Genomic DNA, 72,089 nt, shown 5'->3' with positions numbered 1-72,089 from the left:
CAAAGTGGTGGCACGGAGGTTTTCTTTGCGGTTTTTTGCTGTTTTTGCGGGTTTTTGCGGCGGGGTCGGTCCCTACAGCGCTGCGGGTGCCACGTGGGTTTCACCGACAGAAACGGCAAAATTAACATCGGCTCCGCATCCAGTAAAATCGTAGTGTACCTGGCACGTTTTAACAACTCTCTTCCTGTGTTTTTAACTGTAGTCGGGTAGATATAGTGGCAAATTGTTAAACATCATGGGCTTACAGCAATCTGCCTTACAAAAGAGTATAAGAAACCAACTAAGGGAAATATTAAGTTCAGGAAATGTTTTAATATCGAAGAAAAAATTAGCCCCTTTTGCCAGCTGGCTGTCTGTTGAAAAATCTGACCTTGAATTGCAAAATATGAATTCGATTTCATTTTGGGATGAAATAGGGGATTTATTAACTTTAAAAGTGGAAAATGGAGATAAAACAGCTTCTGTATTCCTCCTGATTTTCTTACAAATTCGGAAACTTAATTCAGACAGAAAACAACAGAGAGCAGCAGCAAAACGGTTCAGACTCACCTTCCCTTATCCCAAAACCCTATAACCCGGACCTGGAGGGGACCCACGGGTCTCCCTGGGGGGTGCAGGGTGCCCAGCACTGCTGTGGCTGCTCTGAGTCCCTGGGTCCTCCCCGGTATCCCGGTTCTGATAATTTTTCGAAAATTGTCAGCACTCCTTCCTTGTTCCCTGCCCCTCTGGGGAACGGCCATGTGGCTACGCCTGAAGGTGTCGGGGTCCCAGATAGCTCTGGCCATGCGATACAGCCCGTAGGGGGGGTCCCATATGGTGGCAGCCACGTGTTTCCTCCTTCATTGCGAAACCCCCTTCACCCTCCGGTCCCTGCCCCTAAGCCTGTCCCCTGCCATAACCTATCCCTGCCCTCGGCTCCACTGCCCCCTCCCCCCTCCAAGACCCAGCCCTGCACGGCACCCAGTGACCCTGCTCACAGGTGTTGCAACCCTGGATCCCAGCACCCCTCCCCCGCTCCGGTTTCACATTCCTTCCCTCCAACCTGCTGCGGGGTGGGGGAGGACAGTGGAGCCCATGCTGAGTTCAGTGCCGGTGGGGGTGGGGAGCGGTCAGCTCACAGCCCCTGCGGAACGGATGGTGTCCCCGTGGTGGGGGGGGGGGGGGTGGGCAGCCCCCCGGTCCGGGTGGGGGGGGATGCACTGCCCTGAAAGTGAACACCAGGGAAAAGAGTATATACCATCAGTTGCTCCTGTAGTTTATCTTGGTAAGAGGAATCGTAGAAGAAGTTTTCAACCTTTGTCCTATCAAGATAAAAAAGGAAATTTGTAAAGTACAGAGAGAATTTCGTAGAAATAGTGACATCTTTAAAGGCATGATGAGAGCCATCTTTAACTCAAACGAACTGGTTCCATATGATATCAAAGAGCTTTTCCAATGTCTGTTAACTCCTTCAGAATATGATCTATGGGAAAGCCTGTGGAAAAGATCTTTGAAAGTGCTTTTACTAGAGCTTTTAAAAAGCTCCGATGATGCAAAAGATGCTGATAATAATGACAGAACATATGAACACCTATGTGGGGAAAAGGATTGGCATTGCCCCGAAAGCCAAAGCAGAGAACTATCCAAGTCTGTCCTGGATAAAATATGCAATGTTGCAGAAAAGGCTTTTAATCAATTACCAACAGTAGATACTAAAGGCAGTTATGTTAACATTAAACAGTTTGATTCTGAGAATTTCTTACAGTTTGTGGACCGCCTTCGTGCGCAAGTGGAAAGACAGGTGTCTGATCCAGGGGTACAAGCTGAATTAATTAAAGAGATGGCTCAGAGGAATGCCAATGATACCTGCCATAGGGTTATTCTTCGCCTTCCCCTCGAGCCAGCACCTAGCTTGGCATAGATGATAGAAGCCTGCGTCAGGAAAGCAGAACTGCTCAGTAGACACGAGAGAAATCCAGGACTGGCACACCCAAAGACCACGGCAACTGTAACACCAGAAGCCAAGAAGCAACCAATGTCACCAGAGCAGCTGCAGCACGTAATCTGCTTCCACTGCAAGCAGTCAGGACATTTCGCCAGAGACTGTCCACACAACCAGAAACAGAAGAAGACCAACAAACAAAAATCTAGCTTTACAGCGCGTACCCGCCATTAACACAATAGCGCGCTTGGCTATAAATACTGCGGGCTCCACACTCGCAAAAGACTCTCTCTTAATAAACAAAAAGGGGGAGGATGGGATAGAGGGTGTGGGGATGCATGGCAATGAAAATATTAAATGTTCAATTAACAAGGTTTGGAAGCCACTAGGCCGTTTTAGGCTTGTGACTACAAAAGGTTTTCATTTCAGGTCACCTGATTGGACAGTCATTACAGTGGACTTACCTAACAGTACACAGGACATGACGTTAAACCACATGAAACTGGACAGTGAGTGCTTTGTTGTCGGGGACACAGCACACACACCCCCAGAGATTGAGGTATCTCCCATGACCATCAAGGGAAGCATAACTGGCCTCATTCTACGGGCACGATGTTCTCTACCACCATATTACCTGGTTGAGGGACAAATCCTTGCCCAGGCCATTCCTGTTCCACAGGAGGTCCCAGTAGATGGAAAATCACCTGAAGTCTACTGGGCAGAAGTGGTGGATGAGGACAAACCTTCTCTGGCATGCAACCTAACCAGTGGATCAGATCACCTCCATTTGGAGGGGGTACTGGACACAGGTGCTGATGTGACTATCATACCTGAAAGTATGTGGCCGCCACATTGGGAACTTCAGCCTGTGGCAGGCAGAATCCAGGCTGTAGGAGGAGTCAAATTGGCAAAAATATCAAAAAGCATCGTACAAATTGAGGGGCCGGATGGAAAATTGGCTAGCATCCATCCATTTGTTACAGACTATAAATGCCCTCTATGTGGAAGAGACACCATGTCCCAGTGGGGGGTGAAATTAATTATTCCTAAAACTTCTCGGGATTTTTAGAAGCGGCCACGGTGGGGCACCCTACCCAAAAGTTGAAATGGCTAGATGATACCCCAAAGTGGGTAGCACAGTGTACGATGGATAAGGAAAAGCTCAGGGCACTTGAGGAGCTTGTGGAGGAGAAATTGGCTAAAGGCCACATAGAGGAGACCACAAGTGCGTGGAATTTCCCAGTTTTTGTGATAAAGAAACCCGGGAAGGACAAGTGGAGGCTGTTCCACGACCTCCGGGAAATAAACAAAGTAATTGAGGACATGGGGTCTCTCCAACCTGGAATGCCTTCTCCAACAATGCATCCCAGAGATTGGCAATTGGCTGTTCTAGACATAAAGGACTGTTTCTTCTACATTCCCCTACACACAGAGGATGCCCACGGTTCGCCTTCTCGGTTCCTACCATCAATCGAGAAGCCCCAATGAAGCACTACCACTGGAAGGTTTTGCCCCAGGGATTAAAATGTAGTCCCTCCATCTGCCAGTGGCATGTGGCCTCATTGCTCTCCCAGGTGCGTGCCCAGAGAGGGGAGGCCATCATCCTTCATTACATGGATGATGTGCTTGTGTGTGCCCCCGATAATTCTCTACTCCAAGACACACTTGACCTAGTGGTTAAAGTTTTAACCTCTGCTGGATTTGAATTGCAGGAGGACAAAGTCCAAAGGATGCCACCTTGGAAGTACCTGGGCTTGGAAATTACTGCACGGACCATTGTTCCGCAGAAATTGGAAATTAATTGTAATCCAAAAAGCTTAGCAGATCTCCATTCCCTGTATGGGTCATTGAATTGGGTTATGCCCTGGCTTGGCCTCACTAATAAGGACCTAGAACCTCTCTTCAATTTATTGAAGGGGGAGAGAGAGCTGCTTTCTCCCAGGGAACTGACCCCAGAGGCAAAGACTGCAATCTAAAAGGTACAAAAGACCTTAGGCGAGAGGCAAGCTCACCGTTACCAGCCCGAGCTGCCCTTCAAATTCATTGTCCGTGGAAAACTGCCACGCTTACACGGGTTAATATTCCAATGGATCAAGGAGCAGAGAGAGTCGCTGTTAATCATAAAGTGGGACTTCCCCTCCCACCAAAGATCCATAACTACCACTAAGACACAAGAGTTAATAGCTCAGCTGATTCGGAAAGCAAGGATCAGACTGTGTGAACTAGCTGTTTGTGACTTCACATGAATTCACCTCCCTGTTAAACTGTCTGAGGAGGGAAGGAACTCTCCTGAAAGATTGACTAAAGAGATGTTTGAGCATTTGCTCCAGAGCAATGCCAGTCTCCAATTAGCCCTGGACACCTACAGAGGACAAATATCAGTCCATGCCCCCTCTCACAAGCTCTTTAATGAGGAATTCCACCTCATTCCTCGTGAGGAGTCGGAGACCACTCAAAGCTCTCACAGTGTTCACGGATGCATCTGGGGCGTCCCACAAGTTGCTGATGACTTGGAGAGATCCTCAAACTCAGCACTGGGAAGCTGATGTTGAGTTTGTGGAAGGGTCACCCCAGATAGCTGAACTGGCAGCAGTTGTGAGAGCCTTTGAGAAGTTCTCAGAGCCAATCAACTTGGTAACAGACTCAGCCTATGTAGCAGGGATAGTGTGCAGGGCAGAGCAGGCAATGCTCAGAACCATCGAGAATGAGCAGCTTTTCAGGTTGCTTTCCAAACTAATTTATTTGATTTCTCATAGAGAACACCCGTTCTATGTGATGCATGTGAGGTCACACACAGATTTGCCAGGCGAAATTGCAGAAGGGAACCGTCAGGCAGACTCCCTTGCAACCCCAGCAGAACAAGCACGCCTTCCTGACATCTTCCAACAGGCAAAGCTGAGCCACCAACAGTATCACCAAAATGCATCAGGTCTAATGCGTCAGTTCCAGCTAACACGGAGTCAGGCTCGAGCCATTGTGACCACCTGTCCCAACTGTCAGCTGCACACCATGCCCTCAATAGGCATGGGGGTTAACCCCCGAGGTCTTGGCAGTTGTGAGGTATGGCAGACAGACATCACACACATTCCTATTTTTGGTCGCCTCAAATATGTGCATGTTAGCATTGACACATATTCAGGCGCAGTCTATGCCTCTGCCCACGCAGGAGAAAGGGCAATGCACGCCAAAAACACACCTAGTGCAAGCCTTTTCAGTATTGGGGATCCCTAAGGAAATCAAAACTGATCAGGGCGCAGCATATAAGTCCAAGGAGTTCCTGGAATTCGTCCAGCGGTGGGGAGTGGAACATAAAACTGGCACCTCCCACTCCCCCACAGGCCAAGGTGTAGTAGAGTGAGCCAATCAGACGCTCGAGCAGGTTTTTGCTAAACAGAGCAGTGCAACTGCATGGATGTCTCCATAGCAGAAGCTCTGCAAAGCCATGTTTACTCTCAATTTCCTGAATTGTTCATTTGAGAACATGAGTCCATCTGTGGTACGTCACTTTAACAGTGGTAAACAGTTCAAGTTATCCCAACATCCTCCAGTCTTGATTAAGGACCCAGAAACCTGGGTAATCAAAGGTCCCTATGAGCTTGTTACCTGGGGGTATGGCTATGCGTGCGTATCCACTCCCTCAGGCCCTCGGTGGATTCCCCAAACGTGGGTGAAACCGTATGTCCCCAAACATTCTGCTACTACTGAGGGGAACGAGGAACAGGTGGCTGTGGCTACAAAAAGAAGACGCCACCGGAAAAAAGAAAAAGAAATCCTCATAGAGGATGACATTCCAGCAGATAGAAACTTTTAATAGGTTTTACAATGTTTGTCTTTCCTGTTAGAGAAAAGCTTCCCTTCTCTAGGTCTTGTGAGGAACCCCATTCAAGTTGTCTTCCTGTTAACACTGAACAGTTTAGCAGCTGTATGAATCGTCCTTCAGCCACATCAAAACATCTAGATGAACCTGGCACACACACTCCAGAATCGTGCAGGCATAGATTTTCTCCTACTACTGCACGGACATGAGTGCCAGGAATTTGAAGGACTTGGCTGTATGGACCTGACGTCGAGAGCTCCTAAGATCCATGCTACCCTAATCTGAAGATTGGTTCAATGGACTGTTCAAAGGCTGGGGATTCACAGTGTGGTGGGCAAAGTCATAATTTAAACGAAACTAATATCCTTCTTTCAAGTTTTTAAAACAAAAAACCGGGAGACACTGCATTTCCTAGGTGCATTGTAAATGGCATATTCCGTGCCCCCTGCTATGCCCTGTAGCTTGGTCCCTCTCCCCTCCTGGCCATACAGGGCTGGCTGGGATCCAATTTCTCCCCGCCGACATTTTCAGACCCTAGAAAAGATCTGTACCCCCTCACCTCTGTCTCTTTCTCACTCTCTTTCTCACTCTTTTCCTCGCGACCCACAAGAAAAACCCTGCAACTTCATCAGGGAAAAGAGCCTCTTTTGTTATCTTATTTAGGTCCATGAGGCAAGGGCCCAGGAGGCTTCATCCTAACACCTGAGCTAGACCGGAGGAAAAGGTCAAGACCCCATTTTTAGGGTCGAGAAAAAGCCTCAGCACTGCTGCTTGTGCTGCTCCTTGGTTCCCTTGCAGCCCACTGTGGAAACATTGTCGGTCACTTCTAGGCGCCGAGTTGCAGAGAGCACCACGGTAAATGCCGCGGAGAAGGGAAATGCAGAGTGCAGTGAGGAGCTGGACATGGCTTATGTGCAATAAGTAGAAGGTGAACCTAGGCACTGCCTCTTCAATCTGGCCGCCCCGCTCTGCTAGCAACTTTTGCAAGTCAGCAAAGGGAGCTGCAGTTATGTATAATGGAGGGCAGTGAGACACCGTGTGTTATGTGCCCTTTCAGGGCTGCTTACATAGGGCTACTTTAAGATCGCCTTCTTCTTCCTCGCACTCGCATCCTTCTCGCTTCGTGCTAGCTGCATGCAGTACACCACAGCGAAGGTGTGAGGAAGAGCACTGGCCCAGCTTTTGTCTTGGCGTGCAATGGCTGTGTGCTACTTTTCCAAGCAGCAAGAGCACTGAGAAGTGAAAGCGATTGTGAAGGAGTTCTTTGGCTGCTCGTGTGCTCTTCGCTGCACTGCTCCCACAAGCCCAGTGCCCTGCGGCTTCGTTTTTCGCCTTCTGCGGTCCGGACAGAGCTGAACTCCAGCGGTCAGTTTCAGCTCTGCCCAACATCTTGTCCTCATTTCTGCAGGCAATCAAGCCCTGTTGCCTTGGCTCCAAGTGCAAAGGCCCTAGCGAGCTCTCACTCAGTGCAATGCACCCAGAAAGACGCTCTCGCTCGTCTTTCAAGGAGCCATTCCTAACAGCAGATGCAGCAGATGTAGAAACTGGATGAACTCTGTCCTGGCACATTTTCGTGTGCGATATGTCCCTCCAGGTCCTCAATCCATGCGAAGCTCTAAGTACTGTGAGCGCTGCTACTTGCAGCTGAGAAGGACCGTGGAGTTAGCAGTGAATTCGGAGAGCGCTGAGCACATAGTCAAGGAGTGAGAAGTGCCCCTGCAATGCGGTGCTAATAGCAGTGTCCTCGCATCAGGGGCTGTAAGGGTCCGTCCGAAGTTCCCCTCGATTTTGCCTCCCGACCGTCACAAGGAGAACTCGAGGGCACCCACCCAGGCTGACTCTGAACAATGGTTTCCTGGCCCAGCCAAGGTGGATGCTCGTGACTGTGTGCTGGTGTATTGTGTTCACTGCACTGTGCTCTCATGGCACCAACCAGAGATTGTGTTGTACCACCAACTGAGGAGTGCTTGACCGTACCTGTCTCCTGCAGCACCACACAATGGTCCATAAATCTTCCCAGAGGCCATTCGCTTTGGAGAAGGACTATAAAAGAGCGATCCTCTGAGAAAGACCCTTTGAGATCTCTCCACTGATGAAGACCCGTCTACCCCCTGGAGAAGACCCCTGAGATCTCCCCATGGACGAAGACTCGTCTATCGGATGACCCGGGAGGACGCCTGTCTTGTCTGTTGGTAGCTATTTTCCCATCCCTTTCCTTCCTTCCCCTCTCCCTATACTTTGTTTCCTATACCTCTCCCCCTTACCATAACTGAGTTGTTGGCATTTGATGAAATGCATTGCTGTTGTTGAATAAACTGATTTTGTCCCCTGCACTTTGCCTGTTTGCACCTTTAAGATCAAAAGAACCATCATGACTCCCGCTCTGTATTAATAGCGGATCGTGACATTAAATTGGGGTCATGGACAGGATATTCTGACAGATAGAAGGGATGCAAGGTTGTCTGTAGTCTGTATCAGGGGAAGGAAGTCTTACTCCAGCCTCACCTAGCTGGCCACCTTCAATGGGTGAGCCTGTCTAGAAAGCAAGATGGGTTTTTCCGATTTCCCGCAGACTGCAGACACCTTGGTGTGGAGCATCCCCAGACTCACTTGAGGGCTCTGTAGTCAGAATTTCACAAAAGATCTACTGGTGCAATAGGCCGGACACTGTTGTTGTTGTTTTTGTTGTTGTTGTTGTTGCTGGTTTTTTTTATGATGTTTTTGATACTTGGTGTATTGAAGAGACAACCCGGTGTTTTGTAACTAAGGAGTGCCTCCCAAGTAGTTTGGTCTCTTCACCCGCACAGGGAAGCGAAGGGGGGCACACAGCGAAAGCTGTTTCGTTGTGTGTGGTAACTTAAGCAATAGACCTCCCTGTTGTGGTTTTTACTTATCCCTTCACAAAATGACTGAGAATTCCACCGTAACAGATAAAGCTGCATTTTATGCTCTATTAGCTAAGTATAGCGCCAGACCGTCCCAAGGTGGGGAGGAATGGGCGAACAATAATTGGTTTAATCTGGAGAATGTGATTGATAGAATATATTCTTTGCAACATGAATCCAAGTTCAAAATGGGCAAAAATAAAACCATACTCTGCTCAGTTTTGGGAGCTTGTCTTACGGCAGCCATAGAAACTCGCTCTAAGCGAGTTAGTGATGAAAGTACAATTATAGATTCTTTGCAAACTCTTGTTCAAATTCTGCAAAAACAATTAGATCAAGAAAGGAATGAGAACCGTTTGTTGCGAGATGAAAATCATTTGCTACAGGCTGCCCTAAGAGAAGAAAGTACCAAAAAAGTAAAGCAGAATGAAACACACGCAGAAACAGAAGAGAAGGAGATTGTTCACATTAATCAAATTTATCCCCAAAAGGAGTTAACTATAATGAAAAATCTTGGGAACACTGCTGTCCGAAGTTGGGACCTATGGTTAAAACACAATATACTTATCTTGGTCCTGATGATTTTGAACCAAACATTTCTACAAAAGAAATCCCATATTCTGCCACTGAATTAGCAAAACTGAAAAAGGAATATGGGCGACTCCCTCATGAAACAGAGACTGAATATGTATTTCGAGTGTCTCTTACTGGGGGAGATCAGATTAAATTATCAGAAAGTGAAGCTAGTGGGTATTGGGGACATGGGGTCTTCTTAACAACCGGAGATAAGAGCTACCCATGGTCCTTGACCCAACGTGCAGCTTTTTGGGCCGGGGGGCTTAACCCCCTGGAAAGGGGAGACCCTATAGCTTTAGTTGATACTCCCGACCAACTTTTGGAAAACATTCACAAAGCTGCTTGCCTGCAAATGATACATGAGAGAAAACTGACTACCACCTATGAATCACCTATGCAATTGCCTGTAATGCCTGAAATCATGACCCCTTTAATTGGTGGTCTCCCAGAAACACTCAAATCTACCGCAATTCTCCTTCAAAAAACTATCGCATCCATGACACCTGTAGAAAGATTAGATCGATTTCTTGGAAACTCATGTGAGCGATCTGGTTCCATGGACTCTTTCCCTCCCTATGAATCCCCCTCTAGACGGACTCCTGAATCTCCTGACAATAACCATAAAGTGAGTCAAACTTAACCCCTCCACAGATTTTGGGCTGTGAGCCAAATCAATCTCCTTCACAGGTTCTGAGAGCTGAGTCAGAGTTTCCTCCTTCTCAGTTTTTGGGAAAGGAACTGAAACTGCTTCAGAAGCAGGGAAACTAGAAACCCCGTCTCTCGTGGGTGGGCAGAGGGATGGGGGAGGGGGGGAACTGGTTATTCATTAGAACGCTCAGCAGAAATCCTAATACTGGGGACCTCCTGATAACAGCAATGGTTGGCCCTAAAAGGTCACCTGTTACCTTTGTGGTTGACACTGGAGCCCAAATTTCTGCACTAACAAGAAAAGCTGCGCAGAAATGTGGAGTTGTTCCAACAAGGAGACAATGCTTTGTTCTCAATGCCTTGGGGACCACAGAAGCTATGGATATAGCTCTGATAAAAATCTTACGACCTGGAGAGGAGAATTTGTTACTTATCAAAATTGTAATTGGAGATATTCCAAATGATTTATTGGGAATGGATGTCCTTGCTGGAAGACAGTGGGAAGACGAGGAGGGTTGTCTCTGGTCCTTTGGCACACCACGTTTTAATATTAATCTGCTTCAATCTGCACCTTCCTTACCTTTCAGTAAAATTACTAATGTGAAACAATACCCACTTCCCACTGGTGCCAAAGAAGGAATCAAGCCAGTTATTCAGGACCTGAGAGATCAGAGAGTGATAATTGACACTCATTCTCCCTTTAACTCTCCAGTGTGGCCAGTCCGTAAACCTAACGGAAAGTGGAGGCTGAGAGTAGATTTTCGCAGACTAAATGCAAACACAGATCCTCTCACAGCAGCTGTCCCAAATTTAGCTGAACTTATAACTTCAATTCAGGAGAAGGCTCATACAATCATGGCAACTATAGATGTCAAAGACATGTTCTTTATGATACCTATACAGCCACAGGACATGGACTGTTTTGCCTTCACATGGGAAGGACAGCAATACACCTACACTAGGCTTCCTCAAGGGTACAAACACTCCCCTACTCTAGCCCACCATGCTTTAGCACAGGAATTAGAAAAGATACCCAAACCTGACAATGTAGCTGTCTATCAATACATTGATGATATTCTGGTGGGGGGAGATGAAATAGAAGTAGTGGGGGATAGCCAACAGAAAATAATCTCTCATCTGGAAAGCCTTGACTTACAAATTCCCCCAGAGAAAATTCAGAAACCTTCTCAGGAGGTGAAGTTTTTGGGGATTTGGTGGAAAGGAGGTATGACATGCATTCCACCTGATACCCTAACCTCCCTAGATCAAATTAAAATGCCTGGATCCAGGAAAGAGCTTCACCAAGCTCTGGGATTATTAGTGTTTTGGAGAAAACACATTCCTGATTTTTCAGTTATTGCTAGACCTCTATGACTTGCTGAGGAAAAGGGTAAAATGGGATTGGACTCCTTCTCAGGAGGAAGCATTACAACTGCTGATTTTTGAAGCAACTGCACATCAAGCTCTAGGCCCTATTCATCCCACAGATCCTTTCCAGGTAGAATGGGGATTTGCCACCTCGGGGTTGTCAGTGCACATATGGCAACGAGGCCCAGAAGGCCCTACAAGGCCTGTTGGTTTTTATTCTCGTGGTTTTAAAGATGCTGAAAAAAGATACACTACCTGGGAAAAGGGGCTTTTTGTTGTCAGCATAGCTCTCATAGAAGTGGAGAAAATTACACGTCAGCAACCAATCGTATTAAGAGGCCCTTTTAAAGTTATTAAAACAGTCACCAGCGGGACCCCTCCCCCTGACGGGGTGGCCCAGAGATCCTCAGTTAGGAAGTGGTATGCCCAGATAGAACATTACTGTAACATCTTCTCTGTAACAGAAGGAGCTGTAAAAAATCTGGCTATACAAGAAACTGAGAACTTGGCTAGCAGCCACGATAAACCTGCCTCAGTAATTAAAGTGGCCCCTCCTTTCTCCCCTGAACAATCAGTGAATTCTTGGTTTACTGATGCTTCTGCTAAACGAGAAGGAAAGGTGTGGAAATACAGGGCAGTAGCTCTCCATACTTCATCTGGTGAACGAATTATTTCTGAGGGAGAAGGCAGTGCTCAGGTTGGTGAGCTGATTGCTGTATGGAGTGTTTTCAAGCATGAGGTACCTAATACCTCTCTTGTTTGTATTTACACTGACTCCTATGCTGTGTTTAAAGGATGTACAGAGTGGCTTCCTTTCTGGCAGCAAAATGATTGGGAAGTTAACAGGATCCCAGTATGGCATAAGGAAAAATGGCAAGAAATTCTAGATATAGCCAATCAAGGAAACTTTGCTGTGGGGTGGGTGGCTTCTCATCAGACAGATGGAAATTTAGCTGGTGAGTGGAATAATGCTGCTGATGAGTTAGCAAGACTAAGTCCCCTGAAAAAGGAACAAATTACAGAGGATTGGGAGCACCTGCTAGAATGGCTGCATATAAAAAGACAACATACAGGTGCGAAAGATTTGTACAAAGAAGCCCTTGCTTGTGGCTGGCCTGTCACCAGGGAAATGTGTAAAACATGCATATCGGCTTGTGAACAATGCCGCAGACGACTAGAAAGGCATCCTTTGGAAGATGACCCTTTGCACTTAAGGAAAGGTAAAGGCTTATGGGACGCGTGGCAGGTAGATTATATCGGTCCCTTTAAGAAATCTGGTGGTAAACATTTCGTGCTGGTAGGAGTGGAAATAATATCAGGGTTAGCTCAAGCTGAAGCCTTTAACAGAGCTACGGGAGAAAACACTGTTAAGGCATTACAAGAATGGTTTGGAACTTTTCCAAAGCCACAGGAGATTCAATCTGATAATGGGTCTCACTTTACTGCTAAAGTAGTACAGGAATGGGCAAGGGAGGAAGGAATAAAGTGGACTTTTCACCCCCCCTATTACCCTCAAGCCAACGGGATTGTAGAAAGGACAAATGGTCTTCTGAAGCGACTCCTAAAACCACATGAGGGAAGTTGGGATCTTCGATTATGGCAAGCTGTAAAAGGTATAAATGATAGATGGGGGGTAAACGGGTGTCCCAAAATAACTGCTTTTTGTCCAAAAGCCCCAAGCATCATTCCTGCACTCCAAGGACCTAATGATCCTAAAAACCCAGCCCATTACCCTGGGCAACCTGTTTTAGTAAACCTCCCTACTGTAGGAGAAGTACCACTGGTACTAAAAACACCTCTGAATAAATATGCATGGGTTGCCACCAATGCTCTGGGAAAGGAGCATCGGATAAGTACCCGTTGGATTGTTCCATCATTTTGACCTCCTGCCTCTTGGTGGCAGACTCTGTTGTGTTTACTTTTCACAGAAGAACGCCCAGGGACATGGGAACCGGACAAACCATGATCACCTTTTTGATACTTCTCTGTATCCTACCACAACACCATGGCCAAAACTCGGCCGAGTGGCCGTGGTCTGAAGCTTCCATCAGATATACCAGTGCTTTAGGACCCTACCCCAGAGATCGTCACCCAAGCCTTGCGACCGTAGTACTGCACGATTCTGAGGTATACCGTTCAAGTGACTGGGGTTGGGACAAAAAGGACTGGGCTAGGGCACTAATAGGAACAATTGGTGAAGAAATCAAGGTAGGATGCAGAAAAGTGGAGAAATCCCTTCATGAGAAAGCCACTACCATTGCAATCGCTGGGAATTACTTAAAATCAGATATAACTAGTAGCTTGCACCCTAACATCACGGCGAGTCTCTGCCCCACGACATTATGGACATGTAAAAAGCAAGTCCCCCTAATACTGTGCTGTGGCCAAAGGAAGTTTGGTAACTATACCTTGGACCCTGACGCCAACAACGTCGAAGTTACAAAGCTTTGTGCGGATGAACTTACTGACTGTTGGCATAACTTTACTTTAACCAGACCAACCTATGTAACATGCTCCAGGCAGAATAACACAACAGATGAGTCCAGCTTGAAAGGTCTGACCTATAGGTTCAAAATAAATGCCATAGTAAAACCCACACTGACCGCAGTAGTTGCATACCATGGTGTAAGCACCCCTTTAGTGTTGGATGACAAAAACAAGGTTTTCCCTCCTTTCGTGGTGACGCAAGGAGATGACGTCGCAATAACTTGTAAATTAGTGGCTGGATCCCTCACCGAACATGCATACAGTTATGGCATAGGACCCCATGGCCGGACTTTATATTGTAGAACCCAAAATCAAGACTGTTGGCTAAATTTAACTGCTATACAATTTTCCTATAAAGTCATGTGTGGAAAAAACAATACAAAATACTGGGGGGAACTTGATGTTAATGTTGTAACACCTACCACCCAACCACCGGTTGTGTTGAGCCCTACGATTTTTCAATTTGGGCCATACGTAATTAGAAAAACTGGCCTACAACAAATATTGTTTAATCCGGCATGGTCTCTCAAACAAATCAAATTGCTGATGCAAAATAATGTCTCAGACGTTCAGCCAGCTTGTTCACTCTTTCTACAGACTTCTTTTGAGGGATGGACAACCTGGTTGCGGAAACGGAATCCTTCCAAAAAACGAATGGCAAGAGACATAACCGGTGTTGTGGGAACAGCATTGGGAATTTTGAATAGCATCGATTCAGAAGTACTAGTGAATAAATTGGCTACCACAGCTGGAGATGTAACCAAATTACAACGGCCCCTGCAAACAACCTTAACAGCTTTGGGGACTCAACAGTGGTTGTTATCAAACATATTACCAAGTTGGGAAAAGGTAAATGTAAATGATCACAAATTGATAATCGATGCACTTGGTGCTACACAAAATAACATCTCTTTGACTCTCAGGTGTATCCAGGCCCAGTTGTGGATGCAGTCGGTTGCTGCTTTAATTATAAGAGCAGGTGAGGAAGGCACTTTTCCCACTGAAATTCGAAAGATAGTCTGGGACAGTGCCACTGATTTTGAAAAAGAATTCCAGTCCTGGTGGAACTTAGTAAATTTTACCTATGATCCCAGCACAAACACAGCCACAGCCTTTGTACTGACTATACGTAATGCTTCAGTGCATTCAATATTCCCCATCATTGCATTAGGGTTGAACCATGACGGAGCTATTCTCTATCCTTTCGAGCATAGGGAATGGGCCCGTCAAATTGGTGGGAGGTGGCAAACTGTCAATTTGGAAACTTGCATTGTCCGGGAACAACAAGGCTTTATCTGTGAAAGTAATGCAATTAGAGCTCAAGATATCTGCTTGGACACAGAACAGAACGTTTGCAATTTTGAAATTCATCCAAACGAGATTCCTGAAACAGTACTGGTATATGTAGGCAATGGATGTGCATGCTTTAGAACTGCTTGTGATAGTGTTTTCATAGAAAATTTGGTAGTGAATACTAAGAATCATTCAAACTGTTGTGTCTGTAACTTTACTAGGATTTCAGGATGTGATTTTTCCTATGTAGCCCCAGTTACTTCTCACCATCTTTTGCAGTCAAATTACACACTGACCCACCATCTATTGCCCACTCCAATTGGAATGAACCTCTCTCTGGTGAAGCAATTGATGCTCCACCAAGATTTGATCGAAATTTTGGAGAAGATCAAGAAAAACGGACAGAAAACTCTAATAGCTGTTCATCACAATGTGGAAAAAATACATCGTGTTTTGGAAAGGGTAAAGACAGATGCTGAACACAGGTGGTGGGATACTCTATTTGGGTGGTCACCTACTGCTACAGGTGTCCAGAACAAATTGTGTCATCCCACCATTGTTCTCTTGATTTTGGTTTTAATTGGTTTTGTTTTATCAGCAATCCTATACATTATGAGTTGGAGAATCATGAAACGGTTAGCACAATTGGCATCTGTGACAAATGTATCCAGATCAGTTACTGTTGGCATCCCAAGGGTTATTGACACAAGGTTTTAAATAGGATAAAATATGATTTTTAACTAGAATTGATTATCTTCAAATTGCAATTAAAATTGTTTAATCAAAATTTTGCTTTAAAAATTTGATTTATTTCTAATCAAAAATTGAAAAATTAAAGACTTGAACAAATTGTTTAAGATTGTTAGTAATCAAAAATTGAATATAATTGATCTGTTTTGTTTTCATTTTTTCTCCTTTTCCTTATCCTGTCCCTTATCTTTTTCCTACTTTCCTGTCTCTGTTTTCCGGGATATGCTACCAACTTGGACGAGTCCTGAAGACACCACAACTGAAGACTCCACCACGACTCTACAAAGGGGTGCTCTTGACGACGATCGTGACTCACGTGGTTGTGTAAGGGTCGGTCCAAAGTTCCCCTCGATTTTGCCTCCCGACCGTCGCAAGGAGAACTCGAGGGCACCCACCCAGGCTGACTCTGAACAATGGTTTCCTGGCCCAGCCAAGGTGGATGCTCGTGACTGTGTGCTGGTGTATTGTGTTCACTGCACTGTGCTCTCATGGCACCAACCAGAGATTGTGTTGTACCACCAACTGAGGAGTGCTTGACCGTACCTGTCTCCTGCAGCACCACACAATGGTCCATAAATCTTCCCAGAGGCCACTCGCTTTGGAGAAGGACTATAAAAGAGCGATCCTCTGAGAAAGACCCTTTGAGATCTCTCCACTGATGAAGACCCGTCTACCCCCTGGAGAAGACCCCTGAGATCTCCCCACGGACGAAGACTCGTCTATCGGATGACCCGGGAGGACGCCCGTCTCGTCTGTTGGTAGCTATTTTCCCATCCCTTTCCTTCCTTCCCCTCTCCCTATACTTTGTTTCCTATACCTCTCCCCCTTACCGTAACTGAGTTGTTGGCATTTGATGAAATGCATTGCTGTTGTTGAATAAACTGATGTTCTGCTGTTGAATAAACTGATTTTGTCCCCTGCACTTTGCCTGTTTGCACCTTTAAGATCAAAAGAACCATCACGACCCCCGCTCTGTATTAATAGCGGATCGTGACAGGGGCGAGCTCTGGCCACAAGACCTTCTCGTCCTGGCATCAGATCTCTGTGAAGGGCGTAGGCGAAAGGCTTTCCTTTTCCATTCGAACTGCGAGAGAGGCAGACTGTTGCACGGAGCACTGAGAACAAAGGTACACGCCCTAGGCGGGCTTGGTCAGAAGCAGTTCTCGAGCGCTTGGCTGCCAGCACACTGGTGGCTGTGTTGAGCTGCTTCAGCGGCTTCTGGCTGCTGGGGAGTGAAAGCGGCGCCAGGCGTGGGCGAGGGCGGTGAACGAAGCCGCACAAGTACCATGCTTGTGTGCACCATGTTACAGGCTACTAGGAGAGGAAGGTGGCTGCCTCTCGCTTGCCTTCCCAAGTGCCCTTAGCAGTTGGAAGGAGCAAGATGAAGCACTGTGTTGCTTGTGTTCCTCCTTGGTTCCCTTGCAGCCCGCTGTGGAAACATTGGCAGTCACTTCTAGGCGCCAAGTTGCAGAGAGCACCACGGTAAATGCCACGGAGAAGGGAAATAGAGAGTGCAGCCAGGAGCTGGACGTGGCTTACGTGCAATAAGTAGAACGTGAACCTAGGCACTGCCTCTTCAATCTGGCCCCCTCTGCTCTGGAAGCAACTTTTGCAAGGTTGCAAAGGGAGCTGCGAGTATGTAGAATGGAGGGAAGTGAGATGCCGTGCGTTATGCGCCCTTTCAGGGCTGCTTGACAGAGGGCTACTTTAAGAACGCCTTCTTCTTCCTCTCGTCCTTCTCGCTTCGCTCTAGCTGCATGGAGTACACCACAGCGAAGGTGTGAGGAAGGGCACTTCCCCAGCTTTTGCCCTGGCGTGCAACGGCTGAGTGCTACTTTTCCAAGCAGAAAGAGCACTGGGAAGTGAAAGCGGCTGTGAAGGAGCTCGTTGAGTGCTCGTGTCCTCTTCGCTGCACGGCGCTCACAAGCCCGGTGCCCTGTGGCTTCGTTCTTAGCCTTCTGACATCCAGACAGGTCTGAACTCCAACGGTCAGTTTCAGTTCTGCCCAACAGCTTGTCCTCAGTTCTGCTGGAAAGCACGCCCTGTTGCCTTGCCTCCAAGTGCAAAGTCCCTAGCGAGCTCTCACTCAGTGCAATGCACCCAGAAAGATGCTCTTGCTCGTCTTTCAAGGAGCGATTTCAAAGAGCAGAAGCAGCAGAAGCGCAAACTGGATGACGATTAGGGATGATGTACTACACGTCTCTCTCCTGGCACATTTTCCTGTGCGATATGTCCCTCCAGGTCCTCAGTTCATGCGAAGCTCTATGTACTGTGAACGCTGCTACTTGCAGCTGAGAAGGACCGTGGAGCTAGCAGCGAATTTGGAGAGCGCTGAGCACGTATTAAAGGAGCGAGAAGCGCCCCTGCAATGCCGTGCTAATAGCAGCTTCCTCGCGGCGGGGGCGAGCTCCGAACAAAAGACCTTCTCATCCTGGCAACAGATCTCTGAAGGGCGTAGGCAAATAGCTTTCGTTTTCCATTCGAAGAGCGAGAAAGGCAGAATGTTGCACAGAGCTCTGAGAACAAAGGTGCACTCCCTAGGCGTTGGTCTGACAGCGGCAGGAGTGGCATCCGAGCGGCATCACCTGAGGGCCCCATGGGGTGCGAGGAGAGAGCCAGGAGTGCTCCCAAGCAACACCGGAAATGATATCCGTAGGGCCCGGAAGGCCAGCGGTGGCGTCGAGTTTCACGGGTAGGAGACTGCTATGCTGCTTTGAAAGCTGGAGCTCCTCTGCTCTAGGACAGACTGGGAGAGCTGAGGGTGTCCAATGTGGAGAACAGAAGGCTCCAGGGAGACCTTCCAGCCCCTTGCAGTGCCTGCTGGGGCTCCAAGATAGCTGGGGAGGGACTTTGCAAAAGGGTCTGGACTTGCAGGACGAGGGGGAATAGGTCCAAACTGCCAGAGGGCTGGGGTAGATGGGATATTGGAAAGGAATTCTTCCTTGTGTGGGTGCTGAGGCCTGGCACATGTTGCTCAAAGAGGCTGTGTGGGAGCCCCATGGCAGGAAGTGTCCAGGGCCAGGCTGGAGCGGACATGGAGCAACCTGGACTAGTGGAAAAGTGTGCCTGCCCATGTCAGGATGTGGGAAGAAGATAATCTATCATCTCTAAGGTCGCTTCCAGTCCATACCATTCTGGGATTCTAGGATTTATGGAAGGCCATTTTCCAAGTGAAGTGTTGTGTCTCTTGGCTCCCAGCTTGTAGTTGCCAGTTCTTCTGGAAGCAGACCTCGCCAAGCAGTTGTGATGAGCCATGGGCTCTCAACTGGACGTGTGTGATATATTTGCAGAGAGGAAGGCTGCAGACAGATCTTCAAGGCCCAGGTAAAACAAGCAAAGGATTGAATAAAAGCCAAAGGTTGGTTGTGTTAGTCAGTTTGCTGGCTGTTGAAATGGCCCCAGGTCATTTTCAACATTTCTAACTTGGATTTTTTTTGAGTAAAAAATGAATGTGTTACCTCCAGCGTAGGCTCTCCAATGCATCTCCATGTGCTCCCATCTCTTTGTTGTATCTCAGGTTCTATTAACTGAAGACAGAATCATAACACAGTAGCAAAACATTTAGAGGTCTAGTTAGCCAGCTTCAGGAGTTTTCAACTCTGCTTTTGACTTTTCTGGTAACTGTAAGCAAGGCAACACAATCCAGTTACTCCACTTTTCCTCTCTGAAGGAAAGATGATTTTTTTTTTTCTCATTTTGAAAATAGCCTCGAATGAAGAGAGTTATGCATGTGGCATGTAGGATTCATTATTTTACCTTTCTCTTCTGCTGTCTTTCGCGTACTAGTTTTTTTAATTTTTTTCTTCGCTGTTCTCCATTCAGTAGGTTTGAAAGCATTCTAATTGTTGAGATGATGGTTCTTTGAAGGCTCACTTAGCCCACCTTTTGGGTGAAGGAAAGAAGAAGACAAGGTCCTCTAAGAAGAGTAAAAAGCATACTTTAAAGAGACATTCAGAGATGTCTGCTGATGCCATGCAATTACCGTGTAATCAGCAGAAATGTGTTGGAAAAACACCCATCAGTGACTTCACAAGAAAGCCACACTCAAGACAGGTAAAGAACAGAAGCATAAAACCCCAAAGGTATGAAATGGACAGATTTTCATTGGGAATGAGCAACTCCTGAATTCTTGGTTCTAGAACTAGGGGCTTGTAATAAATAAACTGTCTCCTTGCCAAACATAAATTTGGTGTAATGAACTGCTCACTGCCCGTTGAAGTGCAGGGCTAGTAGACTAATATTTGCCATGTCAGGCATATTGTATGGCTTTCCTGTTAAAAAGAAATTGGTTTTGCTCATAGCAATCTAGATATGTACCCAGTCTGACACCTATTTTTTAGGCTATATTTCCAAGTAAATGGCTTCCGTGATGATGCAGAAAGTTTATGTCATGAACAGGAATGAAGTGATTGCATGCATCCTTTCTTACCCTAAGCCAGCTGCTGAATAATGAGACAGAGACTCTCACTGATGCCAAGGAGGGCCCAAGCTTTTGGGAAAAGCACTGGGCAGATAAAGCCTATTTCCACATTTCTTGCTAGCATCTCCTTCAAAGTTCATGGGTTTGTTCATCTTTTAGAGCTGTTCTAGATGTCTTTGTAGTTTACATGTACTAAATGTAGCAGGTATTGCTTTCATGCCGTCCTAATAGATTTGAAGTTGGGATCTACAGAGGTTTCAATGTCTCAGAAGAAGCAACGTTGATTCCTTGAATTCTATTCTTGAACGTGAGAATGATACTTATGTAATTAATGAATTAATTAAATAGAATTCACTTGAATGGAAAAATTGTCTTGTTCATGTAGATTTTAACTTGGGAAATTGATATTTGAGTTCTACTTTTCATTGTTGTTGCTTTTCTGTATTCTTTGCACAGATAGCAGATGTACTGACCAAGTATTCTGTGAAACTGGAGGAAATGTCCTTCCTCTTGGCAGCTGATGTTCACAAGCTCATTAACGCTAAGGCCATGGTAAATGTTTTACCTGGGGCAAGATAGCAGTCTGAATATTCCTAGAATGTCTTTCTTTCCCCAAATGAAATTCATTTTTTCTGCCTCTCAATCACTGAAATATAGAAGAAATTTCTACTTGGCAGGGTATTGGTTATCATTTGTGTTGTTTTCTCCACTCATTTTCTGTAGAAGAGACAATGTTTTGTTTGTTTTTGCATGTTGTATGCTGCTTCTACTTCTGGTTTTATTTTTTAATACTCAGAATGTAAAGAGAGCACTGCTGGATAATGAGAGGGCAACTGCCAAGCTACTCTTGAATCGAATGAAATCAGAGCTTGAGAAAGAAAATTGGCATCAACTGAAATGGCAAGGGAGAGTCAAGGACTGGAAGCTCATGCAAAAGAAGGGTGTAGTTCAGAGTTTCAGGTCAGAAATGGGGCAGTCTTCTTTTGGACAATGAGCAACACAAAGTGGCTAGTGTTCACTTTTGGTTTCTATCAAAGTAATACTTGATCATTATTTCTTTCTACGTGATATCACATATGATATCACATATATCATGTGATTCCATTCTACATATCTACTTTCCATCCTGCAGAGAATTTATGGCAAGTGAAGAAATACAGAATCCCCCAACTGTGAATATGGAAATGGAAAAGTTGATAAAGGAGCAGATGGTACTCAGTGAACAGAGACTGAAGGCTTTGCAATATATCGGGTATGGCAAAGGAGGGTATAGCATAAAGGAAAACAATTGTTGCTGGAGTTGATGAAGGACTTGGCTGCAAAATGCACTTTGCTTCCCATCAATGTGTGATTGCTTAAATGCAGCAGTAAGGCAGGGTCTACATCTATTTCTGTACAGCTCTTTTGAATGGAGAAAATGCATTCTTGATTTTCAGTGCCCCAGCCACACTTTATAGGTGGCGATCAGGCTCTAAAAATGGAGGACAGCAGAAGTAAATCTTGAAACATAGTAGAAATGGGCAAAGATGGGTGGAGAGATAGGAGCTGGTGCTTTTGTCAAGGCCTTTTTTCTCCATGGCGTGGGATTTTATTTGCGTAATAAATTAAGAGAGGAGTCTGGATAGAAATCTAACGTTGCTACGTTTGAATATCCATCCTGAACACAAGACGCATTGGTGTGGGTGCAATGCATTCCGATCTTTACAGGGAGGTTTTTTACAGTGGATGTAGGAACAAGGTAGATGACAGCTAGTTCCTAATCGGGCAGTAAACAGTTGGCCTTGAACAACAACAATCTCAGGTTTATTTTCATTGCTAAGATGGCTGTAAATAAAAGAGAGCCCAGTAGTATGGATATTCTGATTCATAATTTTATATTTGAAGTACTGAGTGGTTTGTATTTTAGGATACCTGACTCTTGTTTCCTACTTTGATAGCACCTTGTTGCCTCCAACATGTGCCAAATCTGATGGAAACGAATGGTGCAGAACTCTGGAGAATTGAAACAAAAGTCTAGGTAGGTTGGGAAATCCTGAGAACAGTCTGGAATTCAAGCAATATTTTCTTTTCTCCCGGGCAACGATGAGGCAGACAGTTGCTTTGAGAGTGCATGTTTGCTCTATTCTTTGTTCCGTGTGTTCCCACATCCCTTCTCAGTTGCTTGGAGGTGGCAGTAAGAGCCAAAGAAGCTGCCTGTGGCATGGCTTTCCTTTGGCCAGTACAAACAACTGTGCATGGTGAGATCTAGCAGGAACTGGCTTGGTTAGAATGAATCTGGGGGAAATCAAAAGTTAATTTTGACATGGATCCCTTCTCAATCATACAAAAATACTCCTTTTTAACTCTTGCAGAAGAAGAGGAGAAGTATGAGAAGAAGAGGGGAAGTATTGGAGATACTTCCTTTCTCTGTGTCCTTGCAGCATGCCTTCCCTCTCTGTGTCTGCCTTCTCTTGCTCCAGAGCACATCCTGTTGAGATGTTTGTAGCCTGTATGGTAGCAAAGAAGTTGGTAGCGATTGTAAGTACCTTGCTACTTTGAAGCATAATGATCAAGAGCTGTGTATGAAAATGTCTTGATTTCTTTGGCTGGTAGCATCTGGTGTCTGCAGGCAAAGGTCTGTAGGCACTGCCGGGATCTGTTCGGCGTGCTGAGATTCAGCACATGGCCTCTGTCATGTTGCCATGTCACACTGCACTATGAAAAATGGGAATTTTGACTGTGGTCTGTTCCATATCATTCAGACAGCCCTAATCTGGAGTGCGTGGAGAAAATGAGCATCCAGTATGAGCTGGTCGAGGGCAAATGTCAGGAGAAAGGGCAGATGTGCAAGTTGAGTGCCACAGCTTTTGGCTGTGATAGCCGTGGTCCAATGTGTCATTAGAGTAAATGCGTCTGAGGATGCACCAAACATGGAGATAACAAGTGGAATTCCTTTTTAACCTCTGTCTTACTCTGTTCAGAAAGTAAGCCATATGTTTGGTTTCACAGAAGTAGTTGGTATTTGTGCTTGAAATGTGGAAAAGTTGTAACAAATGCCGGTAATGAAGGGAGTGCTGTCCTACATGAATGTGGAAGATGCAAGGAGCCTCAGCACTTGTGCTAAATCTGTCTTATCTTGGGAAAGAAATTCCACCTCTGCCTTAATTTCTCCCTTTGTGTCCAACCAGATGGTATTGTTTACTAATCTAATATGGCATGTAGGAGGCTGGATCTATCTCTGTCCATCACAAGAAAAGAAACACTACATTTAGCCAGGCTCTCTGAAAGCCACACAGTATTTCTTCTGAGCATGTCAATAATTTGTTTTTCTTTTCCTTCAGATGACCCTGTTGGATATGAACATTTGCACAGCAGAAGATGCTGAAGTTGTGCACTCCAGCATGCTTCAGATGACTGAGAAACTAAAATGTAGGTTTGAAGAAAAAGTGGGGCATGTGGATGTACGTTTCTTTTATTTGATGACATATATTTTCACCACTCCATGGGATTAGTCTGTTCTTCCTGTGTTCCCACCTGCAATGCCTTCTGCGTGGTAGGCTATTGATGTCACCTTAGAAAGAGGTCCATAGTGTGACAAAACACTCCAAAGAAACAGTTTGGTGTGGAAGAATTTCATGTGCAAGTGTTAATAATTCTTGTGTTTATTATTTGTAATATAAATAGATTGTATTTTTATGATCATTTCTATCTGAAATACATATGATAGTGATGAATGAAGTATGGCCCAGCCTGCTTAAGATCAGACTTTAGGAAAAGCTGGAAATGATCTCCCAAATGTCTTCCAATCTTTTCTATACATATAAAAATTCGGGCAGTTGTTTCTAAAGGGATAAATTATAGAATGTGATTTGGTGCTTTATGGTGCCAGAATAAACAGAAGTTTTGATAATCTGCATTCTTAGCAGTTTACTTGGAGACTGATTTTTTTTTTACTCTCCAGATACAAGACACCATGTTGGATACCACTCGTAAAATTCCAGGCAGCCTTTTATCATCTTACATATCCTCTTACTCATTCATTTCACCTTCCAGCAGTTTAGAAAGAACTTGTTCACTAGAATGTTTTTCTTTGGAGTGATTTTAAGGAGACGGATTAATGGCCATAATACAGGTAGAAACATAGAAACAAGGGTGTGCTATAAAGACAGCACTTCTTAATGCAAATAACCCTCTGAAATTCCAAATACCTGCTATAAAATTAAAAATATAATCTTTGACTTTTAGATGGGAATTTCGACTCTTCAGTTTCATTCTGTCTGGTGCATTTTTGCTAACTGCTTGATTCACGCTGAATGGACAGTCCTGTCTTATTCTTGGTATGGCAACAGTGATAGAGATCACTGCTGCTTTCTGTAGAAAGCGGCTGCAAGTTGCTATTACGAGATCTTGTGCAGGTCTAGAGTCTTATGGGATGTGAGGTTCTCATTGTTTCAACAACCAACTTGGGGTGGCGGTGACAGAGGTGTTCATTACCCAGGAAGATTTTCATAGGCCATGAATTTTGCTGAGGTAGCTTTCTCTTCTGGGTGTAGAATATATGTGCATAATTAACTTCCTTGAATCCTAAATAGTTGGGGAGATTTTAGTATCTACGAAACCATTTTTACTAGCTTTTTTATGTGGCCTTAGATGATGAAAGTGATCTGGATACAATTTTAGAAAAAAGCAAAACGGTGAGCTGTGAGGAAGAGCTGAAGGAGTATTTGGAGAACACCCTTTCTTCTTGAGATCAAATTAGAACAAGGTACGAATTTTGTATCGTCAACTTAAAAGGTAGGGCATCTTTTAACATTGGTTGTACTACTTAGGCCTTGTTTTAATGCTGTTGTGTGAAGGTATTGAGAAAGAGTGCTTTTCACTTCATGTAAGAATATAGAATAATGTCTGTACTGAACAAGGTTAAGGCAAATAATGCCCACGGTTTAGGAATGGGACAAAGGAAGACTCCTATCATTCAAAAACCATAGCACATCAGTATTACTGTGCATACCATCACATCTATTCCTTATTCAGAAGGTCAAAGTTGTAGCGCAGATTCTTGGATCACCGGAATCAGAAGTTGGTCTGCACCATCATCTCTTCACTCATAGATTCGATCTCATTCAAAGTTCTAGGAACTCAGAAGTTTAAGATAGCCAAACACTTGCAACGTTAAAAACCATCTAAAAATTGGTACAATACCGCTCTCCTTCCTGAAGATCTTAGCTGCAGCTCTGAAGCCATAGAGGAAGCAGCACTGTTCACACACACAGGAGGTCTTTCCTACCTGCTCCATCAGAGCCACATTAGAAGAGCAGTATGGACCTGAGGGGCAGATGCACATACCTTCACATACCTCGCAGTGGGACTGTGGTTACAGCTGGAGGTTTGATACTCTTCCTAATAATTTGAGCCGTTAAAACAAAGCCAGAGGTAACAGACCAAGTGAAAATACAATGCCAGGTTGCGGAAAGAGAATGTTACTTATCTGAACACCTACATAAATTCCCCATCATTCTCTTTGTTTAGGAGACCAAGCCAATGTCCGTGTAAATGAAAACAAGTGTGAATATTGATTTTTCTTGAATCAAGACTCAGCTTTATGTCCAAGTCAAAGGCCAATAAACCAGAAAGGATCCTCTGTGCACAGTGCAGAACTAACATGGAAGACAGTAATTTGACCTCTTATGTAAGCAGTGTTGGAATGGTTCCCCATCCAAAAGGAAAGATGTCAAATGCTTCTTTGGAAATATTTTAACTTCTGAGTATTTACTTTGTAATGAACTAATCTGTAACAAGCCAGGACGTGATTGTGTTCAGTAGAAACAGATCAATGGCAACATTTAGCCTAAAGGTTTTATGAGCTTGGTCAGGAAGTTCCATTTAGATTTAAAGGCACTGTAGTCATATTTAATTTTATTTCTCTCCCTACTTGAGTCTCTTAAACAGGGACCTTCAATTGGACAGGAACGGGACACTGAAGCAAATTGTAATGGATGACGTAATGGCGTACCCGGAAGCATTTTGTGGGAATTGATTTCTTCTAGGTATCCATCAGTCAGCATTTTAGTGTGAAGGAAATCTTCAAACAGGTAAAACAAAAATTCCTGTTGGTTTAAAACCTGACTGCTATATTAATTTTTCATTTTGAGAAAATTTTCATGACCTTTAAAATTCAGACAATATCAAGTATTGTTTCAGCCTTTGAAGAAAGTGCTTTTGATAGAGATAGGAGAGGGAAACCAAAACATTTCTCAGAGCCGCACTTTCAACTCTGTCTTGTTTCAAATGGCACTTGAGCAAATTCATTTGCCTTTGGAACAGAAAACGACAAGGTAACAGGCTTATCATTACGGATTTGAGTGTTCCAGGTTCTTTAGATAGTAAGTGATCTATTCAAGATCATCTCTTACTGAAATAGATCCATTTTGAGAAGGGATATGGATTTCTTAGAAGAAAGCAAATCCCTATGTTAAAATGGTGTGGTGGGTGTTTTTTGTTGTTGTTTTGCTTTTAGAACTTGCAAGGCACAATCGACTTCATAGTTCGAGATCCAAATAAGACCACGACATTCCAAACAGGTGTTTATTTTTGGTTGTTTTTCAATCGGTATATCTTTGGATTGTAACCAGTAGAACTGTGCTTGAACTGGAAAGAAGTAGCTAAGGTTTCCGAAGTGGAACAAACGGTGGAACGGTAAGCTGAGAGCATTGTGCAAGGAGAGGAAAGAGGGGAAAATGGTAAGAGTTTCCTGAGTCGGAAGGGACCCCTAGGGATCGTCAAAGTCCAACTCCTGGCCCTGCACAGACACTCCAACAGTCCCACCCTCTGCATCCCTGAGAGCATTGGCCAAACGCTCCTGGATCTCTGGCAACCTTGGGGCTGTGCCCATTGCCTGGAGAACCTATTCAGTGCCTGACCAGCCTCTAAGGAAAAAAACCTTTCCCTGATAGCCAGCCTAATCGTCCCCTGACACAGCTCCTGGCAGTCCCTTGGCTCCTGTCCCTGGTCGCAGAGAGCAGAGAGCAAAGCTGTCCCTGTGCTTCCCTTGAGAGGAGCTGAGAGGTCCCAAGTGAGGTGTGAGCTCAGTGTCCTCTCTGCAGCTGAACCAAATGCCCTCAGCCACTCTTTGTATGGCTTCCCCTCCAGCCTCTTCACTCTCTCTGTGTCCCTCCTTTGGACATTTCTCCAATAGCCTGAGGTCTTTCTGATGTTGTGGCATCCAAAATCGCCCCCAGGGCTTGAAGAGAGCGCAGTCCCAGCCCAGAGCAGAGCAGGACAATCACCTCTCTCGAGCGAGCAGTGCCACAAGATAGGGACAGTTGTCAAAAATCAGCTGGAGAAACAAATCTAACAGAGAAACAGGTGATCTAGGCACAGGAAATGGAAGAAGCAGAGGAAGATGAGGAGAGGATTCCTTTGTAAAGTGAAGAAAATGAGCATGGAGAGCAGGGACGAAGCATTATGCAGCTAAGTGAGCAAGAGAATAAGTTTGAAAGTGAAGGCAGTTTTGTCCAAAAGACGGTGGAATAGGAAGTCTTTTTGCTGAGAATGAATAGAAAGGTTATTTCCGTTTAGTTTGTATACGAAGCGCACAGGGCTCTAGATCCTTTTGTGGGAAAATGGAGTCTGTAAAGTTGCCAATTATTTTGGAGCGAATTTGGAGGTTTTTGGGGTCGCAGGTGAATTTTGGGTTGAATTCTGGGGACTTGGTGGTTCCCAGGTGAATTGGGGGGGGGGGGGAGGGGGGATTTGGGGAGATCCAGGTGTGTTTGAGGGGTCCCAGGTTGATTGATTTTGGGGGAGAATTTGTGGAATTTTGGGGGATCCCATGTAGCGAGGTTTGGGGTTGTGTGGGTTTGAATGTAAAACCAGTGCGAGAATCCAAGTCAGTCATACAATTTTATAGGAGAAAAGAGAAAAAATAAAATACGTGCAATACTATAGAAGAAAAACCATCAAAAAAGTGAGAAATAGAACCTGACACCCTGTCAGTCAGGGTGTTGGTAGCAGTCCCTATAAATGGTGGCTGCAGTCCTCCTGGATGACAGATGTGGTTCAGTTGAAGCAGTGCTCCTGTAGAAGGGGCAGTTTTTCTCCGAAGATCCAGCGATGATGTGGAAAAAGGTCCGACTTTCCTCTGGGATCCAGTGGAAAGGACTGCCTTGGTGTTCCAAATCCCAGTTTTTACCTAGGTAGGAAATGTTTGGCTCCTCCCCCTGGCTGGAGCATCTCCCAATGGGATGATGTAATCTTATCAGTCACACAAGAGGACTTAATGGCCCATTAACAGAATATATCTTCTGGAGGAAGGATGGGTTGTGAAAAGATAACGATGATCATCCCCCTGATCTTATCAGATGGCACATCAGCAGAGGCTATGTCCCACAGAGAAAAGGATCACCACCCCTCCCACATTTTAACAGATGGTGATAGAATACACATTTTTGCATTGTACCCCACGACATAATCCACCCCTTATTCTATTACCATCTACATCATACCCAAACCAATACCCTGTTACACATATATAATCCAAAATGAAACCTTACCTTCAGTTTTCACTAAAAATTAGGTCTCCTTGCGGTACACAACGTGTTTCCCCATCTTTCTGCATTACCCACCAAGTGCAACCAGGTCCTTGAGCAAAAACAATCCCACGGATTGGTTTGCCTTTGCCTGTGGTGGGATTAATCCAAACAGTCTTTCCTAAAATACCTTTCATGTGTGCCACAGGGACCTTGTTTCCATCCACTGTGTGCAGGGGTTCAGAGTGGGCAGGACCGGCTCAATTAATGGACCTTCGGGTGTTAACCATCCAGGTGGCTTTGGCCAAGTTCATTTCCCAATTTCTGAAGGTTCCACCACCTGGTGCTTTCAAAGTAGTCTTAAGGAGTCCATTAGACCGTTCAACTTTCCTGGCAGCTGGCGCGTGGTAAGGGATATGATATATCCATTCAATACCATGTTCTTTGGCCCAGGTGTTGATAAGGCCGGTCTTGAAATGGGTTCCGTTGTCTGATTCAATTCTGTCAGGGGTACCATGCCTCCAAAGGACTTGTTTTTCTAGGCCCAAGTTGGTGTTCCGGGCAGTGGCATGAGGCACAGGGTAGGTTTCTAACTATCCTGTAGTTGCTTCCACCATGGTCAGTACGTAGCGCTTGCCCTGGTGGGTTTGGGGAAGGGTGATGTAGTAAATTTTCCAGGCTTCCCCATACCTGTACTTTGACCATCGTCCACCGTACCACAGAGGCTTCACCCGCTTGGCCTGTTTGATTGCGGCACAGGTCTTGCAGTCGTGGATGACCTGTGAGATGCTGTCCATGGTAACGTCCACCCCTCGGTCACGGGCCCATCGGTATGTTGCATCTCTCCCCTGATGACCAGAGGCATCATGGGCCCAACGAGCTAGGAATGATTCTCCCTTGTGCTGCCAGTCTAGATCTACCTGTGATACTTTCACTTTGGCAGCTCGGTCCACCTGCTCGTTGTTGTGATGTTCTTCATTAGACCGGGTTTTGGGTACATGTGCATCCACGTGTCAAACCTTTATGGTCAATTTCTCTACTCGGGCAGCAATGTCCTGCCAAATCTCAGCCGCACAGATGAGTTTCCCTCTGCGCTGCCAGTTGGCCTTTTTCCAGCGATCCAACCATCCCCACAGAGCATTAGCTACCATCCATGAGTCAGTGTAGAGATAAAGCCTTGGCCACTTCTCTAGTTCAGCAATATCCAAAGCCAACTGGACGGCTTTTAGCTCTGCGACCTGACTCGATCCACCTTGTCCGTCCGTAGCTTGTGCAACTTGTCTTGTGGGGCTCCATACTGCAGCTTTCCATTTCTGGTTAGTGCCTACAATTCGGCAGGAACCATCAGTGAAGAGGGCATATCGTCTTTCAGTCTCCCGTAGCTCATTATATGGTGGGGCTTCCTCAGCACGTGCCACTTGCTCCTCTTCTTCTTCAGAAGACAATCCAAAACTCTCACCTTCAGGCCAGTTTGTAATTATTTCCAGAATCCCAGGGTGATTTGGATTTGCAGTACGGGCGCACTGAGTGATGAGGGCAATCCACTTGCTCCATGTGGTGTCAGTGGCATGATTTGTGGAAGGCACCTTTCCCTTGAACATCCAACCCAGCACTGGTAGTCGGGGTGCCAGGAGGAGTTGTGTTTCTTTGCCAATCACCTCTGAGGCAGCTTGAACTCCTTCATAGGCGGCCAAGATCTCCTTCTCTGTGGGAGTGTAGTTGGCTTCAGATCCTTTGTAGCTTCTGCTCCAGAATCCCAGTGCTCGACCCCGAGTCTCCCCAGGCACCTTCTGCCAAAGGCTCCAGGGCAGACCATGGTTCCCGGCTGCAGAGTAGAGCATGTTCTTCACATCTGGTCCCGTCCTTACTGGGCCAAGGGCTACTGCATGAGCAATCTCCTGCTTGATCTGGGCAAAGGCTTGCTGCTGCTCAGGGCCCCAGTGGAAATCGTTCTTCTTGCGCGTGACCAGGTAGAGAGGGCTCACAATCTGGCTGTACTCAGGAATGTGCATTCTCCAAAAGCCTATGGCACCTAGGAAAGCTTGTGTTTCCTTCTTGCTGGTAGGTGGAGACATAGAGGTGATCTTATTAATTACCTCTGTTGGGATCTGACAACGTCTATCTTGCCACTTGACTCCTAGAAACTGAATTTCCTGAGCCGGTCCCTTAACTTTATTTCGCTTAATGGCAAAACCAGCTTTCAGCAGAATCTGGATAATCTTCTCTTGTTTCTCGAAGACTTCCCCTGCTGTGCTGCCCCATACAATGATGTCATCAATATACTGTAGATGTTCGGGGGTTTCACCCTTTTCCAGTGCAGCCTGGATCAGTCCATGACAGATGGTAAGACTGTGCTTCCACCCCTGGGGCAGACGATTCCAGGTGTACTGCACGCCCCTCCAGGTGAAAGCAAACTGAGGCCTGCATTCTGCTGCCAGAGGAATGGAGAAAAATGCATTGGCAATGTCAATGGTGGAGTACCACTTTGCTGCCTTGGACTCCAGCTCGTACTGGAGTTCCAGCAAGTCCGGCACAGCAGCGCTCATCGGTGGAGTCACCTCATTCAATGCACGATAGTCTAAGGTCAATCTCCATTCTCCTTCAGATTTACGCACAGGCCAGATGGGGCTGTTGAATGGTGAGTGGGTTTTACTGACCACCCCTTGGCTCTCCAGTTTACTGATCATTTCATGGATGTGAATCACCGAGTCTCTGTCAGTACGGTATTGCTGATGGTGTACTGTTGTTCTGGCAATTGGTACCTGTTGCTCTTCAACTCTCAGTAGTCCCACAGCAGAGGGGTCATCTGCAAGACCAGGCAAGGTGTTCAGTTTTCTAATGTTGTCTGTGTCTACAGCAGCTATACCAAAAGCCCAGCGATATCCTTTTGGGTCTTTGAAATATCAATTTCTAAGATAGTCTATGCCAAGGATGCATGGGGCCTCTGGGCCAGTCACGATGGGGTGATTCTGCCACCTGTTCCCAGTTAAACTCACTTTGGCCTCCACTACAGTCAGCTGCTGGGATCCTCCTGTTACCCCAGAAATAGAGATGGATTCTTCTCCTACATTCTTTGATGGCATCAGAGTACATTGGGCGCCGGTGTCAACCAAAGCCTTATGTTTTTGTGGGTCGGATCTGCCAGGCCATCGGGTCCACACAGTCCAATAGATCCGATTATCCCTCTCCTCTACCTGGCTAGAGGCAGGGCTACTCTATTCCTGATCTTGGTACATGTCGCTCTCTTCCTGTAAATAGGTTCTTGAGGTTCCTTCAAGAGGATCAGTCATATCATCATTCTGATACTGTCTGGAGTTCTGTACACGAGAGACTGGAGCAGCATTGACTCTAGATGAGCTTCTTGGGGTAGGTGTCCCTCTTTTCAGCTCACGTACCCGGGCTGCTAAGGAGGAGGTGGGTTTTCCATCCCACTTCCTCATGTCTTCTCCATGCTTCTGAAGGAAAAAACAGAGGTTACCTCGTGGAGTGTGTCCTCTCTCCCTGCCTGAGGAACGCCGGCTCCTAATGGCAGAAACTCTTGTTGGTTCTGGAGAGATCTGGTAGTTGTTTTCCTTAAGTTCTTTTTTTAGTTTCTGATGGCCCTCTTCATTTAAGCTTCGGACTTGCTCCACCAGCCTTGTTTCCACGGATGAGACATGGGTACGAAATGGGGCTGTGACAGTGTCCTCATAAATTCTTAGTTTATTGGCCAAGACGCCTACCATGTCCTCACCTTCCCTCCACTGCAGCGTTGCCAGGTAACGGGAATACATCTCTGATCCAAGCCGTGCAAATCTCAACCACATCTGTGACGTGCACCGGACACAGTCTGGGCTCTTAGGAAATCTCTCATCTTCTGAGAAAATGATCTCCAGCACGGCCAATTCCCTCAGGCATCGGATACCTTGTTCTATTGTGCTCCATTTTCCTTGGTGCACCTGGAGATCTTCTTTACAAAGGTATCTGTCCTTCACACTTGTCAGCAGTCGCGGCCAGAGGCTGAGAGTTTCTTGGGTTCTCCCAATCCCCTGGTCAATGACCACATCCCGGGACAGAGATCCCAGTTGCCTGGCCTCACTTCCATCCAGAATGGTGTCATTGGCTGCAGCGTCCCAGATGGGGAGCAGCCAGGTCAAGATGGACTCATTTGTCTGGTGGGTGAATTCCCTCCGCAGGTCAAGCAGCGCACCCAGGGATAGAGAGCGAGTGATGATTTCTGGATCTGTCTCTTCCGCTGGGTGCGAAGGTCGTGCCACGTCCTCGTCAGTCACTATGCGGACTGATTTGCTCTTTGATTTCTTCTTCTGAACGGGGGCAACTGCTACTGCACTATGCTGTGCTGGTGCAGTGATGGTTTGTGTGGAGATGCTGATGGCGCTTCTGGCTTTTTTTCTCCTCTATGGCAGTCTGGGTAGACACGGACACTGTTGCTTTGCTTTTGGCTTTTTCCTCCTCTGTGGCAGTCTGCATAGACACGGACACTGTTGCTTTGGGTTAGGTTCTTCTCCTCTTTGTGACATTGTGTGCAGACGTGGACGAAGTGGATTTGTTTCTTTTTTCCTCTTCCTCAAGATTACGCAGCAATACACCATGTAGTGTTTTATTTCTAAGCACATTGTAGGCTGTGCAGAGGAGACAAAGCAGAACTAACAACAATATTATGCTGTGCTTAGCATCCAGCGGGAGCTCAACATTTCCAAAAACTACTGAATCAGGCCGGAAAGATTGGAAAAATCATTCTTTACCCCTCCCCCCAAGGCCTGGGTGTGATTATTAAAACCCCGGATGCAGCAACCTAGACTAGGACAAGCAAACAAAGTTGAGTATATATTCCGAATTATGTTCATTGCCTTAGAGGTTATCATGCAGTAGACATAATAGGCCAATAAAGCAATTTTTATACCATATCCAGGTCTACACAGGAGCATTACAGCTGGCAGATAGTTCCCCATGTGCAGAAAAATATAGAGAACAAGATATAAAACCCATGCAAGCATGTTGAGAATCATGGTGCATACAAAATTGTAATACTGACCTTTCTCAGTACGCTTCGTGCCCCACGTTGGGCGCCAATAAATGTGTTGGTTTGAAAGTAAAGCCAGTGCGAGACTCCAAGTCAGTCATACAATTTTATAGGAGAAAAGAGAAAAAATAAAATACGTGCAATACTATAGAAGAAAAACCATCAAAAAAGTGAGAAATACAACCTGACACCCTGTCAGTCAGGGTGTTGGTAGCAGTCCCTATAAATGGTGGGTGCAGTACTCCTGGATGACAGATGTGGTTCAGTTGAAGCAGTGCTCCTGTAGAAGGTGCAGTTTTTCTCTGAAGATCCAGCGATGATGTGGAAAAAGGTCTGACTTTCCTCTGGGGTCCAGTGGAAAGGACTGTCTTGGTGTTCCAAATCCCAGTTTTTATCTAGGTAGGAAATGTTTGGCTCCTCCCCCTGGCTGGAGCATCTCCCAATGGGATGATGTAATCTTATCAGTCACACAAGAGGACTTAATGGCCCATTAACAGAATATATCTTCTGGAGGAAGGATGGGTTGTGAAAAGATAACGATGATCATCCCCCTGATCTTATCAGATGGCACATCAGCAGAGGCTATCTCCCACAGAGAAAAGGATCACCACCCCTCCCACATTTTAACAGATGGTGATAGAATACACATTTTTGCATTGTACCCCAGGACTCGGGGGAATTTGTAGAATGTGGGGAATCCCAGTTGAATATTAGGGGGGATTTGTGGAATTCTAGAGTTCTCAGGGGAATTTTGGGATGAATTTGGTGAATTTTAGGGTATACGTGTGATTTTTAGGGTTCTCAGGTGAGTTTTGGGGATGCCAGGCAGATTTTGGGGTGAATTCTGTCGATTTTGGGGTATCCAGGTGAGCATTTGAGAGTCGTGGGAGAATTTTGGGATGAACTGGGGGGGATGCAGGTGGATTTTCGGGGAAATTTGGTGATTTTTGATAGTCCCAGAAGTGTCTTGGAGTGATTTTTTTTGATTTGGGGTATCTGTGTGTGTTTTGAGGGGGATTGGAGACATTTTAGGGTGAATTTGGGAGGTGTTGGGGGGACTGGGTATTGGGGGTGATTTGAGGGATTTTGGGGGTTGCAGGTGGGCTTTTGGGGTGAAGCCCTGGGATTTGGTGGTCCCCATGATTTTTGGGGTGAATTTCTGGAATTTTGGGAGTTGCCAGGTGAGTGCTGGGCATCCTAGGGGGGACTTCGTGGAGACTTTTGGGGATTTTGGTTTTTCCAGGTGAATTTCTGAGGTGAAAAGCTTCAAAAAGTTTTTTTTTGAAAACAAATTAAAGCCAGAAGGTTATTGAAAATTAATAGATGGGATGCAAATAGCTAATATGCAGACAATACACAGCGAGACAAATCATGGGAAAAATACAGTGTTAACACATGAGTGTGTGAGGACGGGATCAGTATAGCTAAGGCTCAGTTGAAGCTGAATTTGGAAAAGCATGCCAAAAATAAGAATAATAAAGGCACCTACATGTATTTCAGTGGGAAAAGGAAGATGAAAAGAAACCTATAACACCTCCCCTATTCTCCCCCACCCCCATAAGCCGGACAGGACTAGTGACAACAGAGAAGGAGAAGGCTGAGGTACTCAACAAGTGTTGGTCTCAATTTTTACTGCCAGTCACCATTTCCACATCTCTCAGCTTATTGGACTGGTGGACTTGATTCTAAGCCATAGTAGCAGGTCAGCTTTCAGACCACTTGAGGAACCTGATCATGCAAGACCATGGGACCCACCCAGAGGCATGTCAGGGCGCTGAGAGAACTGGCAGCTGTAGTTGCTAAGGTGCTTCCTCCATCATATTTGAGAAAACAAGGCAACAAGCTGAAGTCTCCAGACACTGTGTTGTATTGACTCCAATACTCTTGGTCTTTTTTGTAAATCTTAGAGCTCTGAGTCAATTTCTGCAGAGGATTCCCAATGCAGTTTCAAAAATGGAATCTTTGTTATTGGTCCTCATGTTGATCTTGGATATTTCCATTTTCTGCACTCCTATATTTTCGAAACATTTGTAATGACTGAAAAGAAAGCTGAGATGAGGCATTATGCTCTTTCCAGTGATATAAATGGACTAGTATTCTTTTCAGACAAATATATTTTTGCTGTGTCTAAGCACATGTGCATACCTGTTTTTGATTTATGTGTCCAGGTTTTGGCAATGGGACAGACACAGGGCCGTCCTGTGACAATGGCCCGGGTGCTGCCCTGTCCCGTTTTCTTCCAACTGTCTCCACTTCAGGATGTACTCCCTGCTGAGAGAAGAGGTTGGGACAGCACCTTTAGAAATGTAACTTTCTGGGGGTTTTTTTTGTTTTGTTATTTTTAAAATTACTAAAAACATTCACCCTGATTTTTTGATGTGTTGGGTTTGGAGTTTTTTTTCAATTTAGGGTGGGTTTTTTTGTGGGCTTTTTTTGTCTCTTTGGGGATTATTGTTTGGGGTTTTTTGTGTGTTTCTTTGGTCTGCTTTTTTTGTTTGTTTGTTCATTTTTTTATTACAGTTTTGTAGATTTTTTTAAGCAAATTGATTGGAAAACTGAATAGTCCTCCACTATAGTCTCCTGGATTCACCTGAGACTCTTCCTAGGCATCTCCCTGATCCTTTTTGCAATGAGTCTCACATCATCCTCCTGAGGGAACTGTCTGCTTATGTTTTGGATGGGTGGGCTGTTTGCTGGGTGACAAACTGTGTGATGGCCAGGCCCACTGAGTGGTGGGAAATAGAGTTCATCCAGCTGGTCCCCAAGGCTCAGTCTTGGGCCCAGTCCTGTTTAATATCTTTATCAGTGATCTGGACAAGGGGATAGAGTACACGCCCATGAAGTTCACAGATGATGCAAAGTTGGCTGGTAGTGTTTATTTCTTCTGGAGGACAGCAGGCTCTGCTTCTTCTTCCTCCTGTTCTGAGGTCGCTGCTCCCTCTTCATCCCTCATTAAGTGTGCTGATTTTGTCACTTGGATGAGAAAACAAACAATTTTAGCAACAATACTAGTGGCAGGGTACAAGAAAGGAAGAGTTCACATGAATCCCCCCCCAAAACAGACAATACCTGATGGCTCCTCTGCCCTCTCTTACTGACTACATCGGAACCCATTTTCCCCCAAATATATTTCCTTCTCCCTGCCCCCAGCCATGATGTGAGATGGAATAGAATAACTAAGATTAAGATTCTCCCTGTGTAACTCCATCATACTTCAATTCTGGGAAAAAAATTTTCTTGAAGTTCTCTCATTTCAGATCATTTGAATTCGAATTTGCATACTAAAAAGTCTAGCCAGAAACTCATGACAATACTAATAGCCCATTCCAGAATGTCCGAGATGATATACACTTCTTTCAAGAGAATGTGATACCTCACGTGAGTTTTCCAGAATTTAAATGAACAGCGGGAGTAGTCTACAAGATTCTTGCTGCCATCTGGATTTCCTGGTATTTGGCTGGTCTATGTAAGCCAACCAGCTATTCAGCAGAGGGAATATTAGTGTGATACTTGATGGTATGTGAGATGGAACACAGTAATTTATGGCTTTTTGCATAGTGATGAAGCTGTAAAGAAAGCTCCATAATGCTCAGACAAGGAGGCTGCTGGACTTCCAGCAGCAAAGGCCCAAAACGAACCAGGTAAATGGTGTCATTGAAAAAAAAAAAATAGACCAGGTGGGGAGCAAAGTGATACTTAAGGGCAGTTTACAGAAAGAGGAAATGTGGTGAAAAAAAAAAGTCCAAGAGTGAAGGAATAACAGGGAAAATGAATCTAAGGAAGGAAATCAATCTCAGCTCATCATTTCTGAAGCTAACAAGTTGTCATTGCAATGATGCATAAAGTGAGAAATAATAAATATGTCTGCTCCAAAATCTGAAATATAAGCTTCATTGCCTTCTGTCTTTTATGGAATCGTACAACAGTCTGTGATTAAAGATCATCTAGTCCAACTTCCTTGCCAGGTAGATCTTAGAGTAGATCAAATTGCTCAAGACTAGCCAAACTGATAAGGAGCACTCTCAATGATGGGGCATCCACAACTTCTCTGGAACACCCATTTGAGTGTCTCACCAGCTTCATTGTAGAAAAGTTTTTCCTTTTAGCCAATCTAAACCTAGTCTCAGTTTAACAGCATGGCCCCTTGTCCTGTCTCTGCAAACCTTCCTAAAAAGTCTTTCTCCATTTGTCTTATACCCTCTTTAAATATTCAATGGCCACCATAATGTCTGTCCAGAAACCTCTCTTCTCCAGGCTAAAAGATCCTACTTTTCACAAGAACCAGGTCATAAACTGAAATGGAAGACATCTCAGGAGATCAGATCATCGAACAGCTCAGCATAAGAATAGCTCTGAAGTCCGATCAACTAGCTTAGGGCTGTGTCAGTTTAAATTTTGAAAATTACCAGGAATTGAAATGCTTCAAGGAAGAGAACTCTGTGTGGCTCCAGAAACAGCCTGAGAAACTCGAGCAAACTCGAAACCTCAGAAACTACCACTGCTTTCTCTCCCTCAGCCCAAGCAGTCACAAAAAAGAAGTGTTCCCAGCAGGCTGGGATAGCACACATATACACTACATATACATGACAGGCATCGCCAGCAGCCACATCCTGCTCCTTTCTGTGGCTGACAAGAGTGAGACTGGATGTTTACATGTGGGCAAATTGGGTGCCTCCAGCAGCTCAGACACTCAGCCTGCCCATTGACCCCACTGAATTCCAGTATTCGCAGTGTCCCAAGGCCACAGCACTACTCCTCTTGCTGGCACAGACCATCACACGCCTCCTAAATCAGTCAGGACTCCCCTTGTCCCACAGCCAGCAGCTCACGTGCTCTCCCCCAGGCCACTGCCATTGTTCACCAACTACTCCACTTTGATCTTTGCTGGTGCTCTCAAGACTGGCACACCCAGATGTTCTGCAGCTGTTGTCTCCTGGTGGAAAGGACTTGTAAAGCCATGTTTCCTAACAGGACTTCCACAACCTTTCAAAGCAACCTTTTCTGGGGTATAAACAATCTCATTCAAATGTCAACATTTCTTTTCCCATATGTGAAATCAGAATTTCCTTCTTCCGGGCATGCCCAAAAGAAGGCACAAACTACATTGCGCCTTCTGTTTCAAATGCTGACTTGTTTGTAAACAGTGCTAGGAGAATACCTGTTTTGATCCAAGCTCATCTCTGGCCCTTATAGTGCTTTCGCTAGTTAGTTTTGCTTTGCTGTTTACTTGATGTCCCATTGAATTGTTGAATCATAAACAGACTATCTGTCTGTATAGCAGCATAGCAGTGATGAATAAATGCAAGTACCATCTGCTCCTTTACCAACATTTTCATTTGCATATTCACAGTTGGGGGATTCTGTATTTTTTCACTTGCCATAAATTCTCTGCAGGATGGAAAGTAGATATGTAGAATGGAATCACATGATATATGTGATATCATATGTGATATCACGTAGAAAGAAATAATGATCAAGTATTACTTTGATAGAAACCAAAAGTGAACACTAGCCACTTTGTGTTGCTCATTGTCCAAAAGAAGACTGCCAAATTTCTGACCTGAAACTCTGAACTACACACTTCTTTTGCATGAGCTTCGAGTCCTTGACTCTCCCTTGCCGTTTCAGTTGATGCCATTTTTCTTTCTCAAGCTCTGATTTCATTCGATTCAAGAGTAGCTCGGCAGTTGCCCTCACATTATCCAGCAGTGCTCTCTTTATATTCTGTGTATTAAAAAATAAAACCAGAAGTAGAAGCAGCATACGACATGCAAAAACAAACAAAAATTGTCTCTTCTACAGAAAATGAGGGGAGAAAACAACACAATTGATAACCAATACCCTGCCAAGTAGAAATATCTTCTATATTTCAGTGATTGATAGGCAGAAAAAATGAATTTCATTTGGGGAAAGGAAGACATTCTAGGAATATTCAGACTGCTATCTTGCCCCAGGTAAAACATTTACCTTGGACTCAGCGTTAATGAGCTTGTGAACATCAGCTGCCAAGAGGAAGGACATTTCCTCCAGTTTCACAGAATACTTGGTCAGTACATCTGCTATCTGTGCAATCCAAAAATACAGAAAAGCAACAACAATGAAAAGTAGAACTCAAATATCAATTTCCCAAGTAAAACCTACATGAACAAGACAATTTTTCCATTCAAGTGAATTCGATTTAATTAATTCATTAACTACATAAGTATCATTCTCACATTCAAGAATAGAATTCAAAGAATCAGCGTTGCTTCTTCTGAGACATTCAAGCCTCAGTAGATCCCGACTTCAAATCTATTAAGACAGCATGGAAGTAATACTTGCTACATTTAGTACATGTAAACTACAGAGACATCTAGAACAGCTCTAAAAGATGAACAAACCCATGAACTTGGAAGAAGACGCTAGCAAGAAATGTGGAAATAGGCTTTATCTGGCCAGTGCTTTTCCCAAAAGCTTGGGCACTCCTTGGCATCAGTGAGAGTCTCTGTCTCATTATTCAGCAGCTGGCTTAGGGTAAAAAAGGATGCATGCAATCACTTCATTCCTGTTCATGACATAAACTTACTGCATCATCATGGAAGCCATTTACTTGGAAATATAGCCTAAAAAATAGGTGTCAGACAGGGTACATATCTAGATTGCTATGAGCAAAACCAATTTCTTTTTAACAGGAAAGCCATACAATATGCCTGCCGTGGCAAATATTAGTCTACTAGCCCTGCACTTCAACGGGCAGTGAGCAGTTCATTACACCAAATTTATGTTTGGCAAGGAGACAGTCTATTTATTACAAGCCCCTAGTTCTAGAACCAAGAATTCAGGAGTTGCTCATTCCCAATGAAAATCTGTCCATTTCATACCTTTGGGGTTTTATGCTTCTGTTCTTTACCTGTCTTGAGTGTGGCTTTCTTGTGAAGTCACTGATGGGTGTTTTTCCAACACATTTCTGCTGATTACACGGTATTTGCATGGCATCAGCAGACATCTCTGAATGTCTCTTTAAAGTATGCTTTTTACTCCTCTTAGAGGATTTTGTCTTCTTCTTTCCATCACCCAAAAGGTGGGCTAAGTGAGCCTTCAAAGAACCATCATCTCAACAATTAGAATTCTTTCAAACCTACTGAATGGACAACAGCCACAAAAAAAAATTAAAAAAACTAGTATGCGAAAGACAGCAGAAGAGAAAGGTAAAATAATGAATCCTACATGCCACATACATAACACTCTTCATTCGAGGCTATTTTCAAAATGAGAAAAAAAAAAATCATCTTTCCTTCAGAGAGGAAAAGTGGAGTAACTGGATTGTGTTGCCTTGCTTACAGTTACCAGAAAAGTCAAAAGCAGAGTTGAAAACTCCTGAAGCTGGCTAACTAGACCTCTAAATGTTTTGCTACTGTGTTATGATTCTGTCTTCAGTTAATAGAACCTGAGATACAACAAAGAGATGGGAGCACATGGAGATGCATTGGAGAGCCTACGCTGGAGGTAACACATTCATTTTTTACTCAAAAAAAATCCAAGTTAGAAATGTTGAAAATGACCTGGGGCCATTTCAACAGCCAGCAAACTGACTAACACAACCAACCTTTGGCTTTTATTCAATCTTTTGCTTGTTTTACCTGGGCCTTGAAGATCTGTCTGCAGCCTTCCTGTCTGCAAATATATCACACTCGTCCTATTGAGAAGCCATGGCTCATCACAGCTGCTTGGCGAGGCCTGCTTCCAGAAGAACTGGCAACTATAAGCTGGGAGCCAAGAGATAGAACACTTCACTTGGAAAAGGGCCTTCCATGAATCCTAGAATCCCAGAATGGTTTGGACTCGAAGCGACCTTAGAGATGATAGATTATCTTCTTCCCACATCCTGACACTTTTCCAGTAGTCCAGGTTGCTCCATGTCCGCTCCAGCCTGGCCCTGGACACTTCCTGCCATGGGGCTCCCACACAGCCTCTTTGAGCAACATGTGCCAGGCCTCAGCACCCACACAAGGAAGAATTCCTTTCCAATATCCCATTTACCCCAGCTCCCTGGCAGTTTGAAGCTATACCCCCTTGTCCTGCGAGTCCAGACCCTTTTGCAAAGTCCCTCCCCATCTATCTTGGAGCCCCAGCAGGCACTGCAAGGGGCTTGAAGGCTACCCTGGAGCCTTCTGTTCTCCACATTGGACACCCACAGCTCTCCCAGTCTGTCCTAGAGCAGAGAAGCTCCAGCTTTAAAAGCAGCTTAGCAGCCTCCTGCCCGTGAAACTCGAAGCCACCGCTGGCCTTTTGGGCCCTACGGATATCGCTTCCGCTGTCGCTCAGGGTCACTCCCGGCTCTCTCCCTGCCCCCCATGGGGCCCTCATGCGATGCCGTTCAGCTGCCACTCCTGCAGCTGTCAGACCAACGGGGGTCGGGCAGCCAGCCCAGCCACATCCACAATCCACAGTGTTCTCCGCGGCTGCTGCAGGCTCATGGCGCCCCACACACCTGGAACCTGAGCTCTGGGACAGAGGATCATAGCCCCACATTTGTGTTCGTCTCTGCACAAGGCAGGCCGGACTTGCCATGCCTGGACATTTCAGTTCAGCACGAGAATGAGAATACGCCCGCACCATGGGGGAGGAATCCTCTAAAGACTCCCTCATACGTGGTCTCTCTACGTTATGCCTAGGCACTTGCCATTCCTGAGGCTGCACTAACGCCTTTTTTACCTTGAGGGTAAGAAATGCCATTGTTTTGGTGTGCAGCTAAAGGTGCAGCACAGGTGTTACCGTATGGACTAGAAATCCTGAATATTAGAATATAAAGTGTATAAACCATAATAGTAGTAGTAATGCTAAGGCTTGAAGACTGTAGTTCCCAGAGTAGGCCCTGGGAAACTAACTTAGGAATGTGCTGTGCTGAGAGCATGCAGAACCGTTAGTGATAAGGTTAAAGTATAAACATAAATAAAGTACTGGTGGTGGGCAGTGGCGTAAGAGAGAGTTTGAGGGGGAGAACACTATAGTCCTAAGATAAGCAACCATGTAAGATTTATGACGCCAAAATGCTATCTTCAAGGTGAATGTATCTATAGAAGAATGTGTACTTCTGCACATAAACCATTTGTAAAAAGGGTATAAAAAAACCCTCTAAAAAGGGAACCAGTGGGATCCTGACTTGGGACGCGAGTCCGCAGGTCCCCGGGCCCTGAATAAAGCACCGCATAAACTGACACTCTGTTAGTTTGTGTTTTACTTGGGTTTCGGGCAGCAGTTTTGGCGACCGCGGCAGGACTCCGGTGGCGGCAGGGGCGGTTCGCGAGCTGATCTACTCCACGCCGGCGCCAGGTGATTTCTGAGGAGACATCAACCCGTGCCCGACCCCGCTCCTGACGGACGACTGTGAGGTAAGCCCGCAAGGTGCTTTATTCTTTATTGAAAGGGAAAGCCCACCGATTAAGACGGGACGGTGATCCCGCACCGGGGGCAAAGGACGTCTTAAAGGTTGTGGAAAAGGAAGCCTAGGCGCTGGTCGTCAGACGCAACAGTGATTGCACAGATCCAGCACTTGCCACTCGCGGCGACGAGAAAGGCAAGAATTGTGGTAAAGGGTGTGTCAGTGTGGAAATAATAGTAAAGTGTGTGAGTGTGAGTGTTATGATGCCTTTTAAAACCTTTAAAGTTCTGGCTAGTTGGGGGATGGAAATTCCGAATGATTCACCCTTGGGCTGTTTGTTGCAACATTGGAAGGTGGGGAATTTTGGTCAAGAACTGAGTAAAAAGAAATTGATTGATTTTTGTAATCATGTGTGGCCCCAATACGAACCTGAGGGTATGCAACGGCCCCGAAATGGTACTCTAAATCCTGATATTATAACTCCTCTTATGCACTTCTTACAAAATAATGAGAAATGGGAAGAAATCCCGTATCTTGATTTGTTTTATTATTTGAAAAATAAGCCAGAATGGCAGAAGGAGTGTGGCATTATGGTCTTAAAAACAGCAACAGATGGTTGTGCGGGCTGCAAAGGGTGGCAAAAAGGGAAGGAGTATTCTGTTAAGTTGTCAGACCCTGAGGAGAATGTTTCTCTGTTGGTAGCACCTAGTGTCCCTCCCCTGGAGGAGAGTGAACCGAGTGAGTCGGACGAAGAGGTGAATGGGGAAGAAAAGGGGGGGGATTTAGAGAAAGGAAAAGTCGTTGATAAGCCGCGTACTCCTCTATGTGAAAGGACCCGTAGCGGGCGGGAGAAGAAGGGAAAAAGGGGTGCACAATTGATGGCTCCTTTGCGGGAAGCGGTTGGACCCCACAGAGAACGAGTAATAGTGAAAGTTCCTTTTTCTCCTAATGATTTGTTAATTTGGAAGCAGTCTGCGGGGGCTTATCGGGAGGATCCTGAACGGGCGGCAAGGGTAGTGAAAATGGTGATTAAAACACAGAATCCAGACTGGAATGATGTACAGGTCTTACTGGATACAATAATGGACTCTACTGAGAAAGAGATGGTGTTTAAAGCTATGAGGGAAAAGGCACGAGAAATGATTAGGTTGCAAATAGCGGACGGTACATTAAATGATTTGGTGCCACGGGAGGATCCAGAGTGGGATGTTAATTCAACAGGGGGTTACCATAGACTTAAGGCTTATCAAGAATTGTTGATAGAAGGAATACGGAGCGGGATACCTAAGACGTTAAACTGGTCCAAGTTGTATTCAGTAAGGCAGGAGAAAAATGAGTCCCTGTCAGCTTTCTTAGAAAGGCTTAAGGAAACTGCTCGAAAATATACCAGTTTAGAAATTGAAGGGGAATCAGGGAAATTGCAGCTAGCTTTAATTTTTATGGGACAATCCCAAGAGGATATTCGGAAAAAGTTGCAGAAATTAGAAGGGGAAGATACACGGAATTTGGATAAACTTTTAGAAGTTGCGTGGAAGGTGTATAATAATAGGGAAAAAGAGACTGCTAAGAAGCAACAAGCTAGTATGTTGGCAGTACTACAGCAGATAACGGGGAATGGTATGTGGGGAGGTGGCTGGGGGCGCGGACGGGGGCGAGGAATGGCTAGGGGAGGAATTTCGATGGGTGGAAGGGGATTCCCAAACCAATTACAAATGGGACAAGGAAAAATGAGATTGGGATTGGATCAGTGTGTCTTGTGCAAGAACATAGGACACTGGAAAAACGAATGTCCACTTAATCAAGGTATGGGATTCGGGCTGAATAGCAGGGAGGGGTTGATAAATAATTCAAGTGCAGTTCAGGGAGGGCCACAAGGTGTCGCCCAAGCCTTTATGATGGGAAGCTACCAGAATCAAAGCTGACTAGATCGGGATCTGAAGGTAGTTTTAGAAGTAGACGGGGAACCATTGGAATTTAGAGTAGATACGGGGGCTACATATTCTGCAATTAACACCAAATTAGGACCTCTAAGTGATTCTACCATTCGAGTGGTAGGGGTTACAGGACAGGTGGAAGAAAGGGCATTTTTACGTCCGTTGGATATAAAGTTTGGGGGGAAAGAATTTGATCATCAATTTTTATACATGCCAAATAGCCCGGAATCATTAATGGGGAGGGATTTGTTATCAATGTTAGAGGCAAAAATAATTTTTGAAAAAGGAAGAGTAAAATTAGAAATTCCAGAAGATAATATAGCCAAATTATTTACAGTGAAAGAAGTAGAGGCAACAGAAATCCCCACAGAAATAGAACAGGCTGTGGTACCATGGGTATGGGAAACAGGGATTCCTGGAAAATCAAAAGCAGCACAACCGGTAGTTGTGGAATTGAAGGAAGGAGCACAACCCGTACGGATAAGGCAGTACCCTCTGAAACTAGAGGCTCGGAAAGGAGTAGCACCCTTAATAGATCAGTTTGTTAGTTTAGGGATATTACAGGAATGTGAATCAGAATTCAATACCCCCATATTTCCGGTAAAGAAGTCCAATGGTAAGTACAGGTTAGTTCAAGATCTGAGGGCAATCAATAATATAACAAAGGATATTCATCCAGTAGTAGCAAATCCATATACATTGCTAACAGCTGTCTCGGAGAAATTTAAATGGTTCACAGTAATTGACTTGAAAGATGCATTCTTCTGTATCCCTTTGGCATTTGAAAGTAGGAAAATTTTTGCTTTCGAATGGGAAAACCCTGCTACAGGACGGAAAAGACAGCTCACCTGGACACGTTTACCACAAGGATTCAAGAATTCTCCAACCATCTTCGGAAACCAACTAGCCCGGGAACTGGAAGAATGGAGACTAACCCAGGTAAAGGAGTCACCTTTCTCATTTATTCTTCTACAGTACGTAGATGATATTTTTCTAGCCTCAACAGAAGAAGACATCTGTCGAAGACTCAGCATTGAACTCCTCAACATGCTCGGACAAGCTGGATACCGAGTGTCAAAAGAAAAGGCCCAGCTGGTAAGAACACAAGTCATTTATTTGGGATGCGAGATATCACAAGGAGTTCGGAAATTAGGGGTGAACCGGATCCAGGCAATATGTGCTATACCGACACCTCGAAATCCACAAGAGTTAAGGTCCTTTTTAGGAATGGCAGGGTGGTGCCGGTTGTGGATTCCAGAATTTGGACTAAAAGCAAAACCTCTGTATGAGGCAGTCAAAAATCCTGAATTTAAATGGAATAAAATACAAGAAAAGGCATTTCAGAACTTGAAGCAAGCTCTAAAAGAGGCACCTGCATTAGGGTTGCCAGATCTCACAAAACCCTTTCAACTATATGTAAATGAGAGGCAAAGACTGGGGATTGGGGTGTTGACACAAAAATTGGGAACATGGAAGCGCCCGGTGGGGTACTTCTCAAAACAACTGGATCCAGTAAGCGCTGGATGGCCTGGCTGCCTTAGAGCTGTTGCTGCAACAGTGCTTCTGATACAAGAAGCTAGGAAACTAACTATGGGGCAGAAAATGGAAGTGTTTGTCCCACATATGGTAATAGCAGTTTTGGAACAAAAAGGGGGCATTGGCTCTCCTCTAGCCGTATGCTGCAATACCAGGCAATCCTTAGAGAACATGATGATGTTGAAATGAAGGTAACTAACCATCTCAATCCAGCCGAATTTCTTAGAGCCACCCAAGAAGAAGGCAACCTGGTACACGACTGTGTGGAGACCATCGAACAGGTATATGCTACCCGCAAGGATCTATAGGATGAGCCCTTAGACGAACCTGAATGGGAGCTGTATACCGATGGATCTAGTTTCGTGGAAAATGGAACCAGGTACGCCGGGTATGCAGTGGTAACTCTAAGACAGGTTATAGAAGCCAGAGCCTTGGCTCCCGGAACATCAGCACAAAAATCTGAAATCCAAGCCCTCATCCAAGCCTTGGAATTGAGTCAAGGGAAAAGAGTAAATATTTGGACTGATTCTAAATATGCATTTGGGGTAATACATGTACATGGGGCATTATGGAAGGAGAGAGGACTATTAAATTCACAGGGTTCGTCAATCAAACACCGAGAACAAATTGTGCAACTACTGGAAGCAGTACATAAGCCCCAGGCGGTGGCAGTAATGCATGTAAAAGGACACCAGCAGGGAGAAGAAAGAGCATTCCAGGGAAATCGTCTGGCTGACAGAGCAGCCAGACAGGCTGCTCGCGAGGTATGGACCCAAATGGCGTTGCTACCAGCACGTACCAACCCTGCAGAAGCTTTTATGGACGAAGTACCAGTATACCTACCAGAAGACGAAAAATTAGCACGGCTAGTACAAGCTAAGAAGAATGCGGCCGGATGGTATGTAACTGCCGTAGGACAAGTGATATTGCCAACAAAAATAATGAAAATTATATTAGAAATTGAACATAACAAATGCCATTGGGGAGCAGAAGCTCTAGTGCAATTTCTAAAACAAGAAATAATCTCCAATCAGATGTTAACAATGGCCAAAAGGATCAATGCAATGTGTCCAGTTTGTATTAAGAACAACCCAGTGACACGTAGGCAAGTGCAAATGGGAAAATTGCAAATAGGCCCACAGCCAGGAGATTATTGGCAGATAGATTTTTCAGAATTACCAAAAGCACAGGGGTATAAGTATGTTTTAGTCTATGTATGTACCTTCTCAGGCTGGCCAGAGGCATTCCCATGTAGAACAAACCAAGCAAAAGAAGTGATTAAAACTTTACTTCGAGAGATCATCCCTAGGTTTGGAATCCCACTAGGGATGTCCTCAGATAGGGGACCTCATTTTGTGGCAGGAATAGTGCAAGAAGTGGCTAAGGTACTTGGGATAACATGGAATCTCCATACACCTTGGAGACCTCAGTCTAGTGGACAAGTAGAAAAGATGAATCAGACACTAAAAGGCCAAATTAAGAAAATCTGCCAAGAAGCAAAGATACAATGGCCTCAAGCATTACCTTTAGCTCTGTTAAGGGTCAGGATCAAACCTAGAGACAAGGTAGGAGTAAGTCCGTATGAAATTTTATACGGCAAACCCTATCATGCTGCAACTTACAAAGGGGACCCGAATGTGGTGGGAGATCAGGTACTGTTAAATTACATTTTGTCTCTCAATAAGACTCTTACAGCACTACGGGGGGCGTTGCAGTGGAATCGACCTTTGCCTCTGGAGAATCCCGTCCACAATATACAGCCTGGAGACCAAGTCTACATAAAAAACTGGAATGTGGAACCACTAAAAGAAACATGGGACGGTCCCCGACAAATGATTATGACTACATACACAGCCGTAAAGGTCCAAGGGATCGACAATTGGATACACTACACCCAAATCAAGAAAGTCCCGTCACTATGGGAAGTCCAACCTTTAACCGACACAAAACTGGTGTTCAGGGCAAGGCCTTGATTGCGATGTTAATGTTGAGCATTGCTCGTATCGGAGATGCCTTTGTTAAAGTTACTGTTCCTAAACCAACAGTGATTGTACCACAAGGGGCAAATGTAAATCTAACCTGTTTGTTTTCTGATGACCAGGGAGCTGGATACGATGAAGTAAAGACGAAATGGAAATTGATCACTACAAATAAGGTATTTTCAGAAGGGATTTTGACAATTTGGGATATGAAACAACAGAAAGGTAATACTACCCTAATGATCTCACACTTGAAGAAAGCTCAGGTTGGTCAATTTTCATGCATGGTATGGATCAGGGAAAGCTTCGATTATGGGAACTTAGATGTAAAAATTTTGGCGGAGGGTTTTAAGACAAAAGGGCATTCTTATCCAATACAAGTAACACCCACAAGTATGAGAATTGACATGTGGGATGGTCCTTCATTGAGAATCAATTGCACTCTCAAATTAGGGAATCTTTGCAGGATGAGAGAAACTAGAACGGTCCAACAAGCAAAAGAAATGGAAAATGTGAAACAGGAATTAGGGCAAGAGAATTTGGTAGTGGGATTAATTAGGGATTTTGGGAAAATGCAAAATGTAACAGCGATAACAGGGTGTTTGCCCTTGCCAAAGGCAGCAAGTGACCCTATACCGTGGGGAATCATCCCATTAGGAGAAATGCCCCCAAAAATAGTAAATGGAACGAGGAAATGCCACAGAGAGCTACGAAATCGCACTAGAATAGTAGAAGAAGTTTATACCTATGGAAGACGATGGTCAACCCCAGGGCAAAGATCGGAATGTTTAAAATTACCAAATTCTGTATTCACTGAAATAGGTCAATACAAAAATGTTGGGTGGTGCACATTTGAAGTAAATCAGAAAAGGAGAAAACCTGTAGTAGATTATTATCATGAGATAGTGTGTCAAGAAGGGAAAGAAGAGTGGGAGCAATGGAAAGCAATTTGGGGTCCTAGCCTACTGGAACCCTATAGTTATATCGGATCAATACACTGGTGTATCGAGTGGTCAAGAAAACAGGAACATCCAGGGGCCCTCGAAGCTGAAACAGTGCACCACAACAGACTAGCCCAAATATCAGGTTGGAACTGTAGTAAAGTCATAACCTGTGATACCCCAGAATCCCAAATTGGATTAGTACCCGTCCGGGTGTTGTTAAAATGGGGATATGAATGTCAGAAATACAACCATACAATAACGGGAGAATTAAAAGGAGCTCGGAAAGATTGTCAATCAACCACAGTATGAAGCCCCGGAAATTCAGTCTGGGTAATGGGACATGGCCAATGGACTACACATTTACCGATAGGTGGTCCGATTACTCAAATAACGTTAGGGATACCAACCTTATGTCCATTTTGGAAACAGTCCAAATTAACCAAGGAAGACCAAGAGAAAAGGACGAAAAGAGGATTAAGCCCTGAGACAGTCGAAGCAGTAAATCTAGAGAATAAATGGCACGAGCCAGGGGAAAGTGTAAAATTCGGTTGGATGCTTGAATCTTTATTTGCACCTGTATCTACATATAGAAACTGGGAAATGTTATATAAATTACTAGAGCAGACGGAAAGATTGGCAGCAGTAACAAAAAAGGGATTTAGAGATCTTAATCTACAATTACAAGCCGCAACCAGGATGACAATCCAGAATAGAATGGCATTAGATCTGCTCTTATTAAAGGAACACGGAGTTTGTGGATATTTACAAGGAAGGGATGATCACTGTTGTGTACATATCCCAAATGTCACGAAGGAAGTAGAAAAGGATATAGGTCAATTGGAGCGAATTGAACTAAACATACATGAAGTACAAAAGGATGCAGAACATAATTGGGTTGGAGCTTTATTCAGTTCTTTGGGAATCCAGGTCTCTGGTTGGTTATCCTCAATTATTCAAAATGGAATAATGATTGTAATAATCATTGTAGTAATTGTGATTATGTATAGATGTCTTTTAGGAATAATTGCTAAAGAAGGAACACACACACGGCAAATCATGAAGGCCCTGACTCGAAAAGAAGTGATTCAACCAACTTCCTGAAACAACCCTCCACCATCATATCTAGAAACTATCACTTGGAAGAATTGAGCATCCTTGCAGAAGACTCTGAAGAATGCTCAAAAGGGGGGAGTTGTTACCGTATGGACTAGAAATCCTGAATATTAGAATATAAAGTGTATAAACCATAATAGTAGTAGTAATGCTAAGGCTTGAAGACTGTAGTTCCCAGAGTAGGCCCTGGGAAACTAACTTAGGAATGTGCTGTGCTGAGAGCATGCAGAACCGTTAGTGATAAGGTTAAAGTATAAACATAAATAAAGTACTGGTGGTGGGCAGTGGCGTAAGAGAGAGATTGAGGGGGAGAACACTATAGTCCTAAGGCAGTGGCGCCAGAGAGAGATTGAGGAGGAGAACACTATACTCCTAAGATAAGCAACCATGTAAGATTTATGACGCAAAATGCTATCTTCAAGGTGAATGTATCTATAGAAGAATGTGTACTTCTGCACATAAACCATTTGTAAAAAGGGTATAAAAAAAACCTCTAAAAAGGGAACCAGTGGGATCCTGACTTGGGACGCGAGTCCGCAGGTCCCCGGGCCCTGAATAAAGCACCGCATAAACTGACACACTGTTAGTTTGTGTTTTACTTGGGGTTTCGGGCAGCACAGGCAGGCCTAGGCAAGAGCTGGGGCAGTGCCCTTCCTCACACCTTCGCTGTGGTGTAATCCATGTAGCTAGAGCGAAGCGAGAAGGACGCGAGGAAGAAGAAGGCATTCTTAAAGTAGCCCTCTGTCAAGCAGACCTGAAAGGGCGCATACCACACGGCGTCTTGCTGCCCTACATTCTACACACTCGCAGCCCCTTTTGCTGACTTGCAAAAGTTGCTACCAGGGCAGAGAGGGCCAGATTGCAGAGGCAGTGCCTAGGTTCACCTTCTACTTATCGCACGTAAGCCACGTCCAGCTCCTCGCTGCACTCTGTATTTCCCTTCTCCGCGGCATTTACCGGGGTGCTCTCTGCAACTCGGTGCCTAGAAGTGACCGCCAATGTTTCCACAGCGGGCTGCAAGGGAACCAAGGAGCAGCACAAGCAGCAGTGCTTCAGCTTGCTCCTTCCGACTGCTAAGGGCACTTAGGAAGGCAAGCGAGAGGCAGCCACCTTCCTCTCCTTGTAGCCTGTAACGTGGTGCACACAAGCACGGTACTTCTGCGTCTTCATTCACCGCCCTCGCCCAGGCCTGGCGCCGCTTTCAGACCCTGGTGGCCAGAAGCCGCTGAGGCAGGGCCACACAGCCAGCAGTGTGCCAGCAGCCAAGCGCACGAGAACGCTGCTTCTGCCCAAGCCCGCCTAGGGCGTGCACCTTTGTTCTCAGAGCTCCGTGTAACAGTCTGCCTCTCTCGCAGTTCAAATGGAAAACGAAAGCTGTTCGCCAACGCCTTTCACAAAGATCTGTTGACAGGACGAGAAGGTCTTGTGGCCGGAGCTCGCCCCAGATGAGAGGAAGCTGCTATTAGCACCGCATTGCAGGGGCACTTCTCGCTCCTTGACTACATGCTCAGCCCTCTCCGTATTCGCTGCTAGCGCCACGGTCCTTCTCAGCTGTAAGTAGCAGCGTTCACAGTACATAGAGATTCACAAAGACCGAAGACCTGGAGGAACATATCGCACAAGAAAATGGGCCAGGACAGAGACGTGTTCTACACTGTCCCTTCTCGCCATCCAGTTTGTGCTTCTGCTGCTTCTGCTGTTAGGAATCACTCCTTGAAAGACGAGCGAGAGCGTCTTTCTGGGTGCATTGCACTGAGTGAGAGCTCGCTAGGGACTTTGCACTCAGAGCCAAGGCAACAGGGCGTGCTTGCCCGTAGAACTGAGGACAGGCTGTTGGGCAGAGCTGAAACTGACCCCAGGAGTTGAGATCTGTCTGGACGGCAGAAGGTGAAGAAAGAAGCCGCTTGCGAGCGCAGTGCAGCGAAGAGCACACGAGCAGTCAAAGAGCTCCTTCACAATCCCTTTCACTTCTCATTGCCCTTGCTGCTTGGAAAAGTAGCTCACAGCCGTTGCAGGCCAGGGCAAAAGCTGGGGCAGTGCCCTTCCTCACACCTTCGCTGTGGTGTACTCCATTGTAGGGGTTGAATGCGTCTATTTTCTTTCTGTGGAATTTCTCCCATTGTTTTGCTAAGTGGATACACACCTTAAGGTAATGTTCTCTCGCAGGGAGGTGGGTGGAGGGAGGTGGGGGGGAAACCGGAAAAAGGAAAGGTGGGATGGAAAACTCTCTCGTTTGGCCCTTGTAGGGAGAGGACGCCCCGTGCTCCTATCTGGCATCTCCCCTGCCACCCCAGCGCTGAGATCCATGCTCCCTGCCCTTGGACATAGCTCTGCTGCTCTCCCACCTCACCCTACTGCCTCGGAACACTCTGCTGAGAACCATGGCCGACACCGTGAGGGGGGAGTCACTTTCCCCCTCCCTCTCACCCCTTTGCTGCAGCTCTCTTCAACTGCGGGGGACCTGCCCTGCCCACACAGCACCGGTAACTGAGTACAGGGAGACGGCCTGCGGCCAAAAGGGAATGGAAGTGAGTTACACTGTTCTGTTCTGTTGTCAATTTTTATAGCTGTTGTTGTTTTCTGCCTTGTTAGAGATCAGTAAAGAACTGTTACCCTTATCGCCACATCTCCTGCCTGAAGGCCTCTGATTTAAAACTAAAATAATTAAAAGGGAAGGGGGTTGCACTCTGCATCGCAGGAAAGGGGCTCTTGCCTTTCCTTAGACCATACCTGTCTTTCAAACCAAGACAGATTTTGGCGCCCGGAAGGTGAGGCACTCCTTGAGGACATTGAGAGAGGGGTAGAAAAGGGAAAAACAGTTCTTGAATTACCCAAGCTTGTGGTAGGTGACACCATGCTGTCCAGCTTACCCTGAATTGGCTTCCATGTGGTCACTGCTATATCTCTCCCATTTGCAAGCTCTTTTTTAAACATGAGTCTCATAACTAAGGTTACTGTGGCTATTATCCGGTTCATTTTGTGGGTTGATCAGTTGAGGAATTCATGGATTTTTAATTTTCTCTGGAAGATGGCCACATGGATTCAGAGCTATCGCACTCTAAGTGTGTGTTTCTGGGGCTACTTCAATAATGGTACTTACTGTGAGGAAGTGGCAGCAGGTGATATCTTCTCCAAACCCATCACATGGTTTTTGAAGTTCACCCCACCAGTCTTCAAGGGGTTCCAATCCGCTTTAAATGCTAATGACATTATACTGTGGCTAGTGTTGCTAATATCCCTGTTAAACCTGTTCTATCTAACATTCAGAGATAAGGGGAGATTGACTTGGATAACGACCCTGATACCTACCGCAGGGACTAGGGATGTTGCTCCAGAGCCTGATCCTGTTTACCAGATTAGGGAGGTTACCCCAGAGCCTTACCCTGTTCCAGAGACTAGGGATATTATCCCAGCGTTTGACCCTGCCCCACAGCCCACGTTGGAAAGGAACCACCCATAATGGGTGGGGGTGCTAGCGAAGGAGATAGATGAGATGGGCCAGATGCTGAAGGAGTACCTCTCCCCAGCTGGTGAGAAACCCTCCCCCTACCTTAAAGAGGGAAGACTCTGATGGTGCAGCAGTGGGACCCACAGATGTTACATCTGTCCAGGTTCCAGCTGAACTGCAAGGGCACTCAGCAGCAGCAGTTGCCCCTGTGGAAACTAGGAAGTCTAAGATGAAAACAAGGCACCCAAATAATAAGGGTCAGGAAGGGGGCCCCTCACAACCAGCAAGGGAGCCAGAAGTTGATATCATCACCGAGTCCCTGTCATACGAGAGCCTCCGTAACCTGAGTAAAGACATTGTGCGACGGGGCCGTGAGCCTTTTACAACCTGGTTACTGCGGGTCTGGGACCTTATGGGCACAGGTGTGCAACTGGATGGTACTGAGGCAAGGAATTTGGGAGCCTTGACCCAGGACTCAGGTGTGGACCAAGTATTTGTAAGGGAGACTGGTCTCCTTTCCCTCTGGGAGCGACTTTTAATGAGTGTGAGAGAGAGATTTGTCCACAGGGAAAGAATGCAGGAGCACCACCAGAGAACGCCTTGGAATACCCTTGAGGAAGGGATCCAACAGCTGAGACAAGTGGCAGTACTGGAGGTGCTCTTTGGGAGGGATGGACAGCATGACAATGACCCTGACAAGGTCAGGTGCACAGGGCAGAGGTTGTGGTATCTGGCAAACCTGGGCCCATCTCAATATACCCCCTTTATTGCAAGGATTAATGGTGATACCAACCAAGTGACAGTGGGTTCTGTTGCCAACAGGCTCAGGAATTTTCAGAGTATGATGGCTGGCCCAATGCAGGCTCATGTCTCTGCTGTGGTTAAGGACCTCAGAGAGGAGTTTAAAGAGGAGATGAAGGAGATAAGGGAAGAGGTGAGGAAGATCAGTGCAGTACCAGTGCGAGTCATGGACCTCAAAAGTAGAGCCCAACGCCCCCCAGCTAGGGAGAGAGGGTACACCCCACGTGCTGACCTGTGTTTTTTTCTACGTGACCACGGGGAAGACATGAGAAGGTGGGATGGGAAACGCACTTCTGTCCTGGCAGCACGGGTGGGCCAACTCAGGGAGGGGAACACTAACAGAGGGAACTCCACTAAAGTGAAGGTAGCCTCAGCCTCCCATGACCAAGGTGCAGGGTATTAGAGAAGGGAAGATGATCTGTCAGATCCCCTTGAAGGAACGTCCACTATGTATGCCCAGGAGAGAAATAATAACCAAGGCTAGAGGGGCCCTGCCTCTAGCCAGGTAGAGGCACCAGAAAAACGGATCTTTTGGACGGTGTGGATCCGATGGCCTGGCACATCAGAGCGACAGGAACACAGTGCATTGGTTGACACTGGTTCACAGTGTACATTAATACCATCGGGACATGTCGGGGAGGAACCTGTTTCAATTGCTGGGGTTACGGGGGGATCTCAGGAATTGACTTTGCTGGAGGCTGAGCTGAGCCTGACTGGCAAAGACTGGCAGAAACATCCAATTGTGACTGGCCCAGAGGCACCATGTATCCTAGGCATAGACTTCCTCAGGAGAGGCTATTACAAAGACCCAAAGGGACTCAGGTGGGCTTTTGGAATAGCTGCTGTGGCGGCAGAGGGCATTAAGCAGTTGAACACCCTTCCTGGGCTAGAAAAACACCCATCTGAAGTGGGAGTCCTCATGGCGAAAGAGCAACAGGTGCCAATTGCTACCTCAACAGTGCACCTCCGGAACTACCGGACGAATCGAGATGCTGTGATCCCCATCCAGAAGATGATCCGTGAGCTGAAGAGCCAAGGGGTGGTCAGTAAAACCCACTCACCTTTCAACAGCCCCATCTGGCCTGTGCGTAAATCTGAAGGAGAATGGAGATTAACCGTGGACTATCGTGCATTGAATGAAATGACTCCACCACTGAGCGCTGCTGTGCCGGACATGCTGGAACTGCAGTACGAGCTGGAGTCCAAGGCAGCCAAGTGGTACGCCACCATTGACATCTCCAATGCGTTTTTCTCCATTCAGCTGGCAGTAGAGTGCAGGCCTCAGCTTGCTTTCACTTGGAGGGGTGTGCAATACACGTGGAAACGACCGCCCCGGGGGTGGAAACACAGCCCCACCATCTGTCATGGATTGATCCAGGCTACACTGGAGAGGGGTGGATCTCCAGAACATCTGCAGTACATTGATGACATCATTGTGTGGGGGGACAGGACAATGGAGGTATTTCAGAAAGGAGAAAAGATCATTGAGGTTCTGCTGGGAGCAGGCTTCGCCATTCAAAAGAGCAAAGTCAAAGGGCCTGCCCAAGAGATCCAGTTCCTGGGAGTAAAGTGGCAAGATGGACGGCGCCAGATTGCCAGTGATGTCATCAATAAGATCACTGCAATGTCTCCACCAACCAGCAAGAAGGAAACACAAGCCTTCGTAGGTGCCATAGGCTTTTGGAGAATGCATATTCCTGAGTACAGCCAGATTGTGAGCCCTCTTTACCTGGTCACCCGCAAGAAGAACAATTTCCACTGGGGCCCTGAGCAGCATCAAGCCTTTGCCCAGATCAAGCAGAAGATCGTTCATGCAGTAGCCCTTGGCCCAGTTATGATGGGACCAGAGGTGAAGAACGTGCTCTACTCTGCAGCCGGGATCCATGGTCTGTCCTGGAGCCTGTGGCAGAAGATGCCTGGTGAGACGGGAGGCCGACCACTGGGATTCTGGAGTCGAAGCTACAGAGGGTCTGAGGCCAACTATACTCCAATGGAGAGGGAGATCTTGGCCGCCTATGAAGGGGTTCAAGCTGCCTCAGAGGTGGTTGGCACAGAAACACAAATCCTCCTGGCACCCCGACTGCCAGTGCTGGGGTGGATGTTCAAAGGAAAGGTTCCCTCAACCCACCATGCCACTGACGCCACAAGGAGCAAATGGATTGCCCTCATCACACAATGCACCCGTATTGAAAACCCAAATCGCCCTGGGATTTTGGAGATAATTGCCAACTGGCCGGAAGGGGAAGACTTTTGTCTTGCCAACGAAGAGGAACAGGAACAAGTGACCCGGGCTGAAGAAGCCCCACCGTATAACCAACTGCCAGCAGATGAAACAAGCTATGCTCCTTTCACTGATGGTTCCTGCCGCATCGTGGGGATGAACCGGAAGTGGAAAGCAGCCGTATGGAGCCCCACACGCCGAGTTGCACAAGCTACCGAAGGAGAAGGTGGATTGAGACAACTTGCTGAACTCAAAGCTGTTCAGCTGGCCCTGGACATTGCTGAAAGAGAGAAGTGGCCAAAACTCTACCTTTACACTGATTCATGGATGGTAGCCAATGCTCTGTGGGGTTGGCTGGAAAGGTGGAAAAAGGCTAACTGGCAACGTAGGGGAAAACCAATCTGGGCTGCCGATGAATGGAAAGACATTGCCACCCGGATAGAGAAGCTGCCTGTGAAAGTCCGTAACGTAGATGCCCATGTCCCCAAGAGTCGGGCTAATGAGGAACACCGACACAATGAGCAGGTAGATCAGGCTGCACAGATAGAGGTGTCGAAGATAGATTTAGATTGGCAGCACAAGGGAGAGTTGTTCCTGGCTCGATGGGGCCATGATGCCTCAGGTCATCAGGGCAGAGATGCCACCTATAAGTGGGCACGAGACCAAGGGTTTGATCTAACCATGGACAGTATTTCTCAAGTTATCCGTGACTGTGAGACGTGTGTTGCCATCAAGAAGGCCAAGTGGGTGAAGGCCCTCTGGTTTGGGGGGGCGATGGGCCAAATATAAGTATGGAGAGGCCTGGCAGATTGACTATATCACACTGCTTCAAACCCGCCAGGGCAAGTGCTATGTACTGACCATGGTGGAACCTACCACTGGATTGTTAGAGACCTACCCTGTGCCTCATGCCACTGCTCGGAACACCATCTTGGGCCTGGAAAAACAAGTTCTTGGGAGTCATGGTACCCCTGAGAGAATTGAGTCAGACAATGGGACTTATTTCAAGAACGGCCTTATACACACCTGGGCTAGAGAACACGGCATTGAGTGGGTGTACCATATCCCCTACCATGCACCAGCGGCAGGGAAAGTTGAACGGTGCAATGGCCTGCTTAAAACCACCTTGAAGGCACTGGGTGGGGGAACTTTGAAGAGCTATTATTAATCTACCAAACTATTATTATTATTATTATTATTATTATTATTATTATTATTATTATTAACAATTATTAATCTACCAAAGGCCACATGGTTAGTGAACACCCGAGGTTCCACTAACCGAGCAGGCCCTGCCCAGTCTGAGCCCTTGGGGATATCAGATGGAGATAAGGTTACAGTGGTACACATGAGAGGTATGCTAGGAAAAACTGTTTGGGTGAATCCTGCCTCCAGCAAAGACAATCCCATCCATGGAGTTGTATTCGCTCAGGGACCAGGTTGCACCTGGCGGTGATGCAAAAGAGTGGAGAGACCCGATGCATACCCCAAGGAGACCTTGTTTTAGGCTGAAATACCTATAGTACTGTGCCTATGTCTCTAACTGCATGTATGTATATATAATGTAACGGTTTAATTTGATATAGCATATTAGTATGGGAGAAAGAAAGGGGTGGATAATGTCGGGGGTTGAATGCTTCCCTTTTCTTTCTGTGGAATTTCTCCCATTGTTTTGCTAAGTGGATACACACCTTAAGGTAATGTTCTCTCGCAGGGAGGTGGAGGGAGAGAGGGGGGGCGGGAAACCGGAAAAAGGAAAGGTGGGACGGGGGTCGGGAGCGGGCTGGAAAACTCTCTCGTTTGGCTCGTGGAGGGAGAGGACGCCCCATGCTTGGATCTATCATCTCCCCTGCCACCCCAACGCTGAGATCCACCCTCCCTGCCTTTGGACATAGCTCTGCTGCTCTCCCACCTCACCCTACTACCTCCGGACACTCTGCCCAGCACCACGACCGACACTGTGAGGGGGGAGTCACTTTCCCCATCCCTCTCACCCCTGGGCCTCTGTCATCATCACTCCAGCCCGCTTCAAGTGCGAGGGACCTGCCTTGCCCACACAGCACCGGTAACTGAGCACAGGGAGACGGCCTGCGGCCAAAAGGGACTGGAACTGAGTTATACTGTTCTGTTGTCAATTTTTATAGCTGTTGTTGTTTTCTGCCTTGTTAGATATCAGTAGAGAACTGTTATTCTTATCCCCACATCTCCTGCCTGAAGGCCTCTGATTTGGACCTAAAATAATTAAAAGGGAGGGGGTTGCATTCTGCATCTCACGAAGGGGGCTCTTGCCTTTCCTTAGACCATACCTGTCTTTCAAACCAAGACAGATTTTGGCGCCCGGAAGGTGAGGCACTCCCTGAGGACATTGAGAGAGGGGTAGAAAAGGGAAAAACAGTTCTTGAATTACCCAAGCTTGTGGTAGGTGACACCATGCTGTCCAGCTTACCCTGGATTGGCCTCCATGTGGTCACTGCTATATCTCTCCCATTTGCAAGCTCTTTTTTAAACATGAGTCTCATAACCAAGGTTACTGTGGCTATTATCCGGTTCATTTTGTGTGTTGATCAGTTGAGGAATTCATGGATTTTTAATTTTCTCTGGAAGATGGCCACATGGATTCAGAGCTATGGCATTCTAAGTGTGTGTTTCTGGGGCTACTTCAATAATGGTACTTACTGTGAGGAAGTGGCAGCAGGTGAAATCTTCTCCCAATCCATCACACGGATATTTAACTTCACCCCACCAGTCTTCAAGGTGTTCAAATCTGCTTTAAATGGTAATGAAGGCGAAGAACGAAGCCGCAGGGCACCGGGATTGCAAGCGCAGCGCAGCGAACACCACACGAGCAGTCAACGAGTTTCTTCACAATTGCTTTCACTTCTCAGTGCTCTTGCTGCTTGGAAAAGTAGCACACAGCCGTTGCACGCAAGGGCAAAAGCTGGGGCAGTGCCTTTTCTCACACCTTCGCTGTGGTGTACTGCATGCAGCTAGAGCGAAGCGAGAAGGACTCGAGGAAGAAGAAGGCGTTCTTAAAGTAGCCCTCTGTCAGCAGCCCTCAAACGGCACATATCACAAGGCGTCTCGCTGCCCTCTATTCTACATACTTGCAGCTCCCTTTGCCGACTTGCAAAAGTTGCTACCAGAGCAGAGGGGGCCAGATTGAAGAGGCAGTGCTTGGTTCACCTTCTATTTATTGCACGTAAGCCACGTCCAGCTCCTCGCTGCATTCTGTATTTCCCTTCTCCGCGGCATTTACCGTCGTGCTGTGTGCAACTCAGCACCTAGAAGTGACCGCCAATGTTTCGACAACAGGCTGCAAGGGAACCAAGAAGCAGCACAAGCAGCAGTGCTGAGGCTTTTTCTTGGCCCTAAAAATGGGGTCTTCACCTTTTCCTCTGGTCTAACTCAGGTCTTAGAATGAAGCCTCCTGGGCCCTTGCCTCGGGGACCTAAATAAGATATGAAAAGAGAGGCTCTTTTCCCTGATGAAGTTGCAGGGTTTATTTCTCGTGGGTAGCGAGGAAAAGAGGGAGAGAGGGAGAAAGAGACAGAGCTCGGGGGGCACAGATCTTTCCTAGGGTCTGAAAATGTCGGCGGGGAGAAATTGGATCCCAGCCCGCCCTGTATGGCCAGGAGGGGAGAGGGACCAGGCTACAGGGCATAGCAGGGGTCACAGAATGTACCATTTACAATCCACCTAGGAAATGCAATATCTCCCTGTTTTTTGTTTTACAAAGTTGATAGAAGGATATTAGTTTCATTTAAATTATGACTTTGCCCACTGCCCTGTGAATCCCCAGCCTTTGAACAGTCCATTGAACCAATCTTCAGATTAGGGCAGCATGGATGTTAGGATCTCCCGAGGTCAGATCCATACAGCAAAGTCCTTCAAATTCCTGGCACTCATGTCCGTGCAGTAGTAGGAGAAAATCTGTAGCAGCACGATTTTGGAGTGTGTGTGCCACGTTCACCCAGATGTTTTGACGTGGCTGAAGGATGATTCATGCAGCTGCTAAACAGTTCAGTGTTAACAGGAAGACAACTTGAATGGGGTTCCTCACAGGACCTAGAGAAGGGAAGCTTTTCTCTAAAAGGAAAGACAAACATTGTAAAACCTATTAAAAATTTCTATCTGCCAGAATGTCATCCTCTATGAGGATTTCTTTTTCTTTTTTCTGGCAGCGTCTTCTTTTTGAAGCCTCAGCCACCTGCTCCTCATTCACCTCAGTTAGAGCAGGATGTTTGGGAACATATGGTTTCACCCACGTTTGGGGAATCCACCGAGGGCCTGAGGGAGTGGATACTCACACGTAGCCATGTCCCCAGGTAATGAGCTCATAGGGACCTTTGATTTCCCAGGTTTCTGGGTCCCTAATCAAAACTGGAGGATGTTGGGATAACTTGAACTGTTTACCACTGTTAAAGTGACGTACCACAGGTGGACTCATGTTCTCAAATGAACAATTCAGGAAATTGATAGTAAACATGGCTTTGCAGAGCTTCTGCTGTGGAGACATCCACGCAGTTGAACTGCTCTGTTTAGTCAAAACCTACTTGAGCATCTGATTGGCTCGCTCAGCTACACCTTGGCCTGTGGGGGAGTGGGAGGTGCCAGTTTTATGTTCCACTCCCCACTGCTGGACGAATTTCAGGAACTCCTTGGACTTAAGCGCTGCGCCCTGATCAGTTAAGATTCCCCTAGGGATCCCCAATACTGAAAAGGCTTGCATTAGGTGTTTTTTGGCATGCATTGCCCTTTCTCCTGCGTGGGCAGAGGCATAGACTGCGCCTGAATATGTGTCAATGCTAACATGCACATATTTGAGGTGAACAAAACTAGGAATGTGTGTGATGTCTGTCTGCCATACCTCACAACTGCCAAGACCTCGGGTGTTAACCCCCATGCCTATTGAGGGCATGGTGTGCAGCTGACAGTTGGGACAGGAGGGCAAAACGGCTCGAGCCTGACTCCGTGTTAGCTGGAACTGACGCATTAGACCTGGTGCATTTTGGACATACTGCTGGTGGCTCAGCTTTGCCTGTTGGAAGATGTCAGGAAGGTGTGCTTGTTCTGCTGGGGTTGCAAGGGAGTCTGCCTGACGGTTCCCTTCTGCAATTTCACCTGGCAAATCTGTGTGTGACCTCACATGCATCACATAGAACGGGTGTTCTCTATGAGAAATCAAAAAAATTAGTTGGGAAAGCAACCTGAAAAGCTGCTCATTCTCGATGTCTCTGAGCACTGCCTGCTCCGCTCTGGACACTACCCCCGCTACATAGGCTGAGTCTGTTACCAAGTTGATTGGCTCTGAGAACTTCTCAAAGGCTCTCACAACTGCTGCCAGTTCAGCTATCTGGGGTGATCCTTCCACAAACTCAACATCAGCCTCCCAATGCTGAGTCTTGGGATTTTTCCAAGTCATCACCTACTTGTGGGACGCCCCGAATGCATCCGTGAACACAGTGAGAGCTTTGAGTGGTCTTCGACTCCTCTCGAGGAATGAGGTGGAATTCCTCATTGAACAGCTTGTGAGACGGGGCATGGACTGATATTTGTCCTCTGTAGGTGTCCACGGCTAATTGGAGATTGGCATTGCTCTGGAGCAAGTGCTCAAACATCTCTTTAGTCAATCATTCAGGAGAGTTCCTTCCCTCCTCAGACAGTTTAACAGGGAGGTGAATACATGTGAAATCACAACCAGCTATTTCATACAATCTCATCCTTGCTTTCTGAATCAGCTGAGCTATTAACTCTTGTGGCTTTGTGATAGTTTTGGGTCTTTGGTGGGAGAGGAAGACCCACTCTATGATTAAGAGTGACTCTCTCTGCAGCTGGCTCTATTGGAATATTAACCTGTGTAAGTGTGGCAGTTTTCCTAGGACAATGAATTTGAAGGGCAGCTGGGGATGGTAACTGCGAACTTGCCTCTCTCCTAAAGTCTTTTGTACCTTTTCGATTGCCGTCTTTGCCTCTGGGGTCAGTTCCCTGGGAGAAAGCAGCTCTCTCTCCCCCTTCAATAAATTGAAGAGAGGTTCTCGGTCCTCATTAGTGAGGCCTAGCCAGGGCCTGACCCAATTCAATGACCCACACAGGGAATGGAGATCTGCTAAGGTTTTTGGATTACAATTAATTTCCAATTTCTGCGGAACAATGGTCCGTGCAGTAATTTCCAAGCCCAGGTACTTCCAAGGAGGCATCCTTTGGACTTTGTCCTCCTGCAATTCAAATCCAGCAGAGGTTAAAACTTTAACCACTAGGTCAAGTGTGTCTTGGAGTAGAGAGTTATCGGGGGCAGACACACTCTTGGCCTTTTTTTTCACTAGATTTCCTCTTTCAGTAAAATGCCCTTAAGTATCACTTTGCTCCCCACCTGGCTTTTTTTTTTCAACGACACCTTTTCATTGGTTCGTTTTGGGCCTTTGCTGCTGGAAGTCCAGCAGCCTCCTTGTCTGAGCATTATGGAGCTTTCTTTACAGCTTCATCACTATGCAAAAAGCCATAAATTACTGTGTTCCATCTCACATACCATCAAGTATCACACTAATATTCCCTCTGCTGAATAGCTGGTTGGCTTACATAGACCAGCCAAATACCAGGAAATCCAGATGGCAGCAAGAATATAGTAGACTACTCCCGCTTTTCATTGAAATTCTGGAGAAGTCACGTGTGGTATCAAATGCTCTTGAAAGCAGTGTATATCATCTCCGACATTCAAGAATGGGCTATTAATATTGTCATGAGTTTCTGGCTAGACTTTTTAGTATGCAAATTCAAATTCAAATGATCTGAAATGAGAGAACTTCAAGATTTTTTTTTCCCAGAATCGAAGTATGATGGAGTTACATAGGGAGAATCTTAATCTTAGTTATTCTATTCCATCTCACATCACGGCTGGGGGCAGGGAGAAGGGAGTATCTTTGGGGGACAATGGGTTCCGGTGTAGTCAGTAAGCCGGGCAGAGGAGCCGTCAGGTATTGTCTGTTGTTGGGGGGGGCGGATATCATGTGAACACTTCCTTTCTTGTACCCTGCCACTAGTATTGTTGCTAAAATTGTTTGTTTTATCATCCAAGTGACAAAATCAGCACACTTAATGAGGGATGAAGAGGGAGGAGTGACCTCAGAACAGGAGGAAGAAGAAGCAGAGCCTGCTGTCCTCCAGAAGAAATAAACACTACCAGCCAACTTTGCATCATCTGTGAACTTCATGGGCGTGTACTCTATCCCCTTGTCCAGATCACTGATAAAGATATTAAACAGGACTGGGCCCAAGACTGAGCCTTGGGGACCAGCTGGATGAACTCTATTTCCCACCACTCTGTGGGCCTGGCCATCACACAGTTTGTCACCCAGCAAACAGCCCACCCATCCAAAACATAAGCAGACAGTTCCCTCAGGAGGATGATGTGAGACTCATTGCAAAAGGATCAGGGAGATGCCTAGGAAGAGTCTCAGGTGAATCCCGGAGACTATAGTGGAGGACTATTCAGTTTTCCAATCAATTTGCTTAAAAAAATCTACAAAACCATACTAAAAAACAAACAAACAAACAAACAAACAAAAAAGACAGACCAAACAAACACACAAAAAACCCCAAACAATAATCCCCAAAGAGACAAACAAAGCCCACAGAAAAACCCACCCAAAACTGAAAAAACCCTAATCCAAACACATCAAAAAATCAGGGTGAAGGTTTTTAGTAACTTTAAAAATAACAAAACAAAAAAATAAATAACCCAGCAAGTCACATTTCTAAAGGTGCTGTCCCAGCCTCTTCTCTCAGCAGGGTGGACATCCTGAAGTGGAGCCTGTTGGAAGAAAGCGGGACAGGGCAGGACCTGGGCCATTGTCACAGGACGGCCCTGTGTCTGTCCCATTGCCAAAACCTGGACACATAAATCAAAAACAGGTATGCACATATGCTTAGAGACAGCAAAAATATATTTGTCTGAAAAGAACTCTGGTCCATTTATATCACTGGAAAGAGCATAATGCCTCGGCTCAGCTTTCTTTTCAGTCATTACAAATGTTTCAAAAATATAGGAGTGCAGAAAATGGAAATATCCAAGATAAACATGAGGACCAATAACAAAGATTCCATTTTTGAAACTGCATTGGGAATCCTCTGCAGAAATTGACTCAGAGCTCTAAGATTTACAAAAAAGACAAAGAGTATTGGAGTCAATACAACACAGTGTATGGAGACTTCAGCTTGTTGCCTTGTTTTCTCAAATATGATGGAGGAAGCACCTTAGCAACTACAGCTGCCAGTTCTCTCAGCGCCCTGACATGCCTCTGGGTGGGTCCCATGGTCTTGCATGATCAGGTTCCTCAAGTGGTCTGAAAGCTGACCTGCTACTATGGCTTAGAATCAAGCCCACCAGTCCAATAACCTGAGAGATGTGGAAATGGTGACTGGCAGTAAAAATTGAGACCAACACTTGTTGAGTACTTCAGCCTTCTCCTTGTCTGTTGTCACTAGTCCTGTCTGGCTTATGGGGATGGGGGGGAATAGGGGAGTTGTGATAGGTTTCTTTTCATCTTCCTTTTCCCACTGAAATACATGTAGGTACCTTTATTATTCTTATTTTTGGCATGCTTTTCCAAATTCAGCTTCAACTGAGCCTTAGCTATACTGATCCCGTCCTCACACACTCATGTGTTACCACTGTATTTTTCCCATGATTTGTCTCACTGTGTATTGTCTGCATATTACCTACTTGCATCACATCTATTAATTTTCAGTAACCTTCTGGCTTTAACTTGTTTTCAAAAAAAAAACAACTTTGGAAACTTTTCACCTCAGAAAATCACCTGGGAAACCCAAAATCCCCAAAATTCTGCCCGAAGTCCTCCCTGAGATGCCCAGCACTCACCTGGCAACGCCCAGAATTCCACAAATTCCCCCCAAAAATCACGGGGGACCACCAAATCCCAGGGCTTCACCCCCAAATCCCACCTGCAACCCCCAAAATCCCTCAAATCACTCCCAAGATCCAGTCCCCCCAACACCTCCCAAATTCACCCCAAAATGTCTCCAATCCCTGCCAAAACCCACCCAGATACCCCCAAATCCACCAAATTCACTCCAAGACCCATCTGGGACTCCCAAAAATCACCAAAATTCCCTGGAAAATTCACATGCATCCCCCCAAATTCATCCCAAAATTCTCCCAAGACTCCCAAATGCTCATCTGGATACCCCAAAATCGACAGAATTCACCCCAAAATCTGCCTGGCATCCCCAAAACTCACCTGAGAACCCTCAAATTCACCTGAGAACCCTAAAATCACCAAATTCCCCCCAAAATTCCCCTCAGATCACTAGAATTCCACAAATTCCCCCTAAAATTCAACCAGGACTCCCCACATTCCACAAATTCACCCCTGTCCTGGGGTAGAATGCAAAAGTGTGTATTCTATCACGATCTGTTACAATGTGGGATGGGTGGTGATCCTTTTCTCTGTGGGAGATATCCCCTGCTGATGTGCAATCTGATAAGATCAGGGGGATGATCATCGTTATCTTTTCACAACCCATCCTTCCTCCAGAAGATATATTCTGTTAATGGGCCATTAAGTCCTCTTGTGTGACTGATAAGATTACATCATCCCATTGGGAGATGCTCCAGCCAGGGGGAGGAGCCAAACATTTCTTACCTAGATAAAAAGTGAGATTTGGAACACCAAGGCAATCCTTTCCACTGGATCCCAGAGGAAAGTCGGATTTTTTCCACATCATCGCTGGATCTTCGGAGAAAAACTGCACGTTCTACAGGAGCAATGCTTCAACTGAACCACATCTGTCATCCAGGAGGACTGCAGCCACCATTTATACGGACTGCTACCAACACCCTGACTGACAGGGTGTCAGGTTGTATTTCTGACTTTGTTGGTGGTTTTTTCTTTTATATTATTGCATGTATTTTATTTTTTCTCTTTTCTCCTATTAAATTTTATTAGTGACTTGGAGTCTCGCACTGCTTTTACTTTCAAATCAACACAACCCCAAACCTCGCTACCCGGGATCCCCCAAAATTCCACAAATTCTCCCCCAAAATCAACCTGGGACCCCTCAAAACTCACCTGGATCTCCGCAAATCCCCCCCCCCCCCATTCACCTGGGAACGCCCAAATCCCCAGAATTCAACCCAAAATTCACCTGTTACCCCAAAAACCTCCAAATTCGCTCCAAAATTATTGGCAACTTTACACACTCCATTTTCCCACAAAAGGATCTAGAGCTGAATCTTTAAAAATCCCGGTATAATCACTAACTAATTAAAGTTAGAAAGTGGTATGTTTATTCACATGCGGGCGGCACGGGAGACACCTCCGAAAGGTGTGACGGCCCTGAACAAGGTTCTTTGGCATCTATTTATTCCCCAAGATCTTACATACAATACATATGCATAACCCCAGCACGTCCCATCCCATATTAAAATGAGCCAATTAGTCCTTCACGCGTGCACAGCTCTTCTCTTGAATTGGGTCAGTGGTCTCGAAGGATGAAGTCAGGAGAGTCTTCATCAGGTCTCAGTGACACTCTGGCACGATCCAAAGCTCCGTGATTCATGGTTAGCAGTTTACTTTTTTTACGTTCTTCTGTACGTAAATTTATAATAGCAGATAATTATACCAATTAGCTCTAGCCTAAGTATCTAATAATTATTAACCCACCATTTACCTACCTAACTTACATCTTGGTCATGGAAACCACTTCTACTCTTAGCAAAAATCTTAAATTTTAAAACCATGATTCAGAGCCCTGGGTGCTTCATATATAAATGAAACGGAAAAAAACTTTGTATTCATTCTCAGCAAAAAGACTTCCTATTCCTGCTTCTTTTGGACAAAACTGCCTTCACTTTCAAACTTATTCTCTTGTTCACTTACCTGCATAATGCCTAGTCCCTGTTCTGCATGCTCATTTTCTTCACTTTTACAAGGAATCCTCTCCTCATCTTCTTCTTCCCCTGCTTCTTCCATTTCCTGTGCCTAGATCACCTGTTTCTCTGTTAGATTTGTTTCTCCAGCTGATTTTTGACAACTGTCCCTATCTTGTGGCACCGCTCGCTCGAGAGAGGTGAATGTCCTGCTATGCTCTGGGCTGGGACTGCACTCTCTTCAAGCCCTGGGGGCAATTTTGGATGCCACAACGTCAGAAAGACCTCAGGCTATTGGAGAAATGTCCAAAGGAGGGACACAGAGATAGTGAAGGGGCTGGAGGGGAAGCCATACAAAGAGTGGCTGAAGGCATTTGGTTCAGCTGCAGAGAGGACACTGAGCTCACACCTCACTTGGGACCTCTCAGCTCCTCTCAAGGGCAGCACAGGGACAGCTTTGCTCTCTGCTCTCTGCTATCAGACACAGGAGCCAAGGGTCTGCCAGGAGCTGTGTCAGGGGACGATTAGGCTGTCTATCAGGGAAAGGCTTTTTTCCTCAGAGGCTGGTCAGGCACTGAATAGGTTCTCCAGGCAATGGGCACAGCCCCAAGGCTGCCAGAGATCCAGGAGCGTTTGGCCAATGCTCTCAGGGATGCAGAGGGTGGGACTGTTGGAGTGTCTGTGCAGGGCCAGGAGTTGGACTTTGACGATCCCTAGGGGTCCCTTCCGACTCAGGACACTCTTACCATTTTCCCCTCTTTCCTCTCCTTGCACAATGCTCTCAGCTTACCGTTCCACCGTTTGTTCCACTTCGGAAACCTTAGCTACTTCTTTCCAGTTCAAGCACAGTTCTACTGGTTGCAATCCAAAGATATACCGATTGAAAAACAACCAAAAAGAAACACCTGTTTGGAATGTCGTGGTCTTATTTGGATCTCGAACTATGAAGTCGATTGTGCCTTGCAAGTTCTAAAAGCAAAACAACAACAAAAAACACCCACCACACCGTTTTAACATAGGGATTTGCTTTCTTCTAAGAAATCCATATCCCTTCTCAAAATGGATCTATTTCATTAAGGGATCATCTTGAAGAGATCACTTACTATCTAAAGAACCTGGAACACTCAAATCCGTAATGATAAGCCTGTTACCTTGTCGTTTTCTGTTCCAAAGGCAAATGAATTTGCTCAAGTGCCGTTTGTAACAAGGATAGAGTTGAAAGTGCGGCTCTGAGAAATGTTTTGGTTTCCCTCTCCTATCTCTATCAAAAGCACTTTCTTCAATGGCTGAAACAATACTTGATATAGTCTGAATTTTAAAGGTCATGAAAATTTTCAAAAAAGTGAAAAATTAATATAGCCGTCAGGTTTTAAACAAACGGGAATTTTTGTTGTACCTGTTTGAAGATTTCCTTCACACTAAAATGCTGGCTGATGGACACCTAGAAGAAATCAATTCCCACAAAATGCTTCCGGGTAAGCCATTACATCATCCATTACAATTTGCTTCAGTGTCCCGTTCCTGTCCAATTGAAGGTCCCTGTTTAAGAGACTCAAGTACGGAGTGAAATAAAATTAAATTTGACTACAGTGCCTTTAAATCTAAATCGAACTTCCGGATCAATCTCATAAAACCTTTAGGCTAAATGTTGCCATTGATCTGTTTCTATTGAACACAATAACGTCCTGGCTTGTTACAGATTAGTTCGTTACAAAGAAAGAAATGCACAGAAGTTAAAATATTTCCAAAGAGGCATTTGACATCCTTCCTTTTGGATGCGGAACCATTCCAACACTGCTTACATAAGAGGTCAAATTACTGTCTTCCATGTTAGCTGTGCACTGTGCACAGAGGATCCTTTCTGGTTTATTGGCCTTTGACTTGGACATAAAGCTGAGTCTTGATTCAAGAAAAATCAATATTCACACTTGTTTTCATTTACACGGACATTGGCTTGGTCTCCTAAACAAAGAGAATGATGGGGAATTTATGTAGGTGTTCAGATAGGTAACATTCTCTTTCCGCAACCTGGCATTGTATTTTCACTTGGTCTGTTACCTCTGGCTTTGTTTTAACGGCTCAAATTATTAGGAAGAGTATCAAACCTCCAGCTCTAACCACAGTCCCACTGCGAGGTGTGTCAAGGTATGTGCATCTGCCCCTCAGGTCCATACTGCTCTTCTAATATGCCTCTGATGGAGCATGTAGGAAAGACCTCCTGGGTGTGTGAACAGTGCTGCTTCCTCTATGGCTTCAGAGCTGCTGCTAAGATCTTCAGGAAGGAGAGCGGTATTGTACCAATTTTTAGATGGCTTTTAAAGTTGCAAGTGCTTGGCTATCTTAAACGTCTGAGTTCCTAGAACTTTGAATGAGATAAAATCTATGAGTGAAGAGATGATGGTGCAGACCAACTTCTGATTCCGGTGATCCAAGAATCTGCGCTACTACTTTTACCTTCTGAATAAGGCATGGATGTGATGGTATGCACAGTAATACTGATGTGCTATGGTTTTTGAATGATAGCAGTCTTCCTTTGTCCCATTCCTAAACCGTGGGCATTATTTGCCTTAACCTTTTTCAGTAGGGACATTATTCTATATCCTTACATGAAGTGAAAAGCACTCTTTTTCCATACCTTCACACAACAGCATTAAAACAAGGCCTAAGTAGTACAACCAATGTTCAAAGATGCTCTTCCTTTTAAGTCGACGATACAAAATTCATACCTTGTTCTAATTTGATCTCAAGAAGAAAGGGTGTTCTCCAAATAATCCTTCAGCTCATCCTCACAGCTCACCGTTTTCCTTTTTTCTAAAATTGTATCCAGATCACTTTCATCATCTAAGGCCACATAAAAAAGCTAGTAAAAATGGTTTCGTAGATACTAAAATCTCCCCAAATATTTAGGATTCAAGGAAGTTAATTATGCACATATATTCTACACCCAGAAGAGAAGGCTACCTCAGCAAAACTCATCGCCTATGAAAATCTTCCTAGATAATGAACACCTCTGACACTGCCACCCCAAGTTGCTTGTTGAAACAATGAGACCCTCACATCCAATAAGACTCTAGACCTGCACAAGATCTCATAATAGCAACTTGCAGCCACTTTCTACAGAAAGCAGCATAGATCTCTATCACTGTTGCCATACCAAGAATAAGACAGGACTGTCCATTCAGCGTGAATCAAGCAGTTAGCAAAAATGCACCAGACAGAATGAAACTGAAGAGTAGAAATTCCCATCTAAAAGTCAAAGATTACATTTTTAATTTTATAGCAGGTATTTGGAATTTCAGAGGGCTCTTTGCATTAAGAAGTCCTGTCTTTGCAGCACACCCTTGATTTTATGTTTCTACCTGTATTAAGGCCATTTAGCTGTCTCCTTAAAATCACTCCAAAGAAAAACATTCAAGTGAACAAGTTCTTTCTAAACTGCTGGAAGGTGAAATGAATGAGTAAGAGGATATGTAACATGATAAAAGGCTGCCTGGAATTTTACGACGGGTATCCAACATGGCGTCTTCTATCTGGAGAGTAAAAAAAATCAGTCTCCAAGTAAACTGCTAAGAATGTGGATTGTCAAAACTTCTGTTTATTCTGGCACCACAAAGCACCAAATCACATTCTATAATTTAACCCTTTAGAAACAACTGCCCGACTTTTTTTATGTATACAAAAGATTGGAAGACATTTGGTAGATCATTTCCAGCTACTCCTAAATTCTGATCTTAAGCAGACTGGGCCATACATCATTCATCGCTATCATATGTATTTCAGATAGAAATGATCATAAAAATACAATCTATTTATATTGCAAATAATAAACACAAGAATTATGAACACTTCCACATGAAATTCTTCCACACCAAACTGTTTCTTTGGAGTGTTTTGTCACACTACGGACCTCTTTCTAAGGTGACATCAATAGCCTACCACGCAGAAGGCATTCCAGGTGGGAGCACAGGAAGAACAGACTAATCCCAAGGAGTGATGAAGATATATGTCATCAAATAAAAGAAACGTACATCCATGTGCTCCATTTCTTCTTCAAACCTACATTTTAGTTTCTCAGTCATCTGAAGCATGTTGGAGTGCACAACTTCAGCATCTTCTGCTGTGCAAATGTTCATATCCAACAGGGTCATCTGAAGAAAAAGAAGAACAAATTA

The sequence above is a fragment of the Sturnus vulgaris genome, chromosome W (genome assembly GCF_052056855.1).
Source record: "Sturnus vulgaris isolate bStuVul1 chromosome W, bStuVul1.hap1, whole genome shotgun sequence".
In the NCBI taxonomy this organism is placed as follows: Eukaryota; Metazoa; Chordata; class Aves; order Passeriformes; family Sturnidae; genus Sturnus; species Sturnus vulgaris.
Note: the sequence above shows the minus strand (reverse complement) of the source record.